The sequence below is a fragment of the Phoenix dactylifera genome, chromosome 1, assembly GCF_051530095.1.
Source record: "Phoenix dactylifera cultivar Ajwa chromosome 1, Ajwa_hap1_PhDact_Kaust_v1.1, whole genome shotgun sequence".
Classification (NCBI taxonomy): Eukaryota; Viridiplantae; Streptophyta; class Magnoliopsida; order Arecales; family Arecaceae; genus Phoenix; species Phoenix dactylifera.
In genome coordinates this window covers 51762562-51834650 of record NC_143190.1, presented here as the reverse complement: position 1 = coordinate 51834650, position 72089 = coordinate 51762562, and the positions used below count along the sequence as shown (strand labels likewise).

Sequence of the window (72089 nt, the reverse complement as noted above, 5' to 3'; positions counted from 1 at the left end):
TGAAGACACCTTCCTCCTGTTGAAGAGAAGGATCAGCGAGGCACCGGTTCTCGCCTTGCCGAACCTACAGAAGCCGTTCGAGCTTGAAGCAGACGCATTGGGATATGCCATGGGGGTTGTCCTAATGCAGGAAGGACGTCCCGTGGCATATCACTCGGAGATGTTTCAAGGTGCTTCGAAGAATTACTCGACGTACGACAAAGAGCTACTTGCTCTACACCAGGCAGTGAAGCACTGGCGCGTCTACCTCCTCGGCAAGAAGACAATAGTGCACACTGACCACCGGCCACTACAGTCGGCCACTACAGTACCTACAGATGCAGACCCAACTGCAGCAAGCCCGACACATGAAGTGGATGACATACCTGCAACAATTCAACCTCGTGATCAAATACATGAAGGGCATTCACAACAAACTGGCGGCCATGTTGTCACGACCACCGGTAGCAACATTTTGCTTATCAGTATTCATGCAAGTGCAACCAACTTTTCATGAGTATACCGGCTGGTATGATGAAGACCCCGACTTTCAAAACACGTTGGCAAACATAAAATCAGGGAGACCATCCGACTTCATGCTACGTGATGGGCTCGTTTACAAAGGGATGCTTCTATGCATTTCATGAGCCGCCGAGCGCGTGAGATACATGCGGGAGGCACATACATCAAAGATAGCTGGGCACTTCGGGGTGACAAAGATGCTACAAAATCTGCTCCGCTACATCTTTTGGCCGAAAATGCAACAAGACGTGGCCCGATTCGTCAAAAGATGTGTGTTGTGCAGCACATCCAAACCCACCAATCGAAAGGTCGGATTATACACACCATTGCCCGTTCCGACACGACCATGGGAGAGTGTCTCTATGGATTTCTTGGGTGGCCTTCCAAGAACGCGACAAGGACACGACTACCTATTTGTAGTAATCGATAGGTTCTCAAAAATGGTGGTGCTCATGCCTTGCAAGAAAACGGTCACCAGAGAGGAGGCGGCATGGCTCTTCTTCGAAAACATATGGAAAATGTTTGCGCTTCCCAGCTCGATTATATCTGATCGAGATAGTCGGTTCCTAAGCAAATTTTGGTGTGCCTTATGGGCCAAGATGGATACCAAGCTAAAACGGAGTACAGCCTTCCATCCTCAAACTGACGGGCAGACTGAGGTAGTCAATCGAACTGTTGTGCATCTTCTTCGCGGCTACAACTCTAGACATCCCAAAACTTGGGACGAGAGCATTCCTTTCTTACAGTTCGCCATCAACCACACGGTGCACAATTCGACAAACAAATCTCCTTGCGAAGTTTGCCTGGGCTTCCTACCACAAAGTCCTTTCGACCTGGAATTCACAATTGGATCTACACCACAGACCGTCAGGGAAGAAGGTAACATGGCAAGGGCGCAGCGTTTCTTGGAGAACGTTCGAGGGTGCACCATAAGGTAGAACAACAGCTACAAAAAGCCCAACAGAAGTATAAGGAGCGCCATGATCGACACCGAGTTAAAGGTGACTTCCAGTTCTAGAACCAGTAGGAGCTGGCTCCTCTCGAAGAAGGAGAGCCGTGATCCGGGACGATCTACAGCATCTGGAAGTATAACGGAGCTGTAAAGATCTATGCCACCGGTGTAACAATGGAAACGGCATGAAGAAGAGAGGAGCAGGGTCCTCCCATGAGAAGCTCGACGTGGGACGTGGGAGTCCTCCCATGAGAAGTTCGACGTGGGAGCTCAGCGTGGGACGTGGGAGCTCGACGTGGGATGTGGGAGTAAGTTAATGACAAGCGGAAGTTATCTTCTCCCAAACCCATACACAGCCCGAGGTGGCCGGGTCACACGTCCCAACTCTCGCATCACGGGTCTCACGTCGAACTGTCTCACATCGGTCAGCTACGAGGGAGGTTTATAAAAGCTAGAGAGTCTAAGAGAACAGTAGAGGTTGGAAAGAGGAGAGGTGATATACATGTAAGGGGTTATATCTCTGTAACAGTGACCTCGTCCCTATGATAAATAGAGCCACCATGCATCTGAGTTCTCTTCACTAAATCCCTGTGTATTCCATCTCCTCTGTTTCCTCCCTCCATTCTTGACGAAGGCTTCGTATGTACTTCCTTCGTTTGGATCACTATCTGTGGGAGTTTGCATTACAATAGTATAGATAACAATAACTATTTGATCGTTTCTGGTCTGAAGTTGCTAATTTGGTGTAGTATGTGAACCAATGATGTTCATTGGCAATAGCAATGCAAATCCAAGAGGATTCATAGGGTGTGGTACATTTATTTGGATAAGTTTTAACATTCTAATAATTGCATTTGATGATTAACAAAAGAAAACCATCTAGTTCTAGAAAGAGTCTAATATCCCTGGGCATGTTCATGCACACCATTCACACAGCAGTACATTTTTTCATGTCATACAAGCCAAGGGCATGGTGTAAAAACTTGACTTCAACAATAATTCATGAGGCCTTATGAAGTGATTTTTTTTCATGTATTTTACTGGAAAGGAGACATGACATCTTCTTTCATTTGTTAATTTATTCATTCTATCCTCATTAGAAGGGAAAGAAGACCCCCACTAGAACAAGGCAAACTTAGACCAGTTATCTTCCATAATCCTCAGCAGTTTTCAGAATTATAAAAGCAATTATAAAGCAAGATTTAATATAAGCTTTTCAGTAATGTAGACTTATGAACATACATCAATATATATTACATGCATGGATTATACTGGAAAGCAGGAAGAAGTGTAAGGTGATCAACAGAAAATTTCATTTCAGAAAAATTCAGCACATAAGGGTAAAGGCCATATTCCACAAGCAGATAAGTGAGTGCAAACCAAATAGATCATGTGCAAATTAGGTATGTATTATGTTAGGCACTGGAAGCAACCCAAATAGATCAAGCAAAACATTAGCAAGACTAATGTGGGACTCCCCTAAGATTAGCATACCAACATAATAATTATCAGTATAGTATGATGTGGAGGAGGACAAACTAACCGTTTGATCATAGGCATCAATTCCTTCGCTATCCAACAGTAAAAGATTATATTCAGTGCCATCAAGAGCAGTTCGCTTTAGTGGTGCACTCCATAGCCAAAGCCCCTTAGTGCATGGTCGATGAGTAGAAGCCACTTGAAATCCACTGCTCCTTCCTAGAAGCTACAAAAAAGCCACAGCCACAAGAATAATTGCCATAAAAAATAGTCCAACATATTTATTAAAAAAAGGGATACTAAACTATCTACACATTGTAAGCTACCTCCAAAAGCAGATCAGTAAATTCAGGTAATAAGAAAGAAGAATGAAATAATGGTTTGCATTTCAGAAAGAAAATGATGGCAAACTAATAGCTACGTGATTGAAACATAATATAATATAAAACTATGAGCAAATATTTATAGTGGTGGTGTTTGGAGATGAAGAATCATGGCATTATTATCATACTTAATCAGGCATAAATCACTCTATGCATGCAATAGGACTTGGTACTAGCAATAAACATGCATAAAAAAAAGATATACATGTACACATACAACTTGACTAATTATCGTTAGGATTAGCACTGCTTCCCAAACTATGCATCGAGAGGCTTAAGCTCAATTAGAAAAAACTAGTGTTGCAAGACTGTGACGTGCCATACAATGTGCATCAAAATCCAAGTTAGCTTCCTATAGATAAAGATGATGATCAACCCATGATAATCACCCAATAACACTAAGAACTAAAAGTGTTCAGTTCTATCTGTTTGATCCAGGAGGATACGAGACTCAATGTGAACTACTTTGACCATTACGAATATTCAGAAGAATCACCAAACTCGATGTCGATCACTTTGATTGCTATGAGTATTCAGAAGGATCATCAAACTCAATGTGAATCACTTTGGCCACTATGAGTGTCCAAGGGGATCACCAAACTCGATGTGGAACACTTTGGCTACTATGGATATCTAGAAGGATCATTGGGCTCGATGTGGAACACTTTGGCCACTACGAGTAGGGTTGGACAGGATTCAGAAGTGAGATCCGCCATATCGGAAAGTCAAGTCGCATGCCAAACTTTCGGAGGCCATAACTTGATCATACAATGCCCGATTGAGATGTTCTCTTTTTTTTTTTAAGTTGGGTATCTTTTCGAGATCTACAACTTTGGGCCAATCTCCTAGGAGGTTGAATCGGGCCAAAATTTCATCGTTTATACTCCAAAATAGACTGGTCAAACCGAAAGTTTTCTTTTCAGATAAGATTTTGATTGGGCGTAGCTCTCTATCCGAGAAGAATCAGACGAAACAACAAAAGGCAAAGTTGATGTAGAAGTCGAGATCTACCTCCTCAAAAATTTTATCTTTTCCTAGAATATTTTTATTAATTATATTTATTTTAGAATATCTGGTCCTATTTGAACTAGGAGAGGAATCCGACCCAAATTGTGAAAAGGGTGACATCGCTAGTATTATAAATAGGAGCTATGTACTTCAATTTAAGAGGTAAAGAATGAAGGAAAGAAAAGAAGATTTTAAGTCCTACTTTCGAGATTCTTCCTCCTTCTTTTAGTTTGCTTTTGAGAGATTCGAATTGGGCGGGTTAAAGAAAATCTTCCTTTTTCCCAATCGGATCACTGCTCCCTATTTTCACAACTCACAGGTGTAACATTAGCCATTATCCATGTTAGGCATGCACAGATGTGAGACCATAAGCAGAGATATGGTAATGAAAATGATAGGCATCTCATATAAGGATAGCTTAATGTCAACATTACTATATTTATTCTGAATTGTAGATTCCTAGCCTTGATAATGCAAAGGCAACAGGTCAACCAGTCAAAATTTTGATATGGTTACAGTTATAACACTACAAATTGCAAATCCATATCCTTCCACTATGGCTCTCAAGGAGAAAAGATCGATTCATAACTTGGTAGGTGGGTAGATACTTGGTGTCTGGAGACACAAGTAATACATAATCTTTTTTTACTGGAAGATAATTTATAATTAACTCACATTAATCACATAATAAACAGTAACATTGCCAGAGGTAGGTAGCATCTAACATTTTAATCGATACATTACTGCATGCAAATATAGTGTGATATCTTATTGGTCATATAAATTTTTAAAAGCAGGTATCCACGATGCAAATTAATAAATGCAACCCAGAGTCCAACAACAAGAATCAGAATTGAAGACAACTCGCAGCATGCAGCAAAGGCCAAGATAATAATTACCGGGCATAAAGAGGTCAAGATGAAAATTACGGGGTGCAAAGGTCAAGACAATAATTACTGAATTTGATGCCACTAGTAAAGACACTGGAAAGACCTGCTTCCCAATGCAAGTTTTTTGTACTTTAACTTCCGTTGTTTGAGAATCTACTCTCACCAAAATTACCCCTTGCAATATGTCATGAAAAGTTCCGCATGTCTGAATTTTAAGTTGGTTAACCATAACTTTGTAACCTTTCAATCAAAACCCAAGGGACAAAAGACTCAGATCATTCCATCTAACTAACCATCCAAATTGGTTCTGCCCTCACTAAATTCACATAAAAACAGAACAAATCATCATTTTTTTTTTTCCAAAGAAAGGAGACAACTTTACAAAGCTCCTCATCAACGACCCAAAATTCTCCATCCTCGGCACCATCCTTAATCAAATTGAACAAGAACAAAAAAAAAGCAAGAAGAAGAACAAACCCTAGATTTCTAGACCGGGCTAGGATCAAGAAGGAAAAACAAGAACTGTAATAGAATTCGAAAAGAACCTGGTTAAGAATGAAGCTCTTGCCCTGCCGGGCGCGTCCGCAAACGGAGATGACGCCGACGGGGCCCTTGACGAGCTGGAGGGTGGCGACGGCCTCCGGGTCCATCCGGAACTTCCCCTTCTCGTCGCAGTAGACGAGGCGGAGAGGCCTCGCCGGCCCCACAGTGCCGGGCGAGGAGGACGGCGGAGAAGCTGCAGCAGCGTCGGATCTCCGCGGCGGAGGCCCCTTCTCCTTCGACGAAGAGGCGGACGAGGAGGACGAGCCCCCTCGAAAGCCAAGCATTTGCATCATTCTTTCCCCTCTCGACCGAAGGCTATATCAATCTCGTCACTCCTTTGCTCTATCTCAGCGTCCTGATCTCTCCTTCGCTATCGCGTCCGCTTTTGTTTTCTTGGCGAAGCCCGAGAGGAGGAGACGAAGGAAAGAGGAGAGGATCGTTAGAGCGAGATGGATTTAAACAGGGAGGGTTCCTGAAACGGGCAAGCGTGGGGAGGAGGTTACGTGGGTCCCATGGCTTTTATAGGATGCGGAAGCGCCTCTGGACAGTGAAATGACCATATTGCGCTTGGGCGGAGGCGGTCCCTAATTTTGGGCTCGCGGCGTCCCGTGCTTCCTACGCTAACCTCCTCTTGCAGCTGGGCTGGATAAGTGCCGGCCCGGATTTTATGGGTCGGGCCGGGCAGTTTTGATGGGTTTTCTCCTCCCTCTTTGGCATTTGTTACTGTTCTTCCTAAAAGGTGGCCTTTTTTCATTTGGTTTTAGAGGTTTATGGGAATGATCTATGAATATCTTAGCTATCTATAGAAGATTCATGTTGATTTCTTGGTGCCTGTGTGTTCTGTGAACATATGCAGGAGCAAGTAGAATATTTACAAGATTTACCTTCTTCATTTAACTGAGGTATAATAGGCACCAAAATGACTAACTTGCTGCATAGTATTACCTAAAATGTTATTTGAACTTGATTTATGTGCTCTTATTTCTCCTAAGGTTTTGATAAAACTTGACTTTCTACTCATTTGTCTACATTACAACAACACTGGATTAACAACACATCCCTTGAACTCACCCAAAAAAAAAAGGAAAAAAAATCCTAGCATATGAAAAAAAGTACCATGCATGGATAAATCTTTATTATCATAAGACCTATTTTTCAGAACCAAGGCATGAAGATACCCAGCAAAAAATTGAGTTAAGGACAGAATTGAATCAAGGTTAGGGGTTTGTGATAATGACTTTACCGATTCAATTAGTCGACATTATATGCAACTCAAACTTCTTACTGGTCATCCTTCATTTCAACCAAAATGTTACTCTTTGTCCATCTGTGGGAGTGCTCTATACATATCCCTTCTTTTATAGAAGATCTATTGCAATTGGTTCATTTTTTTGCTCAAAGAAGACGAGAAAATAGGAGTATGTTTATTGAATGATATAACAATTGTTGATTCTTCGTCACATATGACCACTGGCATCTACACTGTTCATGTTGAGAACTACAAAAATTATAGCAACAGTGTTAGCCTATGAGGTTTTGCATGTATAGATGATAATTGATGCATGCCACCTATTAATATATAAAGATAAATTTTAAGCTTTTAAAATATCAAAAGACGATATATGAAAAAGGTGAAGCATTACAAAAAACTAGATCTTGATTCTTGCTGCTTGCAAATTCGATTACTGCTGCAAATACATGAAGCTATTCAAACAACTCAATTTTGAGTCGGTAATTAATAGGTTTGATTGAGCTTATTTGATTATTAAACTTGGCAGGCTTAGGTTTTATTTATAGCTCAATTTGAAAACAAGCCACGCCTGAGAACTATGGGCTCCCGAAAATAAATAGAGGTCTAGATCAACATTACAGCAAGCTTATTGATTAATAAATTTTGAATATATGTTACCTGGTCAGCTCGAGCACGAATACCCTTACATGCAATGCACATGAAGATGGCCATTGTACAACATAATTATATTTGCTTGACCTAACAAAAAGGATGGAGGGCTTTAATCCCATCTAATTCTAAGTTTTTTCAGTTAAGTATATTGGTAAGTAAAATTATTTTTTACCTCATGCATGGGATCTGTTCTTTCTATCAAACATATATATAATACATATATAAAGTATTGAGCTTAGTGAGGTGTATTCTTGAAGCAACAAAATTTACATAACGAGGCTTACAAACATGCAACTCAAATTCTTGGAGTCTGAGTTATATTAATAGAGATGAGTGTCTTACGAATCAAGATTGCAAATTGTGACAAGTAATTACGTGCTTTGTTAATTATGTGAATTCTTCGAATTGAGAAGCTATTTCATACATAGATAACATCGAACATAAAGTTTTCTAATATGAAACTTGATAGAGGGAAAAATGGATCGTCAAGCCCACAACTAAAAGGCTGTCCAATTTCGGCCCAGTAAACACCAACGATGAATGACTGAATCTTCACTTCGGCCCAAGGCCAGCTCGTACTCGGAACTCCGCCTAAAGCTCCTCCAACTCCAGACATTCGCCGACTTCTCCGACCAAGTTCAGGGTGCCTCCAGACAAACGTCGACCCGTTCCGATCAAGTTCGGAACACTAACCCTAGCGATACACAGCATACGCTTCGACCCTCGAACTCGGAGCGCTCATTCGAGTACATCTCAGAATCCAAAAAATCGAGCTACTCCCAGTCTCCACCAGGCCGACCTCGCCAAACGCACTTGATCGTCGGAGAGGGCCCTCACCGGGAACACCGGTGAGGCTTTGTGCAGCTCCGCAGCCGTCGCGCATGTGGTGGCTCCCGTCTTCCCCTTTCTAGCACCAGCGGCTCCCTTAGCTCCACCGGCGTGGTCACCTTCGGGCCAGATTTGAACCACAACAAAACTAATTAAGGATGCTAATGAGACTAAGCATATATGTGAGTCATGCACGACTTCATCACAACAAACAATGCTTTTATACCTCTCCCATATCAGTGAAACAAATAATAGCAGCTCGATCCCATAACGTCACATGATGATCATGCTGTCCATGTGAACCATCCTATCAGCTTCCATACAAGCCATGCCAAAGGAAGAGCAAACCGTGAGCGGAGCGCAGGCATCTCTAGCATAAGATATTCTCTGTAATGTCAAATCTGAACTCAGCACAAAATATACGTTTAATCTAATGCAGAGAAAAAGCTCATCGCATATTTTATTTCATTAAATTAACATAAGACAGAAAAATTATGACTAAACGTGATGAGCAAACAACTTGGAGAAGCTATATGTCTGTTGCTTATATTTCAATACTTTTGATGGCGCTTACCAAAAAATGTCCATAAAATTTTGAGCTTCAAAGCCGACGTTTAATTTTAGCCATCATTATTTACCCATGGTGTTTACTGAGCCGAAATTTTAGTGCGGTATACAATTTTGCGATAAATAATAGTCTGGATTGCCCATGGTGTATCTTGGTGAAACTAAAAGAGTAACTTGGAAGAACGCTGTTAAGCGAACTCCTCCAACGGTCGTTATTTTAAACCTTGCTGTAGATTACGTTCGCAGAGCCGTGGCAACTCGAGCCGACCTCGTTATTTAGGGGTTTATTTGTTTGTCGGGGACGATTAAATTGTGGACCGAAGCTCATTACTTTGGCCACTGCTTGGACTTGTGGTGTAGGACCGCTCTTGAACCGCTAGTAGCCGGGGTGGTACCGGATGTGACGTACCCTCCGCCAAACCCTTTATGGATTCTAGTGCTGCGGACCCTCCGCCATAGATCTCTCTCGCCCGCTCTCTCTCGCCAACTGCCCCAAGTTCTCAAGAGAGGCACAGCCCTCGAATTATTTTTGCTTCACACCAGCTTGTCCATGTGACCACAGATCGGTTCATATTCCCTCTCTGGATTCTCTTCCCTCCCACCATCTTCTTTCCAGTATTATTATTCTAGCTATTATTCATGCACAGTTGTAGCATCCAATGCCAACACCCTCAAATTCTAATGTACCACTATGACTGCCTGTCAAGCTTTCTGACCAGCTTGTCTGTCGAGGAGGACCATCCAACGTACAGCAGGTGAAAACAACCGTCTGATTATCTCGGAGTGGTCCAGGCCGTGCAGTTTAACAGGCTCTACGGTCGGGCAGATCAGCACCTACTGAGTCGAGATTTAGGTCATCTTCTGAAGGGGCTTGTCTTGTTTCGAGCTTCTCATATATTTCTAGAGACAAATAGTGCAGTCGACTAGATTGCCTCCTTTATTGTATACCATTTGGGTGTTTTCTCTAAAAAGATATTGAGTCCATCCTGTACTCTCTTTGTCGCATCCTTTATTCTAATTTCTTTGGATGTACTCTCGTGCGCTGTGAGTCGCCGTTGTACCCAAAAAAAAAATATATCTCTCTCTTTCTCTCTCTCTCTCTCTCTATATATATATATATATATATATATGTGTGTGTGTCAAGCTTCCACCCAGATACACAGATCAATGAAGGCATGGTAGATCTCTTATCGTGGAATAATGGAGTTGCCCTTGTTTTTTTTCCTGCATTATTTTTCCATCTACTCGTTGCTCTTTAAGTAACTATGTTACTTTACGTAGGGCTCGTTTGGTTCACGGAAAGCATTTTTTCTTATAGGAATATGAAATCTGGAAAGCATATTCCTAAGAAAAGGATGCCTGAAAAGTACTTTTAGCATGTTTGGTTGATCATGGAAAAGTGACAGATTTACAGAGTGCTTATATTTGGTTGACCATCCACTTTTCTAAAAAAGTTATGTGTAATTTCTATTATACTCTTAATAGAAATTAGGTCTTCAATGGCTCTTTAATGCTGAAGGGCCTTTGTGGAAAAAAATAAAAATGAAGTGATTCTCGTCTTATGGGAAAATAACTTCTTCATGTTTCTCATAAAAAAGATTTTTCATGAAATGTGGGAATCATATTTCTATGGAAATAGAATTTTTTCGTCTCTCTTCTTTGAAAACTTTAACCAAACAAGAGGCATCTCATTACTTTCTCGTTGACCATACTTTTTTCTCTCTTTTTTTTCGCGAACCAAACGAGCCCTACAGTATTAATGAAGAGCTACTGTCGTTTGTGCACACGGTTGGATGCTTCCCACGGCTGACTTCCCGGCCCGGAAGATCGCTTCGCTTCTGGCGACTAGCTTCTACCGCTTCAATCAATGGCGTAGAGCTATTTACTCGATCGCAGACATTTTTAAAGTCGACGGATTTTCCTCTTACTATAAATAAAATTAATATTCCCGCGCGCGGCACACGAACTTATTCATACTAATTTGCAACAAGACGCAGGGACTGCGCCAAAGTATTGCGTTCCTTGGCATCTAATTAAAACCATTAAATATTCCTAAAACATTTGAGAATATGCTAGTGAAAAAAGGAATATGAGAATATTTAAAACCATTAAATATGTATTTTTTTAATGAAATGATAAATGGAGGAAGTAAGGAACTTTCCTCAATTTATTATAAAAATACTAAAAAAACTACTGTGACGTTTTACAAGAAAACATGGGAAAAAGAAATAAAAAGTGGGCAAAAGGGAAGACAATGCGGTAGAAACGACCTTGTGGGTCATTTCAACCCTGATGTTTGAAGAGTTAAAAGTACGGAAAGCCCATATGTCTTAGAATCTAATTTTTAAAAACATCTTATGTAGTAATGTTTATAGGGAACAAACTCCCGAGACATTTGCTGCACGTCCACTTGCACCTCAAAATTGAACCATATGTCGGATGTCAGGCCAATGATATTGGATGTCAAGGACAATGGTGTCGGATCTCATGCCAATACAACTCTTTTAAAATTGGAGGGATCACAGCCGACCAAATTATATCTCCTATTCTTTCAACTCGCCCTCCTTTCTTCACACGAACACACGCAAGAGGGAAAAAATCCAATCAAAGAGTGATCTAGAAAAATAATAATTATTCTTTCTATTATTATAGTAAATAATATTTTTTTAATACAACGGCAGCTTATATGTATCGATCGTAGGTACAGTCAATAAAATCAGAAAAAAAAAATAATATAGAGACTTAGACACTGATGCGTGGTCGCCCCAGATAAATCCTTCCAAGTGGTAGGCTGCAAATGAGGTTGTCTAGTCAGCCGTGCTGTTTGTCTTTGTGTAAATATATAGCCCACGAGAGACTATCTTATAGTAAGCACATAAGACCTTATATTACTTTTTTATCAAACTTTCACAGTAATCTAACCAACCATTGTTGCAGAGTTCTACCGATCCCTCCATGGTGGTCCAAATAGAAAGCTTTCTTTCTTTCTTTCTTCTTTCCTCTTTTTTTTTTCCTTTTTTTTTGTAAAAACGACATTTCATATAGCTCTAACTTGAATACATTCAGCCATATCAAAAGAAAGTAAAGAGTACAAGGTGGGAGGAATATCTCCTACAGATGTCTATGTGACCTCCCTGGAGTGCCGGGCAACAAATGAGGCAATCCAGTCTGCTGCACTGTTCGCCTCCTAAAAAACATGTAAAGCCTGAAAATCGCTCGGATCCTGAGCCAGTCTCCGAATCTCACGGATGAGAGGATGACCATCACCATATCTGTCCACTCCCCAAATCCACTCGATCACTATAGAGGAGTCTCCGTCAAGGCATATATGCTTAACATGGAGTACCCACCTCGCATAGGATATCCCCATCCAGGCTGCCCGCAGCTCCGTACCAACTGCAGTAAGTTTCGACGCGCGGCGGCCATCGGCTACTATCAAACTATCTAGATCATCTCTGATGACAAAGCCAACTCCTCCAAGAAGTCAGAAATAGTTGATTTCTTTCTTCCTTTCGAGGAGGGCAATAATAGCCAAAAAGTAGGGGCACACGGTGGGCTCCATCCTCCACGTGACTGCAGTTAGCTCACATGCCGCCTCCTGTCTCTCTCTGCTCCTCAGGAGAATAGAAACGGAGAAAACAAACCGCAGGCACTTGTCTGGTACGTAGAAATTTTTTTATTAAAATATTTATTAAAATCTTTTTTTAAAATATAATGTCTGAAAAAATTAGCATATTTGATTGATAAAAAAATTGTATTTTAAAATAGTTTGTATCTGATTGAATATTTATCGTATGAAATATCTATTGTATATTTTTTTAAAACAATTATCTATATATTGTGACGACTTAATAATAATTTTTAAAAAAGGTATTTTTATAAAATATAAAATTTTTATTTTTTATAAAAATATATATATATTTATAAACTCTAACCAAATAGGAGCAATTGTTTTTTTGTTTCCCGTCGCCCATGCTTCGTCCTTTTCCCGCGAGTCTTAATGGTAATCTCGTCCAAAGGCCCAATGAGATCGCCGGTGATGGTAAGCGGAGGAGGAAGAGGAGGAGAGACACCACAGCCCACCCACCGGAGTACAAGCAGCGGCGGCGGCGGAGGGCGTGGCGGGAGCGAGATATTCATCTGTTTCACTGCCCGGCCGTCCACCTCCATGCGCGCCCCGTCGGCGAGGTCGCTCCCGAGCCCCGGCCGCAACCACCGTGACCCGGCGGCGCCGCCGCTGTCTGCGTCGCTGAGCAGGAGGCTGAGGAGTAGCGGGAGCCTCAAGGGCGGGCAATCCCCGATGTTTCCGGCACGGAAAGGTTGCGCCTTTCGAGCCGCGGAGCCCTCCTCCCCCAAGGTTACGTGCATTGGCCAAGTTAGGGTTAAATCCAAGGCAAAAAACCATGGGGAAGGGGAGGCGTTGACGTCCAGGTCGGATATTTTGAGGAGAAGACAGGAGGGGAAGAACGGCACTGGAGAAGAGGAGAGGGAATGCTCGAGAAACCAGAGTTGGGTTTATCAGCTCCCTACCAGCATCCTTGAGGCACTGAGGGCAATTGGATCGGAGTTCAATTGCTTTCTCCCCTGCGGAAGGCGCAGATCTCCGTGCCTTTCGTCGTCGAGGGCGAGGGAGGGGAAGGGAGTAGTAGAACGAAGAGGGGAGAAGAGGTCGGCAAGTTCTTGCGGAGTGGTGTTTGCAAGGTGGCTGATGGCGATAGAGGAGAGCGAGGAGAGGAAGGGAGGGGAGATGTTAGGTATGGTGGTTGGGGAGAGGGAGAAGGGGGAGCTGGATTTGGTGTTGAGGGAGAGGGAGAATAGTGAAGCGAAGGTGGAGGAGGTGGGGAATGAGGGATGGGTGGAAGAAAAGGAAGAGGTGATGGTGGTGAAGGAGGAGGTTGTCTGTGTTCCGCCAAAGAATGCTCTTTTGCTCATGAGGTGCAGATCTGATCCGGTAAAAATGGCAGCTTTGACTTCCCGGTTCTTTGGATCTACTGCTACAAATGTTCAAGCGGAAGAGGAGGAGGAGGAGGAGGAGGAGGAGGGTGATGGAAATGAGGAAAGAAAAGAAGTTGGGAAGCACCTTGTAGCAGAGGAGGCTGGAGAAGGAGATGGACAAGAGTCGAACGACGAAGTGGAAGCCGATGCTGAAGAATTTTCTCAGGGAACGGGGAAAGCAGAGAGAAGGGATTGTGAAAATCAGAGAAGCTTGGAAGGAGTATTTCTATCTGTATCAGTGACAGAGGAGGAGGGCGCTTCGGAAGATAGAGGGTGTGTGGAAGAAGAGAAAGGAATCAAAGAAGCAGGATTTTCAGATGAATCTCTACTTAGCGACCCAAACGAAGTAGGGGAAGCACCAGAAACCGAGTTACAAGAAAAGCAATACGAGAAAGTTTTAAATGATGAGGCCGTTTCGCTCGAAAGAGGAGAAGAGAAAGAAGAGGAAGATATGAAAGGAAAAGAATCCAGTAGCTGCTCTTCCCAATACAATAAAGGGAAGGAAGAAATGGTGGTCAAAAAAGAGAGAAAAGAAACTAGATGCAATAAAGAAGCAATGAGACGCAGCAGTTCATGCAAAGAGAAGGAGAGAAGAAGGTATAGCTTTTCCACAGAAGGGGAGGCAAGGAGACACAGTTCCGCCACCTTGAGAGATGCAAGGAGAGCCAGCATCTCTACAGACAAAGAAGGGAGGATCTGCTGGAGCTTTGTCATTGACGGGGAAGAGATAAAAGTGAGATCAGAAGAATTAGCAGCCGAGGCGGAAAGGGAAAACAAGAAAGAACAATTCCCAAAGGAGGAGGAAATAAGAAAAGCTGCGGAGGTTGAGAAATTCAAGACCACAAGAGAAGCTCGACTGGTGCCTGAAGAAAGAAGAGAAGAGGAGGAAGCAGGTGGAGGAGAAAGAGAAGAGGAGGAGAGGGAAGAGTTATCGGATTGTCTTTTGTTAATGCCGTTCGAGCACAAGCTATCGATGGAGGTCTCAAGGGGGACGTGGGTCTGCAGCACTGACTTCCTCCATGGTCATCGTCATCACCATGGTCATCCACCTAAAGGAGGGACAACCAGAGCATCCAAAGTTGATGATGGGAGGTGTGTCAAAGTTGATGAGGTTGGTGATGGGAGGTGTGTTGAGAGCAAGGAGGTGATCGAATCCATGGAGTCGAGCCCCCGACATCTACCACCTCCGCGACCAAAGCCACCCTTGCCATCAGCTGTTGAAGAGACACTATTGAGCGGTGTTGCTGCTGCTCTGGTGCCAGCGTTCGAGCCATTTGTGCTCACACGGTGCAAGTCCGAGCCAGCGAGGCCATCAGCATAAGACCAGTTGGTGCTATTAGCTTCTAAGCCTATTGCTAATGGGTGCTTTTTTAGACTCTTTGTTGTAAGTGCTTTTGATGATGTGTTGTTGTATGATAATAGATGTTTTTTTACCAATGAACAGAATAGAGTTCCCTTTTTCTTCCCTTTGTTTTTAGAAACCAGAGCTTACTGTTATTAAACCTTTTCGATTTCCATGCCATCATGAACTTCTTAGGAATTCACCTCCACCTCCAAATTCTCCAAGATGTGATTATAGAAGGAGCCCCACCCCTCCACTTGATTTTATCCTCAAAGAAATTTCATGTTCATAAAGATTAAGGCCATGATGAGAAGGACCCGCACCAAAATTGATGAATCTATAATAAGATTTAACAGAAAGATATGATTAGGGGACCATCCGCAAAGGTCTGAATCTTTGCTGTTCAGAAGTCTGATAAGGTGCAAAATTTCCAATCAGAGAAAGCATTCTCATCAAGTGACTTCCTAAAAGGAAAAAAAAATCCTTGAAGCAGCAGGAATAGATCTTGAGTTCCAGAGAAATCTTCTTCTGTAAGAAGAATCAATGAAACGTTTCCATATGCAGCTTTCGCCATTTAAATATCTCCACCACCATTTACCAAGTAAAGCTGCATTTAGATCTCACAAATCTTTGACCCCCAAACCACCGTGATCCTTTGATTTGCAAATAGATTTCCAATTCACAAGACAACAACCACCACTTACCTCTGATTTCTACATAGGTGATGACTATGCTGAGGAAAGTTCGCACATATTCACCCACGACAAACGCTTCGACTTGGATTTATGCTCACGTTTCTGTTCCTTGTTTAGTTGGAACCAGGCCCACCTTCAATGTTTTTTCGTTGACTCTGCGTGCTCTAAGGTTTCTTCCAAAAGTTCTCTGTTTTTGAGTAAAATGGTGGCCTGGGACCATCTCATTTCATTGAAGAGCTGGAGCCTGGAGAAGAATTGCCAGAGTTCAATACGGATTTACCACAAATTTCTTGACCGAGATACGGATTTATGGTCACATTTCTGTTCCTTGGTGACCACAGAACTGGCCCTTCTCAAATTATCAATTGGTAACCTATTTTTCACTGACGTATAGTGTTCCCGCACCACAATCAACTTATCATTCTCCACTTGTATGCAAGTTTAGATAAATTAAGAAAACAGTTACAGTCCAATAAAAACATGCCACCTAGGATGCATGTTGGTACTTGCCCAAATCCCCTCGTTTATACACACAAAGTATATAAGGTGTTGGAGTGCAAGCAAACGCCTCCATTGCAACTACGCAAGCTAAAACTTGCTTGCCCCTCCCTGTTTTCGTGCCTTTTTCTGGAAGGCAGTGGCTGTATATAATTATCTGTTATTACAGAATAGATAAGCAATTAAAGTTGGCAATCATCGCTTGCCAATATATACAGAGCTAATGACAAGATACACAAAGCTAAAGAAGCTCCTTTAGAATGGCATCTCTCGCCTAAATGTGAGGAGAAGAGGGAAAGGAAGAGAGAGATGCTTCTGGACAGGGGATCCATTGATTTAGTACTGGTTCCATCTGGCTTGGCCATTATGTTTGGCTACCATCTGTTCCTCCTGTATCGAATCCTTAGGTTCCCGCACGCTACTGTAATCGGCTATGAGAACCATAACAAACGAGCATGGGTCCAGCGGATGTTGCAGGTAAGTATATGAAGCCTCTCCTTTTATGCACTGCTTGAAGCTTTTAACGTTCTTGTAGAGTAGCAATAACATTCCTTGTTCATTAACTGCATTCTTAATCATACTGAAAGATGCTTGTAAGACTTAGGTGCCATATGACTTGGCTCTGTAACAAGCTCTTTATCAAAGCAAACAGTTTTTTTTATTATTATTGTTGGGAGCTAACAAGCAAAGCAAACAGTTCTTAAAAGAAGTTTATTCAAATTATCTCGCTGCCTCAGTGATTGTATCCATGTCTTCTTTGCTATCTCCTCCAAATCGCGTCACCATGGCGTTTTCAGCCCTGTGATGTTAACAGCTAAAATATCTTAAGAAGTTTCTGTCACCAACATAATAAAAGCTTCTCCATGCAATGGTCTTCTTTCATTTCTTAATGAAATGAGAGTGGGTTAACCACCATTTTGCTTTAAAGAAAAGAACGTCATTCTTCATGCAAGAAAATAAGTTCCTGAAACTGCCCTGCAATGCTATTCTGAAAATAGTGGCAGTACACAAGCAATAGAAAAAGAAAAGAAAAGAAAAGAAAAGAATCTAAGAGCATGCAGCAGCATGTTTTACTTTGCGAAATTCAGAAACTAAGAAATAATTTGGTCGAAAGATCGATATGGCAATTAGAACGATGAGCAATTTTTCGCAGATGACTCCGGAGGATACAGGACTAGCTCTGCAGGTAATATCGAGCAATATATCGGCATCGAGCAACCTGGCATCACTCTCCATTGCCCTGAGCTCCCTCATCGGGACATGGGCAGGAAGCACCTCCAAAGTTTTCATGACCGAAGTGATCTATGGCGACACAAGCCAAGCCACCTCTTCAGTGAAGTACATCGCCCTCCTCATCTGTTTCCTGGCGGCCTTCACTTGCTTCATCCACTCCGCGAGGTACTTCGTCCATGCCAGCTTCTTGATGAGCACCCTGGACTCCGACATACCTGTAAGCTACGTCCAGACCGCAGTGATAAGAGGTGGCAATTTCTGGTCGATGGGCCTGAGAGCAATGTACTTTGCGACCACCTTGCTGCTGTGGATTTTTGGACCGATACCGATGTTTCTTTGTTCCGTATTCATGGTGGTGATCTTGCACTTCCTCGATACCAATTCCACGCCATTGCACCAGTATCGGTTTTCTTCGAACAAAGGGGTGGTGAAAAGGGTAGACCGACCCTTGAGGAATATTAGCTAACATCGAAGGTGTTTCTGAAATCATTTGCATCCAAGAATTCTAGCCAGTTTCTCAAAAGCTCACCAGCAAAGAGAAGTGTGTTTGAACAAAATATAAGAAAAGATGTAGCCATCACTGCATGAGAGTATATTTAATATGCTGTGCACAAAATGATCAAATTCTCTGCTTGAACCGGATTTCTTTGCAATTTTTTGCAGGCATCAACTGAGCTCTGCTGCACATACTTGTTCTGGATTTCACAGGGTGTGCGAGGCCCTTGATGAGGTTTACTGCATTCAGCTGTCCATCATCCTTCAGACCAGATGTTGAGTTAATGAATAGCTTTCATAAACTTGGTTATGATGGTTAATCGAACAAGAGTATGACATCAAAGTCAATTGTGTTGGTTCTGAATACAGAAGTTGCTAGTTAATTGAACAAGCAATTCGGTATAAGAGAGATAGGAGAGCCTTAAGGCTCAAGGGTAGGGCTGAAAGGGAGCCGGGCTGAGCTGGGCTGGGCCGCACCCTACTTAGATCCTGTCCGTTTTTTTCGAACTTAGGCCCAAACAATGTTGGACATCCAGGCCCAAAATGGCTGAGCCCAGATGCGGGCCCGATCCGAACGCGATTTGGCCAACTTGAATTATCTGTTTGGGCCAAAAAAAAGTCTAACCCAAACCTGATTGAAGTTTAATATTTTATAATCTTGCTTTGTAAGTAAATGAGCTAGCTACAAATTATGTTCTCTCCTATAATACAAGTAAAATAATACATGATACATTATTCTCAGTTAAACCCATTTTAATATGTCATGTACTTCTCTATTATTCTCACTAAATAACAACATAAAAAAATAAATTGATCCGGACTTGAATTCGAGTCTGAATTCGGGCTTCATTTCGGATCTTGTTTGAGCTTGGGCCGAGCCCAGGTAGGGCCAATGACATATCCAAGCCGACCCAAAATATAAATAGGCTCTAAGGCCAAATCCGTTGCCCGCAGCCTGGCTCGAAGTTGGCCCGGCCTGAAGGGCCTCGAGCCGGCCCAAGCCCGTTTCTACCCCTACTCTTCTTTTTTTTTTCTACCTCGAGCCGCAAGTAAGAGACCAGCATATACTCCATTCCCATGGGTGTAAGTCCTCAGAATGGCGCTCGCGACGTTACTCTCCTGCAGAGCAATGCCATCACCGAAGCTCCCACCGAGCTCAGAAGGACGACCTCGCCAGAAGGCTGAGCTCAGAAAGCCGAGCTCAGCAGGCAGAGCGCAGAAAGCCGACCCCAGAAGGCCGAGCTCAGTAAGCGGAGCGCAGAAGGCCGAGCTCAGAATGCCTCCTTCAGAAGGCCGACCTCAAAAGACCGAGCTCAGGAGCCCGAGGGCAGAACGCCTCCCCCAGAAGGCCAGGCTCAGAAGACCGAGCTCGGAAGGCCGAGCTCAGCAGGCAGAGCATAGAAGGCTGACCAAAAAAAGCCTCCCCCAGAAGGCCGAGCTCAAGAGACCGACTTTAGAAGGCCTGTGCTGAGCCAAGTCTTGAGGGATTTCGAAGCTCGAAAGCCATCAAAATGCCTCCAAAAGGTACAGGACGCCACTTTGGCTTTAAATAATTTTAATATTCTACCTATTTTTAGGTCGGAGAATGCAAAAGACAACCTACGGGTATCTCTATCTCCAACGTCGCTCCGCTCCGAGTAGGGGCGCACGATCGCCAACGAACGTGGCCCGTCTCCTGAATGTATCTCCAATAATGCCCTGACCAAGTTTGGATGCCCGACCAAGCTCGGATGCCCTGACCAAGCTCGGGATGCCCGACCAAGCTCGGGATGCCCGACCAAGCTCCGATGCCCCGACCAAGCTCGGGATGCTCCGACCAAGCTCGGGATGCCCCGACCAAGCTCGGGATGCCCCGACCAAGTTTGGGATGACCCGCTGAGTCGATTGCGGGCTAAGGCACCCTCGACCTCGAGAACTACTCGACAACGCCCCGACCAAGCTCAGGATGCCTCGACCAAGATCGGGATGCCCTGACCAAGTTCGGGATGACCCGCTGAGTCGATCACGAGCTAAGGATCCCTCGACCTCGAAAACTACTCGACGACGCCCCGACTAAGCTCGGGACGCCATTCGATGCCTCCTACGACGACGTGCCCTGATCTGAGTGGGGGCACCCTGCTGAATCGACCATAAGCCAAAGAAGGCCGCTGAAGTCGACCTCGGAGTAGAGTCGCTTAGCTCGGCTTGGACAGCTCAGCTTAAGGCCGTTAGCTCCGACTACACGAGAGGCACACCCTACTTGGCATGTACATCTCCATAGACATTTGGCTATTTTACAGGACGATCAACGACTGGACTACTTCCTTCGCCTGAGCTAAAAAGCGGCTCGAACTCGGAAGTCGGGGGTAGTGTTGGGGGGAAAAATAGACCACCCCACAAATACAATTAAAGCATCCGAATTCAAGCACAAGCCTGGCCTCAGAAGGTCGAGCTTAGAAGGTATGAGCTCAGAAGGATGACCTTAAAAGGCCGAGCTCAGAAGGCTGACCTCAGAAGGCATGAGCTCAGAAGGCCGACCTCAGAAGGTCGAGCTTAGGAGGCCGACCTCAGAAAGCCGAGCTTAGGAGGTCGACCTCAGAAGGCCGAGCTTAGGAAGCCAACTCTAGAAGGCCGACCTCGTTGTCCACATGCTGCAGCCATGCCCTGCAGCAGCTTCATAACATTATGCTTTGCTTGCCGGCCATGCCACGACATATCAACCAGGGACCATACCCTGCTACGACTGTCAACGCCTCACTGTTCCCAACAACGGTCTGCACCGTGCGCCACAAGCAAGCTCTGGCTGCACGCCATCCCTACTCATGATGGAAATGGGTTATACCTCCACCACCTGGACACCTCTATAGGGACTATAAATAGCTACGTAAGGTAACATAAAAGGGATTTTTGGCTGGGCCTACTAAACTCCACTCTAACTTGAGCGTCGGAGGGCCCTCACCGGAACCCCACCGGTGAGGCTTTGTGCAGGTCCACCGCCGCGTGGGAGGTAACGGTCATCCTCTTCTTCCACTTACCAGCAGCTCCCTCGACTCCTCCGGCGTGGTCACCCTCAGGCCAGATTTGAACCACAACACGCTCTATTTAAAATGCATTTCTATCTGTGTTCCAAGTGGCTTCTCAGCTGATCCATTTATTAAATTTCCACCAATGATTAAATATTTTCGTCAACTTTGCCTAGGTTGCATCAGGTGGTCTCCATGCGTGCGACGCATTACTATTCTCTACATTCCAAACGTACCATTTATGAATCTCTACATTTGCTGAAGCTTATGAGGTGCGTTTATTGTATTGGAGGCAATTTTGGACCATTTTGAGTAAGACAGGAGTATCAAACTTTTTATTGCACCTTTCAAGACCTGCATACTGACATCAATTAAAAAGCATTCTTGATTCTTTAAGCCAAATTAAAATCGTATACATTATATTAAGATTCTATCTGTCTCCATTGCCTTTGCTTCCATATCCATTCAAGTCGTATTTTGAATAAAACGTTTTTCAAAATCATCATATAATCTTGGGACAAGGGAATTAGTGTTTTATCTAGTCTTCCTTATTCGAGATGGAAAACCTTCTCATTGACTTATAGTTAGAAGTCTTATTACTTCGAGTTCTAAGTAGCACGCTGATGTAGCACAACTGCAGAAGAAAGAGGAGAAGGAGGAAGAACAAGGGAGGGAGAATGAAGAAGAGGTTATAGAGATGCAGGGAAGAAGAGAAGAGTAGAAGGAAGAAAAAGAACAAAAAAAAGGCTAGGATTTTTTTTCATTCAATCATTAATTACCTCATACATGAGAGAGGTGATCTTTACATAGACCTTACATCTTGATCAAATCAAGTAATCAATTGATCAAATCAATCAATTGACACTGATTAAAGTTAGACCCTTACATCAATTAATCCCTTACCAGAATTAGTCCACTAAATTAACCCAATTACATAAATCCAATTGACTAGTCTAATAACAAAATAACTGACCAAATTGACTTGACTAAAAAAAGTGGGCAATTAGTTGCCAATCAAGGTACATTGCATCCCTCGATCCGAACCTGTACATTGCAGTTAGACTAGTCTTTACATTGCATCCCTCGATCCGAACCAGCCAAAGAAAAGCGGGCAATCAGTTGCCAATCAAGGTACTTATATGATAATACTTTGCAATTTTTCTATTTGTGATAATTCGACCTGGGTATTGGATACCGGTAGTCTTTTTAATATTTGCAATTCGTTGCAGGAGCTACAAGTCAGTAAGAGGTTTGAAGAAGGAAAAAGGTTCCTGAATGTTGGAGATGGAAGACCAGTTCCAGTTCTAGCTTTAGGAATTCTTAAACTTGAATTCAGCTCTCATGTAAATGTCCTTAGTGATTGTCACTATTGTCCAAGTTTTCTATTGAATATCATTTCTATAGGCCTTTTGGCCAAAAATGGTTATGAAATATCAATAAAAAAGGATTATTGCAATGTCATTTGGAATGGTGTTGTTGTAATGAATGGAATTCTAAGTAATGGCATTTACATTTTGTCACAGCCTGTTCATGTAATGTATAAATCCAATAAGCGCCATAGAATAGATAATGTCACGGATGTCTACCTTTGGCATCATAGGCTAGGTCATATTAACAAGAATAGGATGAACAGGTTAAGTAAAGAGGGAATCCTTGATGTTAATGATTGTGAATCATTGACAATCTGTGAATCATGTCTTCTTGGTAAAATGACCAAATCACCTTTTACTGAAAAAGGTGAACGAGCCAGTGATTTATTGACCCTTGTACATTTTGATGTATGTGAGCCAATGAGCACAGATGCTAGAGGTGGGTATTCATATTTCATTACGTTTACAGACGACCTTTCTAGGTATGGTTATGTCTATTTAATGAGACATAAATCTGAATCATTTGAAATGTTCAAATTATATCGTAATGAAGTAGAAAAATAAACTGGAAAGAGTATTAAAACTCTTCAATCAGATCGAGGAGGTGAATACCTCTCCAGCGATTTTTTGACATATCTAGGAGAAAATGGGATTCTCTCCCAATGGACTCCTCCTAGTACACCACAATATAATGGTGTGTCAGAAAGGAGGAATCGAACTCTGTTAGACATGGTTCGATCCATAATGGGGTTTGCTAATCTGTCCATATCTTTTTGGGGATATGCTCTTGAGTCAGCCTGCTATATTCTAAATAAGGTTTCAAGTAAGTCTGTAAATAAAACACCACATGAGATGTGGACTGGACGCAAGCCGATGCTCTCTCATCTTAGGATTTGGGGATGTCCGGCGTACGTCAAATGTTTGAAGACAGACAAACTTGAACCCAAGTCTGACAAATGTTTCTTTGTTGGTTACCCTAAAGAAACTAAAGGATATTACTTCTACTTTGCTGAAGAACAAAAGTTGTTCGTAAGCAATAGAGCAATTTTCTTAGAAAAGGAATTCCTTGGTGAAGGAACAAATAGCTCTAATGTTGAGCTTAGAGAAGTTCAACATGTAGAAGATCCGACACTATCTACTGGACCAGTTGAGTCGGATTTGATTAGATCAGATCCAGAACCCATATTAGATGCACCATTAAGGCAATCGGGTAGAGTACCACATCAGCCGGACAGATACTACGGTTTCTTGGTCCAGGATGGGGATCCTATCGAACTTGATGAAAACAATGAGGATCCGTTCACATATATGATGCAATGCAGAGGTATGACTCTGATAAATGGCTTGAAGCCATGCAATCCGAAATGGAATCCATGAAGGTCAATGATGTTTGGACATTAGTTGACCCACCCGAAGGAATTAAATCCATAGGGTGTAAGTGGATATTCAAAAGGAAACGGGGCGCAGACGGAAAGGTAGAGACCTATAAAGCCCGTCTGGTTGCCAAGGGTTATCGTCAACGTTATGATATTGACTATGACGAGACATTTTCTCCTGTAGCAATGCTCAAGTCCATTCGGATTGTGCTTGCGATAGCAGCACATTTAGACTATGAAATCTGGCAAATGGATGTAAAGACCGTATTTCTAAATGAAAGATTTAGAAGAGGAAGTGTATATGATACAACCTGAAAGTTTTACATCTGCAGATGAGTCTAAAGTGTGCAAGCTTCAAAAATCCATTTATGGATTAAAGCAAGCTTCACGAAGTTGGAATATACATTTTGATAAGGTAATCAAAACATATGGCTTCATTAAGAATGAAGAGGAACCTTGCATTTATAAATGGGCAAATAGTTCAGTTATTATATTCCTTATTTTGTATGTGGATGACATTCTTTTAATCGGGAATGACATTCCTGTATTACAAGGAATAAAGGTTTGGCTATCATCTCAATTTGCCATGAAGGATTTGGGAGAAGCATCTTACATCCTAGGGATGAAGATCTATAGAGATAGATCTAGAAGATTGCTTGGATTATCCCAATCTACATACATTGATACTATACTGAAGAGGTTCAGTATGATTAATTCCAAGAAAGGCTATCTTCCGATGGGCCATGGAATTAACCTCTCTAAAAGGAATTGTCCGACAACCCCTCAAGAAAGAGAGAGTATGGATAGAATTCCATATGCTTCGGCAGTGGGATCTATAATGAATGCCATGACATGTACTAGACCAGACGTGGCATACTCACTAGGAGTAGTGAGCAGATACCAGTCTGATCCAGGTAGCAACCACTGGAAGGTTGTAAAAACCATCCTTAAGTATTTGAGAAATACTAAAGATCAGTGGCTTGTCTATGGTGATTCTGATTTAAAACTTGAGGGATATACTGATTCAAGTTTTCAATCAGATCAAGATGATAGCAAGAGCGTGTCAGGATATATCTTCACTCTTAAGGGTGGGGCCATCTGCTGGAAAAGTTCCAAGCAGCATACAGTGGCAGATTCTACATGTGAAGCAGAATATATCGCAGCATCTGATGCCGCCAAGGAAGCTGTATGGTTGTGAAAGTTCATCACCGAGCTTGGAGTGACACCCTCCATTGATGGTCCAGTGCCAGTATTTTGTGACAATACTGGGGCCATAGCTCAAGCAAGAGAACCCAAAGCACATCAGCGGACCAAGCATATTCTACGTCGCTACCATCTGGTTCGAGAGATCATCGATCGAGATGATATTGATCTTCAGAAGATTGACACAAAAGAAAATCTGGCTGACCCATTTACCAAAGTCCTAGGCATTAAAGAGTTCGACGAACACAAGTCGAAGATGGGTATTAGATACTGTGCCGATTGGCATTAGGCTAAGTGGGAGTTGTTGGAATTTGTATCCTACATGTCAATCGTCAGCATATTGATAATTGAATTTTGTAAATGAATTGACAAATTAATAAAGTGTTATTTGGCATTATTCATCATTTCATCTTCAAATGAACTCTTATATGATGAAGTCCTTAGGACTTATGTTATGATAAAGGAGGATTTATCTTTGAGTCCTTAAACTTGTTCACGACCAAATGATATGTTGTTTCTAGGACGGCAGCATTATCGAGATTAGGTCGTTGTGTGACATATACGTTGGTTGTCCTCTTAACCAAGGAGTGTGGAGACACTGGTATGCCACACAGGTGAAGTGTAGGAGTACATTTCACGAAACATGATCAATTCCAGAACGCTTACTGTCGAGAGATGTTCCGAGCGGATATGGGTATAAGTTTGGCCCTCTGACCTGAGACCGCAATCTGTGACTAGCAAGCAACTCACTGTACTTTGGTACCGGACTACCTGAATTTCTAATTCAGTGACGGAAGGTCACTGGGTGCAGTCAAGTACTTGCATAGTCAGTTGTGAGTCAAGATGGAATTGACCCCTCCTGAAAACAGAAGATAATGTCTTGTGATTAATTTAGCAAAATCTTGGTCAGGGTAATCCCAGTGAGGAGTCACGGGATATATAAAGTTAATCACATAATGGATGTACTAATTATAGGGTTGACAGTGAGCTCTAAGTCATCCTGGCATTAGGAGTCAAAGGGATTGAATTATACAGTAACCATAGTTCAGGGTTCCAGAATATTTGCTTCGCATATATTTGGCCTATCCGGACATCGGGTACTATTACTAGATGGTCACATCGATTAGTATAGGAAATTGTTTCTATACTACCGGCTTAGGTTCGAACCTATGAGGTCACACGCATAGAAGATTCCTGATTGATCAAGAAAGCTGATGAATGATTAAGAATCATTCAGGGGTAATTTGGTCAATTTGATTGGCAAATTATCTTATAAAATAATTAAAGTAATTATTGAAGGATTAATTAGTAATTAAATTACTAATAAACTCAATTTGATTGAGTAATAGTGCTAAGGATGAGCCAAATTGAATTGGATTCAAGTTTGGGCTCAATCAGGATTTTGACCTGATTGGATTAGGTCAGAACCAAAAAGGACTTAAGCTGATCAAATTAATTTTAAATTAATTTGTTCTTAATTGGGGATTGACCTATTTGGATTAGGTCCAACACAAAGTAATTAATTCAATTTGATTGAGTTTGGATGAGCCCAAAATTGAATTGGATTCAATTTGAGCTCAATCAGGGTCTGACCTGATTAGATTGGGTTCAACCAAATTGATTTGTTTTAATCCGGGTTTGACCAAATTTGATTAGGTGCAACCCAAGAGGATTAGGCTCAGATGATGTGGCAATTAGTGGTGACATGGAATTGGATTTCATGAATTTTAAATAAACCAAAATTATTGCATGGCGCATGGACCCATTGCTTGACACATGGCGACATTGTTTGTTGTTTGAATTTGAATTCAAACATTAAGCAATATATTAAATGATTTCATACATCAAATAACTTCCCTAGCTGGCGTGTGAACCTCTGAATCATTTAACTTCGAATTTCAAATAAAATATATGCGACAAGAGGTAGGAAAATTCTGCTGCATGGATTTCAAATTCCTCCCCTCTTGCACATGTGTTTAAAATTTGAATTTAAATCAGATTTGGTTGAGATCTGATTTGGGTTGTTCCTATTCTTTTGCATGCACCAACTAAAGGAGATTTTCTAAAAATAAATTTTGAATTTTGAATGAAAATTTGGAGGTCATTAAAAGGGGTCAAACATGGGCACCGAAAACACATCCATTGCAGCCTTCTTCCTCACCCGCCTCCTCCTCCTCTTCTTCTCCATTTTAGATAGGGTTTTCAGGGTGAATATCTAGAAGATTCAAGATCAGATCTGAGTTTTCTACTTTCCTTACAAACCTCATCTCTATCTGCTTCAAGACGATTGATCAAGAGTTGATTGAATTCCAGCGGGCAGATTTCAGCTTTCAAGTGTTCTGCAGCTGCTAGCACTGTTGCGGAAGAAGATCCTTCAGGACTTCGCGTGTACTTCTCGTAGAGGCCATTCATGTGCGTGGCTGCAAAGTCAAGAATCAGATTCACAACTTAAATCCATCATAAAAGGTATTAATCTAGCATTAATCAGTTATTATGGTGTCAAGGTCTAGGTCCGATTCTCCGAGGTTTTACCCTTTTTTGGGGCTCCTCACGGAGATATCTCCAGAATCCATTCGATGGATATTCGGAGATTAATTGGAATAGAGTTCTTAAGTTTCAGATCTGATAGTTAATCATGCATAAAAGTTTTAGCATAATTGTTTAAACGATTCCGGCATAATCCTATGTGTTCTTAATGTGCTGATTTTTAGATTTGATCTTGTAAGCATGCATGAATTAAATTGTTTGATTCATTTTTCCGCTGTATTTTTGAAACTTTAAAAGAACTACGTGTGGCTTGATTCTCCTTATGAAGGGGTACGTAGGCAACCCGATCAGGTTCAGCCATGGTTTTCAAAAAAAAAAAAAAATTCAGTATGCTAAACACCGAAGAACCTATGAATAACTTTCAGTGGTATCAGAGCTAGGTTTATGTTTAAACTTTTATATTTTAATTCTTGCAATTAAATCTGAAATCATTAACATGTTTATATTAGATTTAAAGTGCTTTTTATGATTGATTTAATTGCTGATTATGCATGATTAAGTAGATCTGAAATTTTGGATGCATATGATGCATGTTTGTGTTAGGATTAGTAACATGAATAAATCTGAAATCATAATATTGTTTAGATTAGATCTAAATAAAGTTTGTGATTTATATGATCTCTGATTTTAATGAACAAATCAGATCTGAAAATAAAAGTAAAAAAATAAATACATAAGATGTATGTTGTTTGTATTAATTCATGTTGTTATGTATATATGATGCATGAACATAAAACATAATGACTTAAATATGAATTAAATCTGATTACATGTGATTAATTACAAAAATTTAAATATGAAAATGTGTTTTAAGAACTGAAAGATTGTAATTAATATGTAATTAAAAATAAATATGCAATGATCAAAACTTTCATAAGTCTAAACTTAATTGAGAATTAAGTGTTATGAAATAGAATTGTAACTCAATTAATTGACATTGCATAATTCTTTGGGCATATGGGTTAGCTTGAATCAAGTTCTTAGGATTGGGTTAGACCTAAGGTTAGAATCAAACATGGTCTAATTAGAGTTAATTGATCAAATCTAATTAAGTAGTAACTAGATTAGGTCAAGGAAACTCTAGGTTAAATACAATAGTTGTAGATTGATCAATTCCATGTCTTTGATTAGACCAAGATAGAACTTGATTTAGGCTCAGAGGTGTAGACCGAGTCATTTGAGTAATCAAATCGAAATTGATTAACCAGTCGGTGTCTAAGGTAAGTTTGGCAGTTTTGACCGGTGGTTTTTAATTGAAAGCTACTCGCACTGATTCATCTTTGTCGAGTTAATGGCATATCCCTTCCACCGATCTCACTTACCTGGCCGACATGGTCAATCACATTTTGATTGGATCACTTAATGATTCGAGTTAGCCCATGCCTTAAGAAAAATCAGTATGACTGATTTAGGTGTCTCCTTAACCGGTTTGAGTCTAATCTGATTTGGTGAAGTTAGTGGGAGAAATTAGACTAACCGGATCTTCTCATCTATCCTAATTATGAAATTCTCTAAAATTATTAGGTCCTTAAAATGAAATGGTTATGGGGATAACTAGGTCATAGCCTCCCATTAAGTTGGATGATAATGGGTCCAATGTTTTGATAATTATTGAAGGCGCCACACGCCTGGTACTTATCAAGCATTGGAATTGTTATTCAATATATGATGAGTTAAATGTACCTTCAATAGGCGGTCAGGTGAGCCAAGCCACACTCGGGCTTGGTCGTCTATTAGTTGATTAGACTTAACCTTATCATTTAATGGTTGGACCTGACTAGGGTATTCGGTGGAGGCGCCACACGCCTGCCGGAAAACCTAGGGCAAAATCATCACTAGAAGTTGCTTGGTGAAGCAATTGGTTAAGAACCTACCACTAGGTGCATATGGGTTGGCCGAGCCACACTCGGGCCTATATGTGATTTATTGGGTTCTAGTGCCCACTAAAGAATTAGGAGTAATTTTTCGAATTAGAGGTAGAGGCTACTAATTTGTATAAAATAGTGGGAATACCTTTAGACTAAAGTCCAAGTTTATTGAGTTTAGTCAATTCATATACTAATAGCCAATTTTTTTTAATGCAGAAATGACCACTAATTTGTCACTTCGCTCATTGTTGGACAATGACAAGTTGACTGGTCCAAATTTCAATAATTGGCATAGGAAACTGAAAATAGTGCTAGAGCATGAGAGGATCCTTTATGTGATAACGGATCAAGCACCGAGCAGCCCGCTGCTAATGCATCAAGATCGGCCAGAGACACTTATCAGAAGTGGCTCAGCGACCGGATCACTGTTTGATGCATCATGTTGGCAGCAATGAGTGATGAGTTTAGTAGGCGTTTTGAGAATACGCAGCCGGAAGATATCATTCAAGTGTTGAATGAATCATTCGGCGTTCCTGACGACGTTGAGAGGCACAAAACTAGTTGTGCCATCTTCAGCGCCCGAATGAAAGATGGGACCTCGGTAACTGATCATGTACTGTACATGATTGAGTTGATCGAGCGTCTAAGCTCTCTTGGCTTTTTCCTTCATGATCAATTGGGGAAGGATGCCATACTAAACTCATTGCCTGGATCATACCGTCCTTTTCTTACTTATTTTCGTATGACGAAACCTGTAGTGAATTATCACCAATTGTTGGGGTTACTACAGATGTTTGAGAATGATCACCAACTTCTTAAGAAGACGGTGAACTTAGTGGGAGGTTCATCCAAGGGTCGCTCCTTTAAGAAAGGAAAAAAGAAAAATAAAATCCAAAAGAAACAGGTGCACCATGCTCAGCCTAGTCAGAAAAAGAATAAAAAGGCTGATCAGAGCAAGGCGGAGTGCTTCTTCTGCAAGAAGCAAGGACATTGGAAGAGGAACTGTCCTCTTTACATTGCATCCCTCGATCCGAACCGGCCTAAGAAAAGTGGGCAATCAGTTGCCAATCAAGGTACTTATATGATAACACCTTGCAATTTGTCTATTTGTGATAATTCGACCTGGGTATTGGATACCGTAGTCCTTTTAATATTTGCAATTCGTTGCAGAGGCTACAAGTCAGTAAGAGGTTTGAAGAAGGAGAAAGGTTCCTGAATGTTGGAGATGGAAGACCAGTTCCAGTTCTAGCTTTAGGAATTCTTAAACTTGAATTCAGCTCTCATGTAAATGTCCTTAGTGATTGTCACTATTGTCCAAGTTTTCTATTGAATATCATTTCTGTAGGCCTTTTGGCCAAAAATGGTTATGAAATATCAATAAAAAAGGATTATTGCAATGTCATTTGGAATGGTGTTGTTGTAATGAATGGAATTCTAAGTAATGGCATTTACATTTTGTCACAGCCTATTCATGTAATGTATAAATCCAATAAGCGCCCTAGAATAGATAATGTCACGGATATCTACCTTTGGCATCATAGGCTAGGTCATATTAACAAGAACAGGATGAACAGGTTAAGTAAAGAGGGAATCCTTGATGTTAATGATTGTGAATCATTGACAACCTGTGAATCATGTCTTCTTGGTAAAATGACCAAATCATCTTTTACTGGAAAAGGTGAACGAGCCAGTGATTTATTGACCCTTGTACATTCTGATGTATGTGGGCCAATGAGCACAGATGCTAGAGGTGGGTATTCATATTTCATTACGTTTACAGACGACTTTTCTAGGTATGGTTATATCTATTTAATGAGACATAAATCTGAATCATTTGAAATGTTCAAATTATATCGTAATGAAGTAGAAAAACAAACTGGAAAGAGTATTAAAACTCTTCGATCAGATCGAGGAGGTGAATACCTCTCCAGTGAATTTTTGACATATCTAGAAGAAAATGGGATTCTCTCCCAATGGACTTCTCCTAGTACACCACAATATAATAGTGTGTCAGAAAGGAGAAATCGAACTCTGTTAGACATGGTTCGATCCATGATGGGGTTTGCTAATCTGCCCATATCCTTTTGGGGATATGCTCTTGAGTCAGCCTGCTATATTCTAAATAAGGTTTGAAGTAAGTCTGTAAATAAAACACCACATGAGATGTGGACTGGACGCAAGCCGATGCTCTCTCACCTTAGGATTTGGGGATGTTCGGCGTACGTCAAACGTTTGAAGACAGACAAACTTGAACCCAAGTCTGACAAATGTTTCTTTGTTGGTTACCCTAAAGAAACTAAAGGATGTTACTTCTACTTTGCTGAAGAACAAAAGTTGTTCGTAAGCAATAGAGCAATTTTCTTAGAAAAGGAATTCCTTGGTGAAGGAACAAATAGCTCTAATGTTGAGCTTAGAGAAGTTCAACATGTAGAAGATCCGACACCATCTACTGAACCAGTTAAGTTGAATTTGATTAGATCAGATCCAGAATTCATATTAGATGCACCATTAAGGCGATCGGGTAGAGTACCACGTCAGCCGGACAGATACTACGGTTTCTTGGTCCGGGATGGGGATCCTATCGAACTTGATGAAAACGATGAGGATCCGATCACATATATGGATGCAATGCAGAGGTATGACTCTGATAAATGGCTTGAAGCCATGCAATCCGAAATGGAATCCATGAAGGTCAATGATGTTTGGACATTAGTTGACCCACCCAAAGGAATTAAATCCATAGGGTGTAAGTGGATATTCAAAAGGAAACGGGGCGCAGACGGAAAGGTAGAGACCTATAAAGCCCGTCTGGTTATCAAGGGTTATTGTCAACGTTATGGTATTGACTATGACGAGACGTTTTCTCCTGTGGTAATGCTCAAGTCCATTCGGATTGTGCTTGCGATAGCAGCACATTTAGACTATGAAATCTGGCAAATGGATGTAAAGACCGTATTTCTAAATGGAGATTTAGAAGAGGAAGTGTATATGATACAACCTGAAGGTTTTACATCTGCAGATGAGTTTAAAGTGTGCAAGCTTCAAAAATCCATTTATGGATTAAAGCAAGCTTCACGGAGTTGGAATATATGTTTTGATAAAGTAATCAAAACATATGGCTTCATTAAGAATGAAGAGGAACCTTGCATTTATAAATGGGCAAATGGTTCAGTCATTATATTCCTTATTTTGTATGTGGATGACATTCTTTTAATCGAAAATGACATTCCTGCATTACAAGGAATAAAGGTTTGGCTATCATCTCAATTTGCCATGAAGAATTTGGGAGAAGCATCTTACATCCTAGGGATGAAGATCTATAGAGATAGATCTAGAAGATTGCTTGGATTATCCCAATCCACATACATTGATACTATACTGAAGAGGTTCAGTATGATTAATTCCAAGAAAAGCTATCTTCCGATGGGCCATGGAATTAACCTCTCTAAAAGGAATTGTTTGACAATCCCTCAAGAAAGAGAGAGTATGGATAGAATTCCATATGCTTCAGCAGTGGGATCTATAATGTATGCCACGACATGTACTAGACCAGACGTGGCATACTCACTAGGAGTAGTGAGCAGATACCAGTCTGATCCAGGTAGCAACCACTGGAAGGTTGTAAAAACCATCCTTAAGTATTTGAGAAATACTAAAGATCAGTGGCTTGTCTATGGTGATTCTGACTTAAAACTTGAGGAATATACTGATTCAAGTTTTCAGTCAGATCAAGATGATAGCAAGAGCATGTCAGGATATATCTTCACTCTTAAGGGTGGGGCTATCTGTTGGAAGAGTTCCAAGCAGCATACAGTGGCAGATTCTACATGTGAAGCAGAATATATCGCAGCATCTGATGCCGCCAAGGAAGCTGTATGGTTGCGGAAGTTCATCACCGAGCTTGGAGTGACACCCTCCGTTGATGGTCCAGTGCCTGTATTTTGTGACAATACTGGGGCCATAGCTCAAGCAAGAGAACCCAAAGCACATCAGCGGACCAAGCATATTCTACGTCGCTACCATCTGGTTCGAGAGATCATCGATCGAGGTGATATTGATCTTCAGAAGATTGACACAAAAGAAAATCTGGCTGACCCATTTACCAAAGTCCTCGCTATTAAAGAGTTCGACGAACACAAGTCGAAGATGGGTATTAGATATTGTGCCGATTGGCATTAGGCTAAGTGGGAGTTGTTGGGATTTGTATCCTAAATGTCAATCGTCGGCATATTGATGATTGAATTTTGTAAATGAATTGACAAATTAATAAAGTGTTATTTGGCATTATTCATCATTTCATCTTCAAATGAACTCTTATATGATGAAGTCCTTAGGACTTATGTTATGATAAAAGAGGATTTATCTTTGAGTTCTTAAACTTGTTCGCGACCAAATGATATGTTGTTACTAGGACGACAGCATTATCGAGATTAGGTTGTTGTGTGACATATACGTTGGTTATCCTCTTAACCAAGGAGTGTGAAAACACTGGTATGCCACACAGGTGAAGTGTAGGAGTACATTTTACTGAACGTGACCAATTCCGGAATGCTTACTGTTGAGAGATGTTCCGAGTGGATATGGGTATAAGTTTGGCCCTCTGACCTGAGACCGCAATCTGTGACTAGCAAGCAACTCACTATACTTTGGTATCGGACTACCTGAATTTCTAATTCAGTGACGGAAGGTCACTGGGTGCAGTCAAGTACTTGCGTAGTCAGTTGTGAGTCAAGATGGAATTGACCCCTCCTGAAAATAGAAGATAATGTCTTGTGATTAATTTAGCAAAACCTTGGCCAGGGTAATCCCAGTGAGGAGTCACGGGATATCTAAAGTTAATCACATAATGGATGTACTAATTATAGGGTTGATAGTGAGCTCTAAGTCATCCTGGCATTAGGAGTCAAAGGGATTGAATTATACAGTAACCATAGTTCAGGGTTCCAGAATATTTGCTTCGCATATATTCGGCCTATCCGGACGTCGGGTACTATTGCTAGATGGTCACATCGATTAGTGTAGGAAATTGTTCCTATACTACCGGCTTAGGTTCGAACCTATGATCAAGATCAGATCTGAGTCCTCTACTTTCCTTACAAACCTCATCTCTATCTGCTTCAAGACGATTGATCAAGAGTTGATTGAATCCCGGCGGGCAGATTTCAGCTTTCAAGTGTTCTGCAACTGCTAGCACTGTTGCGGAAGAAGATCCTTCAGGACTTTGCGTGTACTTCTCGTAGAGGCCATTCGTGTGCGTGGCTGCGAAGTCAAGAATCAGATTCACAACTTTCATCCATCATAAAAGGTATTAATCTAGCATTAATCATTTATTATGGTGTCAAGGTCTAGGTCCGATTCTCCGAGGTTTTACCCTCTTTTGGGGCTCCTCACGGAGATATCTCTAGAATCCATTCGATGGATATTCGGAGATTAATTGGAATAGAGTTCTTAAGTTTCAGATCTGATAGTTAATCATGCATAAAAGTTTTAGCATAATTGTTTAAACGATTCCGGCATAATTCTATGTGTTCTTAATGTGCTGATTTCTAGATTTGATCTTGTAAGTATGCATGAATTAAATTGTTTGATTCATTTTTCCGCTGTATTTTTGAAACTTTAAAAGAACTACGTGTGGCTTGATTCTCCTTGTGAAGGGGTACGTAGGCAACCTGATCAGGTTCAGCTAGGGGTGGCAATCGGGTCGGATCAGGCATAAACAGGTCGGGTCAAATACAGGTCGGGTCAGAAAACTATAAATCTGAACCCGACCTGTTTATTAAATGGGTCAGGAATTACAAACCTGAACCTGACCTGTTTATTAAACAAGTAACCCGACCCGACCCATTTAACCTGTTTAATAAACAGGTAACCTGTTTACCCAACCCGACCCGACCTGTTTAACCTGTTTGCCCAACCTGACCCGTTTAACCTGTTAGACCTGTTTAATCTGTCCAACCCAACCTGTTTAACCTACCCAACCCGACCTGTTTAGACCTGTTTAGACCCGTTTAACCTGTTTAGATCGTTTAACCTGTTTAACCCGTTTAACCTGTTTAACCTGTTTAGACCTGTTTAACCTGCCCAACAGTTAAACGGGTTAAACGGTTTAAACGGGTCAGACATCTAAAACCCGTATCCGACCCAATTAATAAACAGGTTAAACGGGTCGACCTGTTTACGACCCGAACCTGTTTAGGCCAAACCCAAACCTGTTTATGGCGGGTCGAACACGGGTCGGGTTGGCGGGTCGGGTCATATTTTGCCACCCCTAGGTTCAGCCATGGTTTTCACAAAAAAAAAAAAAATTCAGCATGCTAAACACCGAAGAACCTAGGAATAACTTTCAGGGTCCACATGAGGGGGGAACACGGGGCGCCTCTGTCAGATATTGTCCGATTTCGGAGCCTGCACGCACGCGCGCGCACCGCTTAGACCCCTCCCCGATTTTGTTTTCTACCCAAAGCGCGTCTGCAAGATTTGTAGACACCCGCCTCATGCCTAAGCTCTGAAACGAGTCTAGCCGTTGTGAGATTTTTCATTCACCCATCCTCGAACTGGAGCCGTCCTCGGCTCTAATACCAAATGTCACGTCCTCGCCTGCGCGGGACACATGAGGCACCCAGTGCCCACGTGGAGGCCCCATGAGGAGGAACACGGGGCTCTTTTGCCAGATATTGTCCGTAAAAGATTCCACATTGGCTAGACTCGTTTCAGAGCAAGCATATAAGGCAGGCATTTCCAAATCCTGCAAACGTATTTTGGATGAAAAACAAAATCGGAGAGGGGTCGGAACGGCGCGTGCGGACCTCGAAATCGGACAATATCTGATAGATGAGCCCCATGTTTCCTCTTTATGTAGCCCCTACGTGGGCACTGAATGCCTAACGTGTCTCGCGCAAGCGGAACGTGATAGAACCAAACATTTATTCCTTCTTCTTTTTTTCGGTTTTTTTTTTTTTTCTTTCGTTTACCAACTCACGTACGATTTGTGCAAAACAATGTTGTACCAAAAGAAAATCTAATTAAAGATAATTAACAAGTTGACATGATTCCAATGACTTAGCTCCTCACAAGTGTCCGGCTCTGACTATTTCGCGCGTCCGTCGTACGTCTCCTCTAAGATGTCGCCTAACGTTCCCATAAACAAAGAATGGAGAAAGCGAAGATTATTATCACCAATAAAGCGCAGCATGACTCATCCCACACAATATTCAATTTATCCTCCAACGCATCAGAGATTACTAAAGTAGATTAAAGTTATCTTCCTTTAAAACATCTTCTTCATGATTGTCCCATTCGGGAGCCCTTATGTTATTGCTTGACCAACCCAGATCACCAACACTAAGCTAAAAGAATCGCATCAAAAAGGGTCCAACGCTTTCCATGCTCGAAAGGAAAACGCATTAACGCCAAAGTCTCCCCCTACCTTTAACGGTCGGCAGGACTCCCGGGCCCAAAAGAAGTGAAATTTTAACGTAAACCATGCCACGTCACTAGGATTGCAAAATGGAAATTAATAAAGGAGACATCAAAAGCCTAACATGGCTTGTGAAAAGACGGGCGGGGCGACTCAGCTTTCGCTTTAAAGTCGGCAATTCAGTACCAAGCGGGGCTGCCCTCAAGGCATGGGCTTTGGGGTTTGTGCAGAGTCCTTTCCGTTACGGGCCACGGCGCCGTTACTGGGCTTGAGATACTTAACTTTTAATGGCCTTTAATGGCTCGCCTGAAGTTCTTAATTTCTATTTGTCACTGGGGCAATGAACTAAACTATTATTTATTGGTTTAATCTTGTGGTTCGCAGGAAAAGATGAAAAAATAAAAATATTTTTTATTTGATGGAAGTTTTCAAAAAAATAAAAAATAATATTTTTGTGAAAAATGAGATTTCAATATTTCATGAAAAAAAAAATCGATGGAAGATATAAAAAATCTATTTTTCCATCGATTAAGAAATGTGGTCTTTTTTAAAAAAAAATAGTCTTAAGCTATTAAAAATTATGAGTAAAATATTTCTCTTTATTAAGAATATAATAGATATTTCATATAACTTTCTCAAAAAAATAGAAGCTCAACCAAGAAATATGTTATTTTTTTAATGATCAACCAAGCATACCAAAATCAATTTTTCAAGCATCATATTTACAGGATTCATCTTTTTGGAAAAATTATTCCATTGAGAAAAAAATTCTTTCTATATAAATAAAAAGAAAAATATTTTATTGTGCTTGTATATCATTATTCAAGCAATTTTTTTAATTTTCACTATATTTCAAATTATATTTCTCCACTAAATGGTGTCACCATTTTTAATTTTTTAAGATGATAGGATGAGATAGATTTATTTATATATTTTATTTTTTTCTTACACTCTGTTTTTATATCATGTTGAAATCACCATTTGTCCTAAAAAGCTTAAATTGATAGGATAAAATAGATTTATTTATATATTTTATATTTTCTTACAAAATACGACTATCCAATTTCGAAGCCAAAATGTCATGAAATTGCCCACGAGTAGAGCAAACAGAGTCCTCAAGCACATCTGTGGTTAGCAATGTGAAAAGCTATATTATTTACCTTTTCTCTAAGCATGATTAGCTCCGAGAAAAGTGAGAGAAGAAGCCTCCAGATATCAAAAGGTAATGGGTGAGCACCATCAATTTGATATGTCCAATTTCTTATCCAAGTAATCATTGTTTAGGAGTCTTTCCTGCTCGCTTTTCAGGACCAGTGCATTCTTTTTAATCCCGGACTCATCTTCTGTAGGATTTGCTGCCAAATTTTTTACCCAGCAATCCTTATGCCTGTCTATCCCATGCAAACTCTAATCTTTGAACTTTAATCAATTTGTGACCCTTTACTAGAAGTGCACATATGTCGAGCTTTCTTTAGCCAGGGTTCAATCAAGATTGGGTTAAAATTAGTTTCAAGATCGAAAATGCTTAGTTCAATTTTGAATTAAAACCTAGATCGAGCTTTGATTTCAAAATCGATCAATCTAATTGAAAATTTAATGGATCAAATATAAAAAAAATGCCAGTTAAAGTCTTCATTATAAAAGCAAAAATTTACAAAAAAAAAAACAGAGATATAATTGAATATGTTATCATTCAACAAAAACATATTATATTGACAAAGCCATCGCACAAAGCTTTCATATAGTCCCTCTTTATATATGACCATTTGTCTTCAAAAAGTGGATTTAATCAAATTTTAGTTAATGACTTTTAACGTATAATGATCTCCGAACACGTTATCACCTAATATGAAAGCCGCTTTTAGCTGAAGTAGTTCCTCACCAGGTCTAGGGCCCTAGACTACGATTTTATGTAACCACGATTCCATCTTACATCCTTAAAAAAGCTAATAACCGGCACTTTAGTATAATTATGATTGTAAGAATCAAGAGATGTAAAAAATAATATGATCTACTCTTCATGACATGAAATATATAAATTGAAATTTACTTATATCTATCATTTAATAGCATATCTATTTTTGAAAATCTAATAATCACTTGTTTTTAAACTTAAAAATATCTTAATTAGCTAAAAGAGATGTAAACCTAGAGGTGTGATTGCTCCTTGGTTAACATAGTTCTAACCCAAACCTCATGTCACAATAAGTCAATAAGCACTCAATTTTGTACCGGCTTTGATCGAAAAAATGTTAATGTAATTATAAGACTCTTAATGGGTTTGGGATTGTAGTTTGATGATCCAAGATAATCGAAACCTAGTTTCAATTTTAAAAGCAGAGCTTTACCAAAAGTTCCTTCTTTTAGGGCTTCTAACCCGATCAATTTTGAACTCAAAACAAATCTTCACAGAGTTTTCAATCCAACCCGACCAACCTATCCAACCAAACTTCGATTCAATCTTCGATCTTGCTTGAGCGGGCTCGAACTCAAACTCAACCTAGCTAGCTCATATTCTACTGGGAATGAAAATTTTAGAATCCTCAATGGCTTTCGGACCTATGTGATCATGTTCATTGCTGAGCCAAAATATTTGTCAAGCTGGTTTGCTCTAGACTTTCTAGTCTTTCTTTAACCCAGTCCCCCATGGTTGCGCGCTAGGCTAAAACCTAGGACATGAGATCTACTTCCAACCCAAAAGCTGCACCCACGGGGCCCACCCCAAAGGTGCGGCCTCCACTAGAGAGGGGGACATAAAGCACAAAGCGGCAAAAGGGTGCAACCTTCGGTTGGGTGTGGGTCGGGTTCTGGGTGTGCCGTGCCCCCCACTCTCCACTCTCACTTTTAATGATCACGACACACGAGCCCTGCCTGCCATATCCGCCCAGCAAAAAAGACCCTGCAAACCACAAGGGAAGGCCCACGCACTGCCAAGTGGTGGGCCCCCACCTCCACGGTCCGTGATCACTTTTCGATGACTCCTTGCTTGGGTTCTAATTTCTTTCCAGTCGTTTTGGCCTAAAGAATGGAAGTGCGGCGATATCGAGAGAGAATAAAAAAAAGTTTTTTACATGTTTATCTTCGTAAATATCGAATTTTATATGAATATCTATTTAAAATTAATATTTGCATGTGTACCCTCGTAAAACACTTGTTTTGCTAGTCTACCTTTTTTATCCTTGTTTTTGCATATATACCCACGCCCAATGCTGTTAAAAAATTAATAATTTCAAATTAAAATGATTAAAATATTCTTAATGGATAGATGGGTAAAAAAACATTTATAAGATAAGGAGGACAAAAAAGTAATTTTAAAATTTTATTTTATTTTTAATTAAAATAAATTTGGTTTTTATTAATGGTGTTACGAGAACCGTTATGAGAGGGACATTTTTGCAAAAACAGTATTTTATGAGGATACAGAAATAAATATACATTTTAAGAGAATATTCATGTAAATTTAAATTTTTAGAAGAATATTCATGCAAATGCTCCATTTCTTTGTGCTTCCTCTTTTTTAGGAAGCCTAAAGACCACAAGCAGGCAGTGGGAAAGGAGAAGGAAGATGTTGGATTTTCACAAAATGGGCCTCTCACTTGTTAAGTAGATGAGGGCTAAGGTCTTCGGTTGGTGGGAAGGAGGCATGGGTCCAGGGGGAGTGAAGTCTGAAATTGGATATTAGATGCCACCAAGATTTCAAACGAGGAAGTCCTTCAACAATTGTTATTTCCTACTATAACTGCAAACATAATTTATAGCTGAAACATAAGGATGCTGGTTGCCCAAATCATTGCTTAACAAACAAATATATTTTTGCAACCGGTTGGTCTTGAAATGGTGAAATGGAAAAGAGGGGGGGTGTTGAAATGGAATCGAGGAACGGTGTCACATGTGACCATATGGTGTGTTTTAAGGATCTATGCCTAACTAGCTTAGGCTTGTTAAAGCGGGAACAAAAGAAGCTAAGGTGGTGTTGGAACAAAAATCATGTGGGGCAGGCACTGGAAAAGAAAAAAAAAAGGGCTGGCTTCTTATTTTGCCATGTTTCCTTCGGTACGTATCTTAAAAAAGAAATCCTAAAGTCATAGATTTCTTGTACTAATGGAGTTATTAGTTCCATGATTAAAAAAAAAATACAACACATACTATATGGCCAAGTAATATACACGACAAGTAAATTAGTTATTTAGCAAGTCAATGCATACATTTAGGTAAATTGATACACAATTTCTAGAATACAGTGTTCAATAGTACACAGTACACGGTCAGATGATATATGCTTAAAAAATTAGTTATCTAGCAACTCAATACATACTTCCAAGCAAATTAATGCACAGTTTTTATAGTATCATATTCACCAATATACACTACATAGCTAATGATACGCACTCTCGACTTCTTAATACATAATGCAAGCTTCTCTAATACACACCTAGCAGTGATTTAATACACACTTCCAGATAAATTGATACACAATTTTCAAAATATATTTTTTATCAGTATACACTACATGGCCAGACGATACACGCCAAGTAATTAATCATCTCACATTTATTTGCCTTTTGGATTTTCTCTTTAAGATGGGCGGTAGAGAAAACGTGACAAAATAAGAGTTATATCCTATAAAATATTCTATAGTGCCCCCATTAGAGACCATTAGGAGGATTTCTATCTTTATTTGACTTATGGGCTTCCTTTTTAAGGTGGGCATAGGAGGAAACATGGTAAAAAAAAGAATCTGGCCTCTTATCATGTATCCCATATGACTTTTGTTTGTGGGGTTGGGTGGTCCTCCGATTTATCTGGGGGTTCACTTTAAGTTGGTTAGGTTAGGCTATAAAGTATAAAGTGCCCGAATAGCGAGGGTGGTGTGAATTGTATATGTAGTTGGAGCTTAAGGGTGGAGTTCTTTTTCTCGCCTTGTTTAGCATCTGAGACAAGAGCGAGGAAGCTTTTTTCTTGTTGGGGCCTATGCCTTCTTGGCGTTTGGGAGGAGCGTCAAAAACCTCGGGTTCGGATCCCCAGAACGAGAGACTAAACCCACCATGTGAGGCTGTGCACTGAAATCTCACATGTTTTACTGGTAGCCTGTTTCAACGCGTACGGAGGCGAACTTTATCTCGTGTTTTGTTTGCCACTGCATGCACTCGTTTCTTCTGGCTGCATAAAATAGGATATAAAGGATAAAAAATTACTATTTTCAGTGTCATCGCATGCGCTTGTTCCCGTGCTCATGTAAACTAGGATGGTAATCACTATCTTAAGCATCATAGAATGGAGCATTTTGCTTAGTATGCTTGACATAGCTGAATATGTTTAGCTTGATTTACATTGCTGACCTATTCTTTGATTAGTATAAGTTTCTTAAGTTTGTCGTTTAATGCAGTACCGCAGACTTGTTATAGTGATCATGCCTCGCTACCTAGCAACCAGATATTCTAATCGAATCTTGGATGGTGCATTCTAAGTATTGGGATAGGGATGGGTTATATCTTTCGTGCAAAAGAAGAATTCATCTTTCGTCCTGCGAAGTCACCATTGGATCACCCACCTCATGGATCTCAACGCACCTCGAACTTCCTCATTCGTCTATCGATACAAAATCTCAAAGCACTAGCCAATGAACTGATGCTGGATTCGTGCAAAGAATTGTGAATCCTTTTTTTACATGAAAGATACACTCTTAACCCATTGGGATGCAGATAATTGCGATCGATCAAGATGGTTCTCCTTTCATTTCTCTTAAAAATAAATAAATAAATAAATAAATACAAATGTATAGAAAATGGAATGTCATACTTGGAAGTCAAAAGGGTTTGAATCTCATTCCCATGATCTGGCTGCATGTGAGAGTCGTGTGAAGCTTGTTATGTATTTTTAATTTGGTCAATTCCTTGATGGCTTAAACTTTCTATAAGGGATAAATGTTTAACTAGTAAGATATTTCAACATGTATAACATTAGATCAACGCCTAATGGAGAAACTTTCTTGTCCTAATTTATTCTTTTAGAACTTCTTTTTTTTTTTTTTTGCATGATGGATCTAACATGAACATATTATATTCTCTCTCGGCGTACACTCTGATTTGTCCCCTTTCTCCTAGGTGACATGAGTTACGTTTTGATGAGTCCATGTCAAGATGTACTAAGGGTGGACAAGGTGACATGAGCACATCCATTTCTTTTCTTCTTTTTTTTTTTGGAACAATTGCTTAATTATAAACTTAACACTCATCAAAATTTATATAACAATTGTGCTAAGATATTACATGTCCAATTGATGAGAGTGGTGCCACTAGACGGATCCAAGTCCAAGCATATTTGTTAGTGGAGAAAAAAATAAAATTAAAAAGTTATTACTCATATATATATATATATATATATATATATATATATATATATATATATATTGAAGAATTATAATATGAATTTTACATTCTCGGATGAGACCAAACCAAACCATCAAAGACCAAATATTCAGTGAAACTACACACAAAGCCATCACCTAAATGTACCATTTAATTCTGACCATATGAAAGTAGTGTATTGTTTTTCACATTATTTTTGGAGAGGCTAAAATAATTTTTAGAGCTTAAAAAGTATTTTTAGATGGCATACAAGTGTTTGGTAAAAAACTCAAAACAACTTTTTAATTTTCTAGGAAGCTGAAAATCTTTATTTAACACAAATTCTAATATAAAATTCCTCCTTCAAAGCACTTTCTATTGAAAAGCTATAAAATTCTAACTTGGTCGAGCTGAAGGCCGACCACACGCCGGTGCGGGAGCCCTCCGGGTCGGGGCCGCGGTCCCCTAAGGCTGCACCGAATCCTTCTGTGTCGCCGACGAACACGGACGGATGGCAGAAGCCAACCAAGTTGGCTAGGAGGCGGTCGCCGGAGAAAGCTGCAACGGCGGTGGACGCCGGGAAGATTCAACTCGGAGCAGGGGCCGGGTCGGACTCGAAGCTTGCTGGAGGGATGGGCCAGCCAGTGCAGGTGAGCCAGCTGGGCCGGGCCGAGCCAGGGCGGGCCAAGGTGGTCGGGATGGATCCAGGCCCATGCTCGAGTCTACAACTCCAAGGCGGGCCGGGCTAGGTGGGAATGGTCCACGCTGTGGACAATGGGCTGGCCCACGCCCACGGACAGGGCCCTAGCCCGATGAAGAGGGCCATGAGCCCGGCCAAGGCGAGACGGGGTTCGGGGGTGACTGAGCCGACTCAGCTTCCCCGATCGGCGTCGTCGACCTCACTCGAAGATCCGCGTTTACGTCGGAGAGAGGAGGGACGACGACACTTCCGGAGTGCCTCTCTGCCGTCGGCGAGAGCCCCCACTCGACTGGGGACAGGCCGTGTCCAAGCTCCTGACGGGACGGCCGGGACCCCGCGTGTTGAGGGCGATGCAGGCCGGTCGTGCGAGCCGATGGCGGAAGGCGCGGCCCCACAGATGCCGGTGGCCGTGGCTAGTGGCGGCGAGTCGGCTTTGGCCAAGGGGAAGGATCCGAAGGAGGCGCAGACGGCTAGCTCTCAACTGCGGGAGGTGGCTTCGGCAAGCGAGATGGCCTCCTCATCAGGCCAGAGAAGGAAGGGGAGACTTGAGACGGGGGAAGGCTCACTGCCAGCGCCGGCTAGGTGCTCTCCTGTGGCTCCAGCGAAGGTGGTGATGAGAGGAATTTATGGGGGCTCGGGACAGGGACCTATTTCCTCTATTCAGGATCATGGGAAAGTTGTGAATTTGTTGCGGGCTGTGATTCAGGAAGGGGTGGAGAAGTCAGGGGAAGAGGCTAGTGAGCAGCCCACGGTGTCCGGGCCAAACATGGAATGAAGATTCTAGCATGGAATTGTAGGGGGCGGCTAAGCCTTCATTTTTGTCGTCCTTCAAAAGATTAGTTCAGCTTCATTGCCCTGAGATTTGTTTTTTATGTGAAACACGGGTGTCCGGAAAAGGTCTACGTCGGGTGCAGCGACGTTTAGCAGCTAATTGGGAATCATTTGAAGTTGAATCCTAGGGCTTGTCTGGAGGTATTTTGATGCTGTGGAAGCGAGCCGTACCCTCTGTAGATGTCTTTCGTCACTATTTTCAGCAGGTGGTGATGGTCATTTCGGAACCAAATGAACCTCCGTGGGTCTTGTGTGGGGTCTATGCTAGTACTGATTACCGGACAAGGAGAGTCCTTTGGGATGAGCTGTCATGTTTACTGACTCAGGGGGTGCCGACAATGGTAGTGGGTGATTTTAATTGTGTGCTTGGCCCCAATGAGAAACGAGGTGGGAGGATCTACTCTGATTCAGTGGACATGAGGGAGTTTAGGGAGTTTCTGGATGTTACTGGCCTAGTGGACCTTGGCTTCTCCGGACCACATTTCACTTGGTGCAACAATCAGTCTGGACGAGCGAGAGTGTGGGAGCGGCTTGACAGGGCTATTGCATCCCCGGATTGGATTCAACGGTTCCCATCTTACCAGGTTAGTCATCTTTTTTGAATTGCCTCAGATCACTATCCTCTTTTAATTTCTACAGCCTCGAGCTCCAATCATTATAGCCCATTCCGTTTTGAGAAGCTGTGGTTGTCATACCCACAATCTTGGAAAGTGGTCAGGGGGGCTTGGGGAGTGCCAGTACAGGGAAATGCTATGCAGAGGGTGTCGCGCAGATTGGAGCTCACTAAACGTCGCCTCCGTAGATGGAATCGGGAGGTTGTGGGCAACGTTTTCCGGAGGCTGGAGGAGGTGGAGGGGTTAATTGTGGATCTCCAGGGGAGGGAGGACCGTGAGGGGGAGCTTGAGGAGGATGAGATGGTAGACCTACGACGATACTTGTCCTCCCATCACTCATTGTTGCATCAACAGGAGACTTTTTGGAGGCAGAAGTCGAGGGTACAGTGGGTCAAGGAGGGAGATCGGAACACCAGTTTTTTCCACCGATCGACGGTTATCAGGAGGCAAAGGAATATGATACGATCACTGAGACTTGGGGTGGGCCAGCGGATGGAGGAGGATTCTGCAGTGAGACGGGTGTTGTTTGATTTCTTCAGGACTAGATGGACGGAGGTAGAGGAGCCCTTTGAGCTTGGCCGACTCCCCAGGCCGGCTGTTAGAGTTGAGGAGGTAGATAATGCAGCATTGATTCGACCCGTGTCAGATAAAGAAGTGCAGGAGGCGGTATGGGCTCTAGCAGAGGACAAGGCCCCAGGTCCGGACAGGTTTCCACCCTTCTTTTTTCGGAGATATTGGAGTATTATTCGGAGGTTGGTGGTGGAGGCAGTGCAGCTATTTTTCAGTTGGGCGGTGATGGCAGATGGCTGGCAGGCTACTTATATCACCCTGATACCGAAGCGTCAGGATGCATCGGAACCGGGCCACTACAGGCCCATTAGCTTGTGCACCACTTTGTATAAGATAGTGACGAGGCTCATGGTTGGGAGAATGAAGACTTTGCTGCCTAGCATTATTAGTCAGGAGCAGGAAGCATTTGTGGGAGGGAGGAGCATATCAGACAACATCTTGTTAGCGCAGGAGATGATGGGAGACCTACATAGAGCCCCGAGGAGGAGGTGTTTGATGGCAGTGAAATTGGACAAGGAGCGTGCTTATGATCGGATCCGCTGGGCCTTTCTCAGATGGGCACTGGAGAGTTTTGGCTTCCATCCGACCTGGATTGATTGGGTTTTTGGCTGTGTGCCGGGACCTAGCTTCTCCATATTGGTCAATGGTACGCCTTTGCCTTTTTTCCGAGCCACTATGGGGCTCCGCCAGGGATGCCCTTTGTCCCCATACCTTTTTATCCTATGCTCTGATGCCCTTTCTCGTGCACTACGTATAGCTTGCGAGAATCGGAAGTTGGATGCCTACAGTCCAGCCCCTGGTGCTCGCCCTATTTTTCACTTGCTTTTTGCATATGATTGTTTGCTACTTGCCAGGGCGAGGGTGAGGGATGCACGAGCTCTCTAGAGAGTGTTGACTGAGTACTGTAGGGCGTCCAGACAAAGAATTAATCTCCGGAAGTCATCTATATATTTCAGCCCGTGCACGTGGCGGAGGGTAAGACGAGAGATCAGGCCGATATTGGGGATGCAGGAGCAGGAGGGAGCACTGGACTACCTTGGGGTCCCCATCACAGGGAGGAGATTGCGAGTGACGGAGTGCTCTACTTTGGTGAAGAGGATGCAGAGTAGACTTGAGGGTTGGAGGGCCTCATCACTTTCTATGATGGGCAGGTTGACGCTGTCAGGTCTGTTCTCTCTTCCATGCCTGTTTACCTTATGGCCCATACTGTTGTGCCGAAGATGACTTTGGTGAGGATAGAGCGGCTTATGCGTGGCTTCTTGTGGGGCTCCTTGGGGAGAGGCCATGGGGTACATCTGGTGGCCTGGGGGAGAGTTTGTCTGCCCCTGGGCGAGGGTGGCTTGGGGTTGCAGTCACTTCTGGCGAGGCAGGAGGCTCTCCTGGCGTGGCGGGCAGTGTAGATTGTTCTGGAGCCCCAGGGACTTTGGAGTAAGGTCATGATAGCGAGATATGGCCGGGCAGGCCCTGCTGGCCCGGCGGTGGGGAGACGGAGGACCTCCTTCATGTGGCGGGAGGTTGGGAGGTATTTGCCTATGGCCCTGGCGCACACTAGATGGTTGATTGGCGACGGTCGGAGCATTGACGTGATGGAGGATCCATGGGTGGATGCACTTCCGTTGAGTTTGTGGCCGACAATGATCAGCGGTGAGGGGGCGGAGGGGCTACGGGTGTGCGACCTCATCATGCCGGGAGAGGCAGAGTGGGATGAGGACAGACTGGGCCAGTTATTTGGGGAGCACTTAGCCGAGCGAGTATGGGCTCTTCCTGTTCCGGGAGCAGCAGGACCAGATGTCAGGGTATGGAGCACCACTTGCAGAGCCAGAGTTAGGGTGGGTGATGTCTCCCGGGTCCTTCAGCAGGGATCAGAGCTAGGTAGGGACTGTGGCTGGGTCTGGAGATTTGGGCTACACCAGAGGGTTGCACTTTTCCTCTGGAAGGTGACCTGGGACCGTCTGCCGACGAGCTGGGCGCTGAGCCGACGTGGTGTTAGCATCCCCTCTGTGTGTCTGTCTTGTGAGGTGGACGAGTCAGTGGATCATGTACTATTCCAGTGCGTATGGGCGAGGTGGACTTGGAAGCTGTCCGGGATCCCGGAGGGTGCCTGGAGCCGGAGGGATTGTTTTTTGGAGGAGGTTCGGCGGTGGTCTAGCTCCCCTCAGATGCGCCTTGTGACTATTCGAGCGTCCTGCACAGCGTACCAGGTATGGCTAGCCAGGAACGCCCGAGTTTTTGGCGAGCTCCGTCTGTCCCCACGATTTGTGATGGAGCGAGCTCGGACACAGGCAGCAGAGCTCCTTCATGCAGGGTTGGATGATAGATCTTTGATAGCTTGGGACATCTGGGGCCCCCATACTGCTTTGGCAGCTTCTCACACGGTGTTTTTCACCTGGGAGCCCCCACCCCCGAGTTTTCTCAAGGTCGATTTTGATGGTTCGGTCCTGGATGGAGGCAGGAGAGGAGGGGCAGATTTTGTTATCAGGGGACCGAGCTCTACCATGGTGGCAGCGGGGGGGTGTCAGGTCTTTGACACCTCGATCCTAGAGGCAGAGCTGCGAGCAGCTTGGCTGGGATTGCGACATGCAAGACGAGTGCTCTGGGCGAGCTCTATCCTCCTGGAGGGCGACTCGTCCACGGTGATCAGCTGGGCCCAGCAGGGCCCTCACAGTGATGGAGGAGGAGTGCATCCTTTGCTTCGTGATATAGGGTCGACGGTGGGGGAGGGGATCATCTTTCGGGCTATGCATATATATCGGAAGGCCAACGGGGCCGCGGACTGGGTGGCGGCGTATGTTGCTAGCCACTTGGAAGACACCCTATGGGTTGGTGAGGATGACTTGTCCGGTGCATTTCGGAACATTTTGTTTGCAGATTCGTCTGGGTGTATTCGTACCCGAATTGTATGAAACACCTGCTTTAGCATAAAAAAAAGCTATTTAGATTAAAATAAATTATATAAGTTACATATTAAGAATGTCTTACACTATATCATATTAATATAAAAATAGCATTACATTATATATATATATATATAATATCATATAACATTGATGTTATTATAGTAATATTATGATATTAGTATAATACTAAAATATAATATAATATTATACAATAATACTATATTATGATATATATTGAGTCGGATGTTTGGTAATTATCTATTTCAAATAAATATTAAAGTCTCACATTATTATAAAATAATGTAGTTATTAAATAGTAAATGATTTTTTTTTGTTAAAAGCTCTGGCAGCAAGAGTTTAAAAAGGACTTAAATCTATATCGAACGCATGATTGATCGCATTGAGTGGACGTTTCATGAAAACATTGGATCACTTCTCATTTCTCAATCATGGCTTCCGACGCTCACGAGTCCCCAACCGGTTCCCTCAGCTCCGAACATTGCCGCGTCAGCACAAGACGTGCACAGTTGTTCCCTTTGCCCAAAACGGCCAGCTTTTAACTTAACCTTGCTTTTACGTACTAAAGCCTTTATTATCATGTGCTTCGTGCACCAGGCCCATTCCGGGCCATTTATTAAGTCCAAAGCCTGTGCGGTCATCAACCCCGAGACAGGAACTTGCGACGAACCGCACCCACGGCCAACCAGCCCGGGCCGAGTCCGGCTTGACGATCCAAATATTTTTAACCCCTCTCCTTATGGCAAAATATGACCCGATCCACCAATCTAACTCATGTTCGACCCATCATAAACTGATTTAGATTTAGCCTAAATATATTCGGATCGTAAACAAGTTGATCCGTTTAATCTATTTATTAATTAAATTGGATATATATTTTAGATGTCTGATCCGTTTAATCCGTTTAATAATAATCTGTATAGGTATGAACATCAACAGACCTAAATTCTTTCGATCGCGACGAAAAAATCCTAAATCTGATGGCACAGATTAGAATGAAATAGATCTAGAGACAGCAGATCTAACCTTTTCGTGGGATTTGATCTCGGTCCCCTCAGATTCGGCGAATAAACGAGCGGAACAGAGGAAGAGAAGATATGAGATCTCCTTGGGTCTTGAGAGGAGGATGGGACGAAGAAAGAGAAGCAAAAGATCGTCAGAAAGGCGTCGAAGTGGCAGGCCAATTGAAGACTTCGATTGCGGTTTCCGACTTCTTGTGGAACACCAAGCCTTTGATGATGCCGAAGAGGTCGATGAGGAGGGACTCGATGACGATGACGATGCCGCTGGCGTCAGGGTCGGAGGAGGGGCCAAGGGTCGAAGGATTTCATCGAAATTCGGGAGGTTGTTGGAGGAGCGGAGGAGGGAGTGGTGGCCGTGGAGCGAGACGCGGGGATCGATGGCCTAGGGCTTGCCGCAGTTAGAGTCGTGGGATTTTCCGAGGCGGGGCTTCCGAGAGGTGGGCGGCGGCCACCAGCGGCGAACAGAGGGGGAGGCCGGAGGCGGATGAAGTGGGAAAGGCGGCGTCTTTAAGGTTGGAAGGGTGAGGAAGGAGGTTTTGGAGGAGAGGGGTGAGGAGAGAACGGAGAGGGGAGGAGGTCAGGTCGGATAAGGGTTACCTGTTTATTAAACAGGTTAAACGGGTTGGGTCGGATTACCTGTTTAATAAACAGGTTGAGTTCAGGTTATAATTTCTGACCTGTTTAATAAATATGTTGGATTCAGGTTTATGATTTTCTGACCCAGCCCGTTTATGTCCGACCCGACCCGATTGCCATCCCTACTTCTCCTTCCCTTTTATTATTATTATTATTATTATGTTACAACGGCAGCTCACACTCTATACGTAGTTCACCCAGATAAGCTTTTAGAGTGGTGGGCTGCATAGAAGGCAACATAGTCTGTAGTACCATTTGTCTTTCTGTATACATGTATGGCATGATAGGAGATATACTTCCAAACTAATTTATGGATGTTGTGGAGCAGCGGCCTTCCCTTCGTATGATATTTCTGACTCCAAACCCACTCAATTATCGTGATCAAATTCTCTTCAAGAAGAATGCGATCTATACCCAACACCAAGCCTCTCATTGAAATGCTCTCCATCCATCCATGTTTACTTTTGTTTTTTTCGTTCCGAAACGAGGCAGCCTCAGGGATATTCGGGACTCTCCTTTTATTTAGGTTGCGCCACGGACGGTGTTCTTCGTCTGGGAGTCTTCATCTTTCGAATTTTCTCAAGGTCAATTTTGATGTATCACTTTTGAATGGACGGGTGAAATTTCAGGTGAAGCATATTTTTAGAGAGGCCAATGATATTGCAAATTGGGTGGCTGCTTATGTGGCTAATATTTTAACAGCATATTATGGACTTAGAAAAGAAGAGTTGCTCAGGATATTTTACAGTACGTTGTTTTTTAGTTTTATTGGGTGTGTCGGTATTGTAAGGAGAGGGGAAGGGAGGGAAAGAAAAAAAAAAAAACCCGAGGCAGCCTCCAATAATGCACGGCACCCGGGAAAGCAGAATGGCTCTACGTCTTGTCATCTGATGTTACGGTAAATTAAATAAATAACTCTCCCCCCTCCAAAAGCAGCCACCCGAAACATAAAGCGCAGCTGCTGCCGCTCCACTGTCCCGCAACAGCTGCTGCAGCAGCAGGTCGCGGCTCAGTCTCAGACCCACTGATAAAAGCGAGGAGAAAGCGAACTCCAACACCCCCCCTCTTCCTCCTCCTCCTCCTCCTCCTCCTCCCCCTCCCCTCTCTCTCTCTCATCTCGATTGCCATTTCTTTTTTCTTAATATGCTGCGCTGCAGCGGTAACAACGACAACCATATCAGACGCGTTCTTCAGCGACATCAGCGGCTCCGTGGAGATGGGGGGTGGAGGGGAGGAGAGAAGTCGTTAAAGTTTTAAAAAGAGTGAGAAAAATTATTAGGTTATGGAGGTTGGAGAGTACGGAGCCAGTCAATTTTCACCCGCTAGTTTTTAGTAAAGCTGAAGTTGATGCAGAGGAGAGAAGTGGAAGGGGGAAAAGCTTCTATCTTTAACCATCAATCCGTCATCTCTCTCTTCATGTTGTCCTTTCCGTTTCTTTTTACTTGAAATTTTAGAACTTTTCTTGCTTCTCTTCTCGACAACCACCGCCATGCATCGTTCCACCTTTGCGATGCTTCAGCTGCCCCCCGGACCATAACGCTAGCCCTAATTTTCGTTTCCCTCTCTCGGCTTGTTTTTGCTTGCTCTGGTTTGGTTTTTGGGTTCGGGGAGGATGGGGATCGATCTGAACACGGTGGAGGAGGAGGAGGAGGAGGAGGAGGAGGAGGAGGCGGAGCTACCGGCCGCCGCGCAGGCCCCGAGCCAGGCGCACCGCCGCACTCAGCCGCCGCCGGTGGGGGCGGAGGCGGTGTGCATGGAGCTGTGGCACGCCTGTGCGGGACCGCTGATATCGCTGCCGAGGAAGGGGAGCGTGGTGGTGTACTTGCCGCAAGGGCATCTCGAGCACCTCGGCGATGCCGCCGGCGCCGCCGGCGGAGGACTTTTCCGCTACGATGTGCCTCCACACGTCTTCTGCACGGTGGTCGACGTCAAGCTCCTTGTTCGTTCTTCTTCCCGATTCTCTCTTATTTTCATTTGTCCCAATCTTTTGGGGCTTTGGGGATTTTTGTGGGAGTTATTTTTGAAATGTGGGTGTTTTTTTGGCTAATTCCTTCGTTTTCCTTTCCTGTAGGCTGATGCGGCTACAGACGAGGTTTACGCGCAGCTCTCCTTGGTTGCCGAAAGCGAGGTTAGGGTTGGGTTTTTTTTTTCCTTCTCCCAGTTTTATTAAAACTATTGTAATATTAGTTCATTTTTACAAGGAGAAGCGTAGGATCAAGCGGAGTGTAGTTTTTTTTAAAACTTCTTTTTAAAAAAGTTTTTGTCTTATTAAGATTCCCATTACTTTTAGAAACAAGAACAGGGACGCCTTAAAACCACATGCCATGATCCGTTTGCAGTTTAAGTGTATGCTAATCAGAAATGAGTCTGCAAATGGATTTATTTTCCTGATGTTTCTGGAGGTTAAAAGTTGGGTAATGAATTTTGCGGGCACTATGTATTCTTCTTTCTTTAGGAAAAAGGTTCTTTTGCTTCGTCTTTTTTTTTTTTTTTTGGTTTGGTGACTCTGATCATGTGATTGTTTCTTAGGAGGTTGAGCGGCAGCTGCAGGAGGGTGAAGCTGAAGGAGATGTGGAAGAAGAGGATGTTGATGATGGTCTTCACAGGTCTTCGATGCCTCATATGTTCTGCAAGACTCTAACTGCCTCTGACACGAGCACTCATGGAGGATTCTCTGTGCCTCGCCGAGCTGCTGAGGACTGTTTCCCTCCTCTGGTAAATGGGGCATTTCAAATCTTTTGCTATTCTTTAGGAGGAATCGCAACTTTGGGTGCGCTTATTTTGGGTGTTTGCCTTGTCTGGTTGTGGATTTTTGAAATTTTAGTTATGTTTGATTTTAAAAGTAGGCTTGCTTATAATCTTATTGTTGCTTTCATTTCATTTTGAGTTAGGATTATAAGCAGCAGAGACCTTCGCAAGAACTTATCGCAAAAGATTTACATGGTGTTGAATGGAGGTTTCGACATATTTACAGAGGTATGTAGTTTGTTCAGGAGAATAAAATTCTCTGAGTTCTTCTGTACATCTGTTTCAATTTTGCAGTCAGATACACTAAATTTTAAGACAAGATGCCTATATTCATGTTAACTTTGTGCTTTTTTAATCCTTTGTCTTGTTGGGCTGCAACTATGAACTTCAAATATTCCACTAACACTTCAATGTCAATATGAACTGCTCTGAAATGCTCATATGGTAAAATTAAGTTTTCGTTAATGATAACTGATATAGTGAATATAGTCTATGCTTTTATCTCTTAAACATTAGTTCCTTCACATATGCTTTTAATTTCTTGAATGGTTATGAGAGTTTATTGATTTAATCAATTTCTATGTATCTCTTATGAAACCATTGTGGCTTTTTTCATTTGCGTTGTTATATGATCTTAAAATTGATCCCAATCACTCACATGGTTTTAATTTCTTAAAACATGTTTAAAAATCCTCATTATATTACTGATTATAGGATATATGACTGCATCTTGCACTAACAGATATTTGAGTTGGCTGCTTTACAGGTCAACCACGCAGGCATCTTCTTACCACAGGATGGAGTGCATTTGTCAATAAAAAGAAGCTTGTCTCAGGGGATGCAGTGCTTTTCCTGCGGTATGCATATAGATTGTGTTGCAATAACACTCCAACACTAGAAGAACCTTTCTCTAAATGATCTTCTCTCCCTTTATATTAGGGGCGACGATGGGGAGCTCAGATTGGGAATCAGGAGAGCAGCTCAACTTAAAAATCGCACTCCTTTTTCAGCACCTTGTAGCCAGGGCTTAGATCTAGGCACACTGGCTGCTGTGGCTAGTGCTGTCTCCACAAAAAGTGTGTTCCATATCTGTTATAACCCAAGGTGTGTTTTGTTGCAGCAGAGAATTTAGCTATATGTATTTATAAATAATAACCATAGCATTATGAACTTGAGTAACCTAATTAAATTTATTTTTTTGGGCACTTGGTGATGCTGTTGTCTGCAAGCCACATAAGTGTAAAGATGTTCTCAAACTGTTTAACTAGCATTAGTAATATCAATCTAACATAAACCAACAATTCTAGTCTTCCTCTGTTATTTTTTTTTTCTGTACATGGATGAAGAACATATCTTTAATGTTTAGTGGTTGATATATGAAATTCTGATATTTTGCTTGAGTTGCTAGATGTAAAATGTTTTCATGTGGTTATAGAAATTGTGTAATCTGTGGATTGACATTGAGAAACTGCTGCAGGGAAACGGTAATAAGATCTATTCTGCTGATTTCATTTGTCAAAATTATTTGTAAATGTGGGCTTGGGTGATACTTTTTACATGTGATTGTTCTTAAGCTCCCATTTAGTTGAAGTGAATGGAGTGCACTTGAACAAGATTGGATTCTTGACAATAGCTCCAGGAATACAATGCACTGAAATTTATATTATTTATGCTTATTAGTACTCTCAACTTGAAGACCTTGTACAGAAATTCTTCATAATGTATGGGTCCAAGTAAGGGGTTAACATCACAAAAATATATATTTATGCACTCCTGTGCTTACAATATGCCAGAATCACTATACATGATCAGCTAGTCTATGTTCATATATGATATGCCTGTATACATTCATGTACTCCCAACACTTTACCTGATCATTTAAAATACTGATAAAAAGAAAAATTCCTAATCTATGGTATGGGATATAAAGAAAATGTCTAGTTGGAGGAAGTTGGACGTTACACAATCAGATCAAACCAGGTTAGTACCATAGCCACTCAAGTGGACTGCATGCTTAAAATGACTACACCCCAAAAGTGTGCATTGGCTGTCCGGCTGAGCAATCAAGAAGTTGGTGATTTTTGGAAATATTCGGCGGACTAAGAAAATTAAGACCTGAGGATGTTTTGGTCATCAAAGGGATGACCTTGGCAGGATTTGATGAATGACATGGAATCCAAAGGCCCAAGTTGTGTCAAATTCTTGTTGATTATCAGATAGCTATTTAGTGCTTCAAACATCTAAACAAGTATTTTATGAGATTACCATAGATGAATTAGTCGGTGGTTTCTATATTTCTGATATCACTAGCAATTTTGATTTTAATTAACATAAATTCTAAAACTGAAAATAAAATATGTGTGCTAGATGAAGCAATTGATCAGCGAAAAAGGGGGGCAAATAGACTAAAGTACTTGAATAAGTGGGATATCTTCTTTCTTCCCTTGTATCGCTCCTCCCCAACTTCATTCTGTACACTACACATTCCATATCAAGTAGTAAGATAACACATTAGCAAAACCCAGAAAAGAAAAGTTCGAAAATCGGAGGCCTCCTGGTCTAAACACTTCTCATCCTTTTCTTCTCTTCACGTGACAGAAAAACAAAACAAGAATTAGTACAAACAAAGTAAATGGTGGAGGCATACTATGTTAGGCAAATAAGAAGGTTTTTGGGTGTTGGGAAGGCCTCTTCTCCTTCTCCTCATAGGACTTTCCTTTATATTAAACCTGGTCTTCCTTCACTTTTTTTTGGTTCTATATACGAAATGGTTTACATATATTGTTTAAGACTTGAGGACTTGGTCATAGCCTTTATTATTTTTGGTAGGTGGTGTACCAAAGAAGGAAAGCCCCTTAAAAGGCTCATCAAGGTTTTAAATACCATGGGATGGGGCTGTCCCGGTTTTCCTAGAACGATGTCTCGCGTAACAATACTGGAGATGGTGGATGTCCCATCCCATCCCATTTTATTTTCCTACTTGTCCCATTCCGACACTCGAGATGGTATGCCTTGCTGTCCCATTAGTATTTAAAACTTTGCTTCTTATAATCTTGCTCATCTATGCAAATATAGATGGCCGAGATTGAGGAATAACATTCATTATCCAAAAAGAGTAAACAATGTATACATGCATCACATCCCCAGGAATTGGAATTCCATAGTTTTAGGGTTGGGCTGAGTGATTGCCAACTTATCCTAAATTATCGCAGCGTCTTCTCTTAGATATATGAGATTTTTCAGAATTGCTCCACCACCACACCCCCTGTCGTCCATGGCTTCATGCATGATTTGACCTAATTCTCAACATTTTTTCAATAGATGGTTAGTTATAAGGGGAATCAAAAATCCATGAGTTAACCTTGAAAAGTGAACAAATCTCATCATTCTTTTCTCATTTATGACGAAGTGGTTCCCTTGTTTCTGTTCCATTCTGATGCATGCGATATGTGTTCTTGTTTATTGGAATTACCCACTATGGAAATTTGTGATTTGCTTTGGGTATTGAAGGGTCATAAAGAATATGATCAATTTCTGATAAAAGGCAACACTCTGTTCCCTTGCATAAGGTCAGCAACTTTCTATGACTTGCTTTGTTCATGAAATTTTAGTACAGTTATTTCCACAAGAGTCATATTAAGCGTTAGAGATATGCTTAAAATTCTCTTGGCACTCATTTATAATTTTAAAATTTGCAAAAGTCGTGATATATTATTTCTATACTTAGAGATGTTATTTAATTCTAAAAGCATTTTCATTATCTTATGATGCTGATCAAGAGGAAGGAAACAGAACTTATTTCAGATATATTTATGGTACTCTTCCTATAAGTTATCAGTAAGATTTGCAAAGCTATGTAATCTGATCAGTAGTTAAAACTAGGCCATAGTTCAACTATGTATTTGAGGTGTTCAGTAAATGTACATCCAACAATTCATGTTCAAGATATTGGTTTATGTATTCATTAGATTCTTATCAGATTTTTTAATCTTAATAAAATTAACATGGAGCCATCATTGCACATTTGAAAACTTGCAATATTTATTGTATAAAATCATTGAGCGGGTAAAAACCCTAAAATGATTAAAATTAATGTAAACAGTGCTGTATAGCCCCAATCACGAGATTTAGATTCAGACAGGTACTCAATTATCTACCAATCGAGCAAAAAAAAAAAGATATGGATATTTAATTATTTAGTTTTCTACAACTGAAAATGTTAAGGGCAATACTGGTTAATGTTATATACTTTAAAAAGTGATCACCAGTACAACTAAGGCCCACCTTTTAATTATCATTATATTTGTGTGAGAGCTGCATAGAAGAATTTGACTCTTCATTATTCTTAAATATCCACAATCCAAGAATCTGATAAATATGTAAAATTTCTAACGGTATTTGACCTCCAGATAAGGGTAGATGCAGATTTTCCAAGGTGGACACTAGTGTTCAAGTAACATTGTATAACTGTATGTTGGTGAAATAAAATGATCATGTAGTTGTTCCTAAATTGTTCGAATTCGTCGTATGCTTCAAGTCTAGAGCATTTCTAGAATTTTGATTTAGTAATGTTGTAAACCGACCCTAGGTTCTATATAATAAATTACTCTATTGGATCAACTGGAAATTTTATAGTTGCGAATAGAATATATTTCATAGAAAGTTCTGATTTTTTCTTTAATTGAGATGATTTAAGTTTGTTTGAGCAAATGACAAGGTGGTTGCATAAAATGAGCCTAAGATTGTGAGATTAAGATTTTTCTTTGTGTCTATTTTTGGCCCCCTCTGCGCTCCTCATAGTTGTGATCGCTCCATAAATAACCCTTCTAGGCTCAAAAATGGAGGCCATATTTGGTACAGTTAGTGGGTCAAAGTAATTTTGGACAAATTTTGAATGTTTACCTTTGAAATTTACCTTAATTCTTTCGAAGTTATTATAATATTGCAAAATAGATATCGGTGCTTCATTCACAATGTTTCGTCAATGCTTTTTTGTAAGTTGGTACAAAGTTGATTTGCTTCTGAAAAATTGAAGATTCTAATGTAAATTGTCATCCGATGCACATTACTATGTTTTGATGATTTAATGAAATAGAGAAATTATTATCATTTGATTAGAGAAAAGACACATAAATTTAGTCTCACATGATAGCTCGTCATGTTTAATCATGATGAGTTAGGTCGCATCTGTGTGTTCTGGAGGTTTTGCGATTACTCTTTCCATATAATTATGTAATACACTTTTTTCCTATTTTACATGATTGTAACAATTCTTTGTTACATATTGATACGCCCTCTGAGCTCACCAGACTGCAACGGGTTCGCAGACCCAACCTCCGCTACCTGATGGTGTTAGACCAGGTCCCTAACACATGGTCTCCCACGACGGAGTCCCAGGCTCGCAGAGAAGGAGTCTGTTGCAAGGGAGCTGAGTTTTCGTTGAAGATTCTGTTGCGAAGACGTGGGGGAGCGGGACGGCATGCAGAATGGGGAGGAAGAAGAGACTAACCACATTGAGCCACGGCTTAGACGGAAGACATGGGAGGAAGCGGAACTCGAGTGCCGACGTGATAGCTTTTTATTTCGCTAGTTAGTTGTCAAGGGATCCATAAATGAGAGAACGAGCAAAGGGAAAGGGGAGCGTGAGAATAGAAGTGGTGTTTGGGTTAACTCTCGCCCGAAAAAGAGTCCTACGTGCATGGGTTTTTTTTTCATCCAAAGAGAGGTTTGAATAAAAAATATTTCATTCCCAACGTTCTCTTCTTCTTCCTCTCCATAGCTGGGACCTACCATCTGGTATCAGAGCCTCGTTGATGTCGAACAAGCAGATAATAGAACGATTGGAAGCCGAGATGGGTGTCATGCAAGAGAAGTTTCGCGGCATGGAGATGTGAGTGGAGGGATGTTTCACCGAAGTCCTGGAAGCCATTCGCGGCTTGCAGATGTCCATTCCGCAGTGACCATTTCTGGAGCCACAGGCCGTGTTTCCTCTATCGCCACGGGAGGAAGGACCTGGACGTCTGGAAGACGCAGTCGGCTATCTGCATCGCCCACGGATAGATTTTTTGAGGTCCACGGGGGATGATCCGATCGTCTGGCTTGATCGGGCGGAGCAGTACTTCGATAGCCAAGGTACTCCGGCCAACCACCGAGTTTCCACGGCTTCGTTCTACTTGGATGAGGAGGCAAACCACTGGTGGCAATGGCTGTGCCGGGCATATCGAGACGAGGGGCTGGTGATCACATGGCCGACCTTTGAGAAGGAGCTGCTGGCTTGGTTTGGTCCCAACGAATACATCAACTTCAATGAAAAGCTCTCATGAATTCAACAGAAGGGGACGGTGAGAGACTATCAACAGAAGTTCGAAAAGCTGGCCAACCGAGTCCATGGCTGGCCGCAGAACGCGCTGATCGGAACCTTCGTTGGTGGACTCAAGGAGGAGATAGCCAAGGAGGTGCGAATGAGGCAACCCCAGTCACTGCGGGAAGCCATTACCATAGCTCGCATGCGGGAGGAACGGCTGGAGCAGAAGCGAAATAACCCACGACACCCCGAGTTCCGCTTCACTAGGGGGACAAAGGCTCCCACCACGTCTATCCCTGCACCGCGCCTCCCTACTCCAACACTCGTCCGACGAATCACCTGGGAGGAGATGCAACAGCGTCGGGAGCGCGGGCTCTGTTTCAAATGCATCAAATGCTTCACCCTGGGGCACCGGTGTAAAGCTCCATAGGTCTGTCTGATTGAAACAGACCGCGAGGATGAAACAGAAGCATCTACTGGTGGGGATCTTGAGCAATACGGGGAAGATAGGACTGAAGAAGGTGCGCCTCCGGTGATCTCGCTACACACTCTATCGGATGGAACGGGCCAAAGACCATGCGGGTCATGGCCCATATCTAGGGACACCTGCTGATGGTCCTCAGACAGTGGATCGACCCACAATTTCTTGAGCAACCACGTTGCCAAGATGCTCCAACTACCAGTAGACGCCACGGAGGAGTTCGGAGTCCGTGTCGCCAATGGAGAAACCCTCCAGTGCCAGGAGAGGTTTCGATCGGTGGACGTGGAGCTGCAAGGGAAACGTTTTCTGGTGACCTTCTACAGGCTGCTGTTGGTGGGGTTGGATGCTGTCTTAGGCATCCAGTGGTTGGAAATGCTTGGCCCAGTGCTCTGCGACTGGAAACTTCTGACAATGAAGTTCAGGTGGGATGGCCAAGAATGTGAGATATCCGGGCAACCCTCAAGATCGGTACAAGCCCTCAATCCATAAAGGGTGCACCGAGAAATCAAAGGGAGATCCCAGTTGTTCGCCATATTTGTCTAGGAAGGAGATCAACAACCATCGTCAACTGAAGCGGAGAAGCCGCCTCCTGACTTACAACAATTGTTGGGCGAGTACACGCCACTCTTCGAGAAGCCTCGAGAGCTACTACCGGAGCGCCCTTCGTCCCCAGAATACCCTTCGTCAACGATCAATGTTCAGCCATATCGGTACGCTTACTACCAGAAGAACGAGATCGAATGACAGGTGGCCGAAATGCTCAAAGTTGGGATCATCAGGGAAAGCCAGAGCCCATTCTCTTCTCCCGTGTTACTAGTGAAAAAGAAGGATGGGACTTTGAGGTTCTGCACCGACTACCGAATGCTCAATGCCTCCACGATCAAGGACAGGTTTCCTATTCCGATGGTGGATGACATGCTCGATGAACTCCATGGGGCGCGATACTTCTCCAAGTTAGATCTCTGGGCAGGCTACCACCAAATCAGAGTTCACCCTGAAGACATCCCTAAGACTGCCTACCGCACCCATCACGGGCATTTCAAGTACTTAGTTATGCCCTTTGGGCTGTGCAACGCCCTGTCAATATTCCAGGCAGCCACGAACTCAATCTTCAGAAGGTACCTGAGAAAATTCATCCTAGTCTTCTTCTTCGATGATATCCTAATATATAGTTCTACATGGGAGCTGCACCTCTCCCACCTTGATACCACCTTAAAAATCCTCGCTGAACATCAGTTCTACTTGAAGCCCACCAAATGTTTATTCGGGCAACAGCAAGTCGAGTACCTGGGCCACATTGTTTCGGCCAAGGGGGTGCAGGTTGATGCTACCAAGATACAAGCCATGCAAGGATGGTCACGACCGACGAACGTGACGGAGCTGCGAGGATTTCTTGGGCTGACTGGGTATTACAGAAAATTCGTCAAGGACTATGGTATCATCGCCGCACCATTGACAACCTTGTTGAGAAAAGAGCACTTTCAGTGGAGTCCTCTGGCTGAGGAGGCTTTCCATCGCCTCAAACGAGCTATGATGACCACCCTAGTGCTAGCGATGCCTAATTTTTTGGAGATGTTTGTTATTGAAGCAGATGCTTCCGACAAGGGGATCAGAGCAGTGTTATCACAGAGTGGGAGACCCATTGCCTATATGAGCAAGGCACTGGGCTTAACGAAGAGAGGATGGTCCACCTATGCAAAGGAGATGTTGGCGATTATGGAAACAGTGCGATTGTGGCGACCTTACGTGTTGGGGAGGAAGTTTCAGATCCGCACAGATCAAAAGAGCCTACGACACTTTTTGGAGCAACGGGTGAGCACGCCAGAGCAGCAAAAATGGGTGGCCAAACTGTTGGGCTACGACTATGATATTGTCTACAAGCCCGGGAAGGACAACACAGCCGCGGATGCCTTGTCTCACCAACCTGAAGCAGCCCTGCTCCATGCCATTAGTCGACCGCTCTTTGACATCTGGGAGAAGATCCGGGCTGCCAACCAAGAGGACTCCTATTTGCAAAATAAGATCCAACAGCTAGACTCCGCACCCGAGCGCATGAAGGATTACGAACTCAAGGGAGGAGTCCTGTATTATAAGGAGCGGGGTTCTGATTCCTCCGAGGTCACCCATGTGCAACAAACTGATGGAGGAATTTCACAACACCAAGGTCGGAGGGCATTCCGGAGTCTTGAGAACTTATAAACGAATCTCTCAAGCCTTCTACTGGGAAGCAATGAAGTGGGATATCCGAAGGTTTGTGGCAGAATGTGTGGTCTGCCAGCAACAAAAATATGACGCACAAGCTCCGGCTGGGTTACTGCAACCCCTCCGATGCCTCCACAAGTCTGGGAAGACATCTCCCTAGACTTCATCGAAGGGCTACCGCGGTTCAGAGGTAAAGATGTGATACTAGTTATCGTCGATCGGCTGACCAAATATGCCACTTCTTGCCTCTATCTCACCCGTATACTGCTAAAGGAGTACTTGAGCTTTTTGTGAACCAAGTGGCCGGCTTACATGGGATGCCAAGGTCGATCGTTAGTGATCGGGATCCTGTGTTTGGGAGCACCTTTTGGCGAGAATTCTTCAAACTACAAGGGACCTCCCTCAACATGAGCTCGGCTTATCATCCGCAGTCTGACGGCCAGACTGAGGTGGTTAATAGGTGCGTGGAGCAATACCTCCGATGCATGTGCAGTCAGTATCCAAGGGCATGGGAGCACAACTTAGCTTGGGCGGAATATTGGTACAACACCACTTTCCACTCCACTGCCTGGATGACACCGTTTCAAGCATTATATGGGAGGCTCCTGCCATCAATCATTTGATATATGGATGGTGTTTTAGTGGTCAATGAGGTCGACAAAAACTTGGTCGACCGTGACCAGTTGATGAAAGAGTTGAAATGTAATCTGGAGAAGGTGAACAACAGCATGAAGCAACAGGCAGACAAAAGATGGAAGGAAGTTACTCTTGAAGAAGGCGACTGGGTGTTCTTAAAACTCCCTCCTTACCGGCAACAAACAGTCTTCCGCCGAGCTCACTAGAAGTTAGCGCAAAAGTACTTTGGTCCTTATCGCATCACCGAGCGTATAGGGCCAGTCGCTTACCGGTTGGCATTGTCGGAGACTGCCAAGGTCCATCCAGTGTTCCATGTATCACTTCTCAAAAGAAGACTAGGAGAAGGACAAGCCACCTGCACTGCGCCACCACCGATACTGGAGGATGGCAACCTCGTGCTGGAGCCCGAACTTGTCAAGGACTACCGATGGGTTAACAAAGGAGGAAAGCTAACAGAAGAAATCTTGGGCAGTGGCGTTCATTTTCAGAAGAGGACGCTACCTGGGAAGATTATGATCAGCTAAAGGAACGATTCCCTGAGGTAAAACCTTGAGGACAAGGTTTTAGCTGAAGGGGGAAGGGATGATACGCCCTCTAAGCTCACCGGACCACAACGGGTTCGCAGACCCAACCCCCGCTACCTGATGGCGTTGGACGAGGTCCGTAACACACGGTCTCCCACGACGGAGTTCCAGGCTCGCAGAGAAGGAGTCCGTTGCAAGGGAGCTGAGTCTTCGTCAAAGATTCTATTGTGAAGATGGGGGGAGCGGGACGACATGTAGAATGGGGAGGAAGAAGAGAGTAACCACGTTGAGCCACAGCTTAGACGGAAGACATGGGAGGAAGCGGAACTCGAGTGCTGACGTGATAGCCTTTTATTTCACTAGTCAGTTGTCAAGGGATCCATAAATGAGAGAACAAGCGAAGAGAAAGGGGAGCGTGAGAATAGAAGTAGTGTTTGGGTTAACTCTCGCCCGAAGAAGAGTCCTATGTGCATGGGTTTTTCTCTCACCCAAAGAGAGGTTTGAATAAAAAATATTTCATTCCCAACGTTCTCTTCTTCTTCCTTTCCACAGCTGGGACCTACCACATATCATTTGACTTTATGCTATTATTAGTATGTCATACCCTGGTTTGTTATCTTCGGCTAATCACTGTCCGCATTTTAGTTAGAGAATATTTGTTAGATGCCTAATGTGAGAGAACAATTAGTATATCATCTCATGTCTAGTTAAACAAGTACTCAAACTTGAATTACAGGACAAGCCCATCAGAATTTATAGTACCATATTGTAAGTTTCAAAGAGCTTCAGCCATTCATTTTCAATTGGGGTGAGGTTCAAGATGCGATACGAAAGTGAAGATGCAGCTGAGAGAAGGTATGGTGCATACAAAATTCAAAGTTGTAACTTCTGGAGTCAAATTAACATCTTGAGATTTTCTCCCTTTTCTAGGTACACAGGATTGATAACTGGGATTGGTGACATGGACCCTGTAAAATGGCCTGGTTCAAAATGGAGATGTCTGTTGGTAAGCTTTTATGCTAATCTGCTCGATAATTTACAAAATGAAGGGTTTCTTTAAATTTGGGGACAAGATTTCATGCTGAGTTAGCATTAACCCTCTATCATTCTTTTCCCGCTAGTAGAAACCTTAAACTGTTAATCTACTTCCTTTTATACCTGTGCACCCATTCTAAGGTTTTCTTTTCTTGCCGTACACAACTAAACAATTTTGTAGATACTGACAGTTGTGCAGGTTGTATATTTTCACCATCTGCACTCATTTTACTTCACTCTCCACACCAATTGATTAAATTGTTTGCATTTTCAGATTGAGTTGTACTTTTTCTCCTATTTTATTTTCATTTTTATGGATGATATAAGTAGCAGCTTATACTTAACAACAACATGAGTGCAAATTTCCAAATAGATATTGCAAACACAAGACTGGTGCATAATACACATTCAATCCATATACATAGTATCTACCGGTGTCGGAAAACAGAGATGCCATATTAGATGATCTCATTGTGTTTTTCTCTCTTACCTATTTTAGATTTTTGTTCTTAGACATGGTTATTGATAATTTTAATATTTAGCGCTTTTACAAAGAATTATATTTTTAAAAAACATGGTGATCTGAAACAATCTCAATAGAAAAAACATCCTCCCCTTTATGAAAATTTTAACCCTGTTCTTACTGCATTAGGCAAGATAATATCTCTTAGAAACAATATAGATCTAAAATCATCTAAAATTGCAAAAGTTGGATGCTCATGGAACTCCATATCTTGGTTGCCAGAATCGGGAGCGGATGTGGGAAAGAGGATACTTTAGAAACAGTTTTAGTAGAGAAACTCTTAGGAAGCGAGTGTAGGTTCAGGATTCTGAAAAGATTCTGAGGCGGGGGTTGGTTACGGTTAGAAGATTTGGCTATTGAGCTCTGTATAATAATACAATGAACCTACCCTAAAATACAGGTATAATTTTGTTAAAACTTTTCTCATGCAAGATTTATGCAAAACAGGGATCTGGAGCACCAATCTTACTCAAATTAGGTCATCCAAACCTTCTTGAAATATCTCCTTTATGTTCAATCCAAACATTAAAAGAAAAATAAATTAAAAGCTCTACTTAGTTATAACTTTTCTGCTGACCAAAAAAAGCCATAAGATTTCTAGAATTATGCATTCTGTTGAACCTCAACCTCTTGACAGAGCATGTTGGAATCCTATTTTATGTGCTTATTTTATTCCACATTCCTTAGACTCTAGGACTATGGTAAGAAATATGATATACCTAAACTGCCCATACATTCCTTAGAGTTTGTTTGCAAGCAAACCTGTCTTCATTACTTAATGAAAATATTGCTATGTTATTTGGAATATACTGAAAGTTTATGTTTTGCACCATTTGTCTATCGGTTGGATTCCTTTGTTCAAAACGATTTTATCTGTAAGCCCTGAGCTGCTGAATCTATTGAGACCTTGCTTTCTCGTGAAGTTTGATGATCGTTCTTGGCTTTATTCCCTCTTTTATTTCTCCTGACATCATTGCTGGTTACAAAAGAAGCCTTAACAGTATCTGATTTGTAGGATGCTCGTAAATTTTCTTGAGTTCGAGAATTGAAGGCAATTGGTACATCCTATCTATTGGCTGCTATTATGCTTATCTATACATCAGGCATTGTTTACTATTCAGTGGTATTAGATCATCATATATTAGACAATAAATCTTTTAAGCCGACCTTAATTATCATATATTAAACATTAAACTTTTCAAGATAATCTTGGATCTGCTACCACATATTCATATCTTGGTGGATGCTTAAAAGTTTGCATCACCAATCATTTCTCATTGGATTTTTTCCCCTCTATTTTAGTCATGTTTGGCATGTCTACGATGTTGAATGTCTTAAATTTGACTAGCATCTGCCTAGCTTTTCCACTTTTAACCTGCAGGTTTAAAGATGATTTGCACTTCCTTGCAGGTGAGGTGGGATGATGATGTGGATACCGGTCGTCAGAATAGGGTATCTCCATGGGAGATTGAACCAACTGGTTCAATTTCGGGCCATAATAGTCTCTTATCACCAGGTTCCAAGAGAACCAAAATCTCTCTTTCCTCGGTCAATCTGGATTTTCCAGTTCCAAGTAGGTATTTCTTGTGGCAAATGCTTATTTATGATTTGCAGTCTCTTCTTTCTTGCATATTTTATTCTGTATCATTCTCTTTCTACAATTTTTTCCACAGAGGGAAATGGGTATCCAGATTTAGGGGAATCTGCAAGGTTCCACAAGGTCTTGCAAGGTCAAGAATTTACGGGTTTTAGAACTCCTTATGATGGTATTGATGTGGCAAATTCTCAAGACACTGATGTAAGATATCATCAATACCTGGATACGAGGAGATCCTCCAACAATGCAAATAGCTGCATATTAGGTGGTCTAGGAAGTGGGGTCAGAGTTCCAGTAGGAAATTCTGATTTACCCTACAAGTGCATAGGCTTTAGTGAATCCATTGGACTCCGAAAGGTCTTGCAAGGTCAAGAAGTAGTTCGAGACAGTCCGCCATATCAAGGACCAGTAGTTGATATTCATGCAAGAAATGGTGGGTTTGGCTCATTCGATGCTCCGCATACATCTGGTGCTGGAAATAGATGGCCTGCATCAAGCCATGGATGTACTCTTCTACAACCATCGCAGTTGTCAGTTCTAGCATCATCTCCATCTTCTGTGCTAATATTTCCACAAGCAAATTTTAAGCATCCATGCTCTCAATCGGTGTTTGCCATGAATGATAGGAGTAAGAATGGAGTATTGAGCAGAAAAGAAACACCCTTGTATCATTGGCCACGTCATGTAGGGGGTGAAGTCATCAATGAACACCAGAAACCAGGGCAAGTCCATACTCCTATACATGCTTATAAGCCAGAGTTGAAGAATGACAAAGAAATTAGCAGAAATGGTTGCAGGCTTTTTGGTTTTCCCTTGACTGAGAGGATTCCCTTGACAAATGAAGTGGATAGAACTGAGAGAGATTTTGAAACTGATTTTTCGACTTCAAAGTCTCAAATACCTGCAAAACCTCTTGGGCGCAGCTGCACTACAGTAAGTGCTCTTTATGCTCTATGTGCAGCTCCGTTCTAGGAATCCTTGCCTTTTTCTTTACTACAGGATAGATACTGCAGGTTCACAAGCAAGGGAGTGTTGTAGGCAGGGTGGTTGACCTCTCAAAACTTGATGGATATGATGATCTGATTTGTGAGCTTGAACGACTGTTTGATATGAAAGGGCTGTTAAACGACCCACGGAAAAAGTGGAATGTTTTCTATACTGATGATGAAGATGATATGATGCTAGTCGGGGATAATCCTTGGCAGTTGAGTGCTACCACATGCCTGTTATCTGAACTATTATACATTTGTTGTATTGCTGCCAGACACTGAAGTTAGCATTTTCATTTCTATGCAGGGAGTTTTGCAAAATTGCTTCAAAAATATTAATATACACAAATGATGAGGAAATGATTGCATGCTGTGATGAAGCCCATGGTTACTCAGCCGAACTATCTTTTCCAACCAATATTGCCAGGTTTTCCTTGGGCTGCAGTAAATCTTCATCAGTGTCGACATAAATGAAACTTCGTGAGCCTGAGACTGTCCTTTAGTTAGAATTTGAACTATTTTATCTGTTTGGCTTGTCTTCAAATCCATCTTTTCTCTGCCCTTGTTACTAAATTTGTCTAAGAAGCTTAAGAAGAAATTCTGCCTGTGTAAGAGTTTGATGCTGTATGGATGCTGTCTTGACAGTACTCTGAAGTATGAACTATGCAATGGTAATGTTGGAGAGCTTCGCTGGCCTGCAACACACTTTGTGCATGTTTTTGGTTGCCATAGTGATATTTTGTGCAGGATATTTATTTCTGATCAGGGAGGTTGGACTACCAATTACGTCACTTTATCAGATGTGATTAAGAGGGCTAAGGCAATAAGATCGGCTAGTAGGGCTTTCTACGAATGCACGTATTAATGCATTATGTTAGGGCTTGGCCAAGCAGGATGGCAATGAAAGGAGTGGGCCTAGACCAATGGTTCGAGCAACTGTAGCCACAAGGGGAGAGACATTAAACCCTGTGCTGAGCTTGTATTATCTATATGCTTTAATTCAATAGAATAACTAGATTTATTGTCATGTAAGTTAATATTTTTGACAGCTGAGTGACCTGTTCATCGTCATGTCTAAAGCCTCTCGTGTTGTGCGCCTGCTACTCCACGATCGTTTTAGTTGACCTTGCTGTTTGAAATTTGGTTGTGCTGTCGTGCCCCCTAAAAATCTGGGTTTAGACTTGATGGAGGATAAAATGGATAGTCCAGTCCATAACAAAAGAGCTACCCAATTTTGGGTTGACTAGACGAGTTTTCAGTCCGGCCTAGAATCAGCCCGACCTCGAGTTTCGCCGAAAGCTCTTCTAGCCTCAAATATTTGCCAAAGCGCTCTGACAAGCTCGGGGCGCTCTCCTTGTCCGCTGATGCGCCCCGGCCAAGCTCGGGGCACCCCCTTCTATTACACGCCCCGACCCCTGAGCTCTAAGCACTTCGCTGGACACACCTCGGCACCCGTCAAGCTAGCATTGCCAAATGCATGATGCGACCTCTCAACGAGTTCGGTTTTGCCGATGGCAGCACCCATATGAGTGCCCACGCCTTTCTACGTGGCCATACATCGCAACACCACTACACCACGCTTTGCTAGCTGGCCTACGGCAGTCCAAGAACGGCGCCATGCTACTCCGGCCATATCCTGTTACTGTCAACGCCTTACCGTTTTCAAGAACGGACTCCACCGCGTGCCACTCCTCCTCATGATGGAAACGGGCCATGCCTCCGCTACTTGAGTACCTCTACCGGGACTATAAAACTCTCCGGCAGGTAATATTGAGGAGACTTTTGACTGGACCTTCTAAGCTCTACTCTTACTTGATCGTCGGAGGGCCCTCATCGGAAACACTGGTAAGGCTTTGTGCTGGTACCCCGGTCTGTCGCAGGAGATGGCTCCCCTTGTCTTCCTCCGTGCTCCGGCAGCTCCTCCGACTCCTTCGGCGTGGTCACCCTCGGGCCAGATTTGAACCACAACATTTTTGGCGCTAGAGGAAGGGCTTGAGTCGTGATCATGAGGCTAAAGAGTAATGGAGCTCCGAACGCGTCAAGCAGCCGGGTCTCATCACCCGACTACTCACTTCAAAATCCACCCTCTGCAGCGCCCACACCAGCGGACCGGACCCCTCAGGTCCAGCCAAAGCAGTTTTTGTTGGGAACCCGCCCATGCCGCTGATATTTCAAAATTTTTCAGATGGCAGCGGAATCGGCATGCACGAGTTCGACGTTCATCTCATGAACGTTGTTTCGAGACCTTTCGTAATTAGGTAAGAATTAAATCCTTTTAAAACTAATAGGAAGATCAAATCTTCACCTTGCGCGGGTAGATGATCACCGCGAATCTGAATTCGTGGTTTTAGGAAGAGGGTTCGCTTGAAGCCGTTCAAACGTCCGGCCTCTACGGGTATCCACACGAAGCAGAGGACCGATCAAAGCTTTCTCGTCTCCCCGGGGTGCTAGCTCCCTTGCAGAGACTTCTTTTGATGGCTGATCTCCTCTCTTTCTTTCAACTCTTGAAAGTGCTTGAGAGGAGGAAGAAGAAGAAGGGACTCAAGGAAGAAGAACACAGCTTCTGCAGCCTTCTTTCTTTTCCCTGCGTTGGAAGAAGGATTGGAGGAAGAGGATGACGCCAACGCTTGGACTTTGCTCTCCCTTTGCTTGCGGCTGAACCAAGAGAGGAGGGGGCTGGTGGCGGCATCAAGAGGAGGAAGAGAGCTCTTGGCTAGGGCGCCGGCCTCATGCCTCCTTATAAAGCCATCTAGGGCTCCTACAATCTAGGAGCCCTAGACATATTGCCTAAGAGGGAAGGGGGGCGCCGGCCCTTCTCTTCATGCCGCACTCAAGGAGAGGAGGAGGGGCGTGAACCCTCCTTCTTGTGATGCCCTAATCCTCTTCCAAAGAGGATTGGGTGCCTCTCTTATGGTTTAATCCCAATCCAATTAGGATTAGCCAAATTGGGTTCAATCTATGCTAGTCCTAATCCAATTAGGATTTGAATGAACCATGACTCAATTGAACTCTTCAATCCTAATCCAATTAGGAGTCATGTTGATTCATTAGATTAATAATTAATTTAGACTTAAGGAATCCTAATCTAATTAGGATGTATTTAATTTTAGTCCTAATCCAATTAGGACTCTATTTGAATCCGAAGTCCTAATCCAATTAGGATTTCTAGGAATCCTACTCCAAGTAGGAATCCAATTTTAATTCAAAATTCCTAATCTCATTAGGATTGTAGGAATCCTATTCCAAGTAGGAATTCCAGTCCTACTCCAACTAGGATTCCCAGCCCTAATCCAATTAGGACTCTAGGAATCCCTCCCGAAGTAGGATTTGTGTTTAAGTCTAATTAATTAATTCCCTTTGTTTCTTCTTCAACTTCTTATCAATCAAATTGATTTCTTGTGATTCCTAATCACGATTTCAACCATCGGATCGGTCAATACTTCTAGTGTGTGTGACCCCATAGGTTCTATTCTGACTGGTAGTGAGATATATTGTGATCTCTATCACTATATCATTGAAAACTCCTTTCAATGGGTTGGAACGATTCCAACTCAACTCATTAGGGTTTATCGATCATCAAGATAATCCCTATGAGTCCCACCATCCACCAGTGACACCTAGCAGCATGTAGTGGCTACCCAGCAGAATGGAATGATGAACCTCTAGGTGCAGTTAACATGTGATATAGTCCTACTATCGTGGATCCCTACAGGACGGAGGTCATGGACAACTCGTCAAACCCCATCGTCTGTCATATGTCAAGATTTATTCGTCTCGAGTTCGATAGTGAGAAACTCTTTCTCCACTGTGTATACTGCCCCGGCCGAGGTCTTACGAACTCAGTCTTATAAATCACATAGGATCTCTCCTTATCTATCAAGGTCGATAGATTCCATATAGGTGCATACCCTACTCCTACAGTGAACTTACTGCAGCCAATCTACACTGCATGGACCCATATGGCTAGGGACCATGTATGTGTGCAGTCAAACTACAATAACCCCACTGTGAGCAGCCGAAGCACCGCAGGTCAAAGGACCAGTCACACTACTGCAACATCAAGCAAGTCACTGACGAGTGGATAGACATCCAAGTGACTTCTTGTATTGGTCACGCTCAGTACCCTTGTTCTCTAACAAGCACCTGCACTATCACTTCAGTGTTCCTACACTGTGGACTCAAGTCTCGTCCATCCAGAAGGAGAGTGATCTGTGCACTGATCGGATCGATCACCGTCCTCGTGATGATCCTTTGATCAGGAGCATTTAGAAATTAATCACCAATGATACATGGCTCAAATTCTCAACTCTTGAGAATATG

General features: G+C 42.4%; 4 protein-coding genes and 1 pseudogene across 8 annotated transcripts in view; 4 read left to right on the top strand and 1 right to left on the bottom strand.

The window, feature by feature from the left end:
• The window catches only part of LOC103707321 (uncharacterized), a 23351-nt gene extending 17102 nt beyond the window's left edge, over nt 1-6249 (bottom strand). Inside the window, exons 1-2 of the mRNA XM_008791757.6 lie at nt 5759-6249; nt 2997-3158 (exon numbers count right to left, since the gene is read on the bottom strand). Coding sequence (XP_008789979.3) covers nt 2997-3158; nt 5759-6049 — 453 coding nt within the window. The 5' untranslated portion in view covers nt 6050-6249. The remainder of the gene's footprint in view (nt 1-2996; nt 3159-5758) is intronic.
• Nucleotides 6250-12994: 6745 nt separating this feature from the next.
• On the top strand, nt 12995-15526 carry LOC103707380 (uncharacterized). Its single transcript, XM_039125531.3, has one exon. It carries the CDS (start codon nt 13055-13057, stop codon nt 15368-15370), a length of 2316 nt encoding a protein of 771 aa, XP_038981459.3. The 5' UTR covers nt 12995-13054; the 3' UTR covers nt 15371-15526.
• Nucleotides 15527-16728: 1202 nt separating this feature from the next.
• Nucleotides 16729-22767, top strand: LOC103707318 (spastin, putative (Protein of unknown function, DUF599)). Of its 4 annotated transcripts, none has more exons than XR_016396427.1 (4): nt 16729-17061; nt 17738-18291; nt 18481-19836; nt 22544-22767. XR_016396427.1 is itself a non-coding variant. In XM_008791754.6 (3 exons), exons 1-2 carry the CDS (start codon nt 16894-16896, stop codon nt 18281-18283), a joined length of 714 nt encoding a protein of 237 aa, XP_008789976.1. In that variant the 5' UTR covers nt 16729-16893; the 3' UTR covers nt 18284-18291; nt 18481-22767. The 4 variants fall into 4 exon arrangements, 2 of the variants coding, with proteins under 2 accessions (XP_008789976.1, XP_089781448.1); XR_016396426.1 differs by having other exon boundaries at nt 18481-22445; XM_008791754.6 differs by having other exon boundaries at nt 18481-22767.
• A 24976-nt stretch (nt 22768-47743) lies between these two features.
• Nucleotides 47744-50001, top strand: LOC148715381 (uncharacterized). The gene is made up of 2 exons (XM_088709305.1): nt 47744-48532; nt 49996-50001. The coding sequence occupies exons 1-2, from the start codon at nt 47744-47746 to the stop codon at nt 49999-50001; spliced, it is 795 nt and encodes a 264-aa protein (XP_088565431.1).
• A 2203-nt stretch (nt 50002-52204) lies between these two features.
• LOC103720239 (auxin response factor 15-like) lies at nt 52205-68483 on the top strand (annotated as a pseudogene). Its single transcript, XR_016396419.1, has 12 exons — nt 52205-52669; nt 52802-52858; nt 53260-53445; nt 53622-53706; nt 54245-54335; nt 54418-54582; nt 64362-64480; nt 64556-64631; nt 66594-66756; nt 66857-67713; nt 67785-67984; nt 68077-68483. The product of XR_016396419.1 is annotated as an auxin response factor 15-like (transcript).
• Nucleotides 68484-72089: the final 3606 nt, after the last annotated feature.

Excerpts from the sequence above, each read along its gene's own strand:
- LOC103707380 (XM_039125531.3), top strand. The coding sequence starts at position 13,055 with ATGGTAATCTCGTCCAAAGGCCCAATGAGATCGCCGGTGATGGTAAGC.
- LOC148715381 (XM_088709305.1), top strand. The coding sequence starts at position 47,744 with ATGGAGGATCCATGGGTGGATGCACTTCCGTTGAGTTTGTGGCCGACA.
- LOC103707318 (XM_008791754.6), top strand. The coding sequence starts at position 16,894 with ATGCTTCTGGACAGGGGATCCATTGATTTAGTACTGGTTCCATCTGGC. Across the intron at positions 17,062-17,737 it reads GGGTCCAGCGGATGTTGCAG|ATGACTCCGGAGGATACAGG; the intron begins GTAAGTATATGA and ends AATTTTTCGCAG.